The following is a 72,089-nucleotide window of genomic DNA, read 5'->3' on the forward strand; positions in this document are numbered from 1 at the left end:
GGGAGAATTCTTGCTGCCCTTCCCATTGCTTTGCAGTGAATTTTTGGGTTGTTTTATGCTGTACAACCCCAAAGAGGGACCCTTCTGTTTTCATTCGTGCCCATAACGCCAAATTACTGTAATAATGTAACATTTATGCAGCTCTGTAAATATACATGGGGAAAATTTTCATAAGAGTACAGTACCCAGCTATTTCCACTGTGAACAATGTCAGATACTGTACACAATAGGAGAGGAGTTTATGAGGATTTATCCAATAGGCTTTTGTGAAAGAGAAGCATTTATATCAGAGAAACACAGAGCATCACCAAAGACTCAACAATAACTAAACAGAAACCATTACATAAAAATACCAGGAGAAAGGACTATTTCTCTCTGTAACCCACATGCAACAGCATATTGCTATTAGTGGCTTGGACTACAAACCCCAAATACCTCTTGATTTGTTGGTCGTGGCAAGAAAGTGCTTTGAGTAGTTTTGTGAGAGGTTAGTGGTTTTAAAGATATGAAGTGTTACCTAGATGTTGCCTAAACTAAACTATTAATTAATTATTAATTAACATAATCTATTGATACTAGAAACAGGTATAAATATAAACTGACTTGCTGTTGACTTAAGGCTTTGCTGCTGCAGCAGCTGCTGCTGAGCTGAGCCACAGATGGGGAGCGACAGACAGGCTAAGAGACCATAGAAGGAGTCTGGGAGGAGGCATGGAGAGTGGTGTAGATGACCAGAAGGGCCGTATACTGGGGGACACAGAGAGGTGGCAAGGAGCTGTGTGCACTCCCTGGCCTCAGAACATGGGGACTTTTTGGAAAGCTGAAGCAGGGGACAGAGCAGGGAACTCAAGTCCGTAGAAGAGTGAGGATACAGAGGGGGTGGATTGCAGATGCAGAGGATAGATGGCATGATCAAGGGAGAATTAAGGGTTGTCCACACTAGGGAGGGGGTTGGGGCCATTTGGCTTTACAGCCTCTTTGCACCTGCTGCCACAAAAGGCCGCAGGGTAACCGAATCAGGCCCCTCTGAGCAATGCAGGACAGGGAAATATCAGACATTCCACGAGGTGTCACTCATGCTAACAGACATCTCCAGGCTCCTGGGGGGATGAAGCACCAGTGTCCTTGGCACCTACATGGGTGGAGATTTTTTAAAGACTCTGGAGCAGCCTGAGAGGAACAAGGAACAAGCTGGCATCTCTCCACTAAATGAAGGGGGAGGATTCAGAGTCTGGAATTTACCTGATCAAGATTCTTGAACACATGGGAATTGGGGCTCAGCTTCAGAGGCTGAAGAGATCTGCGTGTACAAAGGGAGAGGGGTTTGTTAGGGACTGAAAGTATCTGGTGCCTCGCAGTCCATGAACCCCATCTTGCATTCTCATATGTGCACTCCTTGTTCAGTTGATTAAGGCTTGTAAGATGAGGCATGAAAGACTCTTTGATCACCGAGGAAATAACCTGTTTTCCTGTCCTTGAAGTTCGCACAACGAGTCAGTCTTCTGGGATACCAGAGCAGAGTTGCCCTTATGTATGGCCCAGTCTAACATGGTGCTGAGTACTTTGTGCAAGTTGCTGTGTATCCTCAGCTCCCACCGAAAGTCATTGCAGTTGAAGGTGCTGAGTAGAGTTGGTCAGAAAAAGGGAAAGAATTAATCTCACAAAAATTTCATTTCCCCCCCAAGGGTTTGATTTTTTCATGAAACTTTCTATTGAAACTTTCCCCATTTTCTCAAATGAAAATTAAAAATGATAGGAAAAGAAAACAGGATTTCAGCCGTTTTTAAAAGGAAAATGACCAAAGAAAGGAAAATAGTTCACCGACAGCAACAAAAAACAGAAAACACTCAAAAACGCCAAAAAAGAAAAGAATGAAAAGTTTTGAAAAAAATCAAAATGTCTTTGTGAACACTTTCTATGAAAAAGAAGGGCATTTTTCTATGAAAATCTTTTCATTGTAAACATTTTGATGAGCTCTAGTGCTAAGCACCTTACAGATTTGGTCTACATGCACTAATATTTTGAACCCTGACATGTCCAATCAATTAAGTTCCAGCCATAACCTTTTTATTCATTTATTTATTTTTACAAACTGATATTTTCTTTTCTGAGTGTCCACCAATGTTTTATCTGAGAAGAAATAGCTGCATATCAATAGTGCAGGAGAAAAGTGTAACAGACTAGATCACAGCAGTCCCTCCTGCTATAATCCATGTCTTATAACATGGATCTGTAAGCGCACTTGAAGCATAAGTGGGCACTTACGTCCTGATCCAGCTCCAACAGCATTCAATGGGAAGACTCCAGTAGGCTTTGGTTTGGGCTCTGAGCCCAGTGAAGATGTTAACTGATACTGATGGGTATTTTTGGAAATTCTGGTTGGTTGTTATATGCTAGTCCATTATCTATATGAGTATTACTATCCTGGAGTACAATACAACTCCTATTGAAATCACGGGAAGTCTTTGCGTTGACTGCAATGAGAGTTGGATCAGATTCAGGGGTGAAAGTAGGTTGGTACGGGCCAGTACGGCGTACTGGTAAGAAGCCAGTACCAGCCCAAAAGCAGCCAACAGCGCTTGAACATCGCAGCCCCTTTTTACTCCCCTCATCCCCTGTCGGCGTGGGAGGGGACCAAAGGGGCAGTGACGTTAAAGCGCTGTGGCAGCACTTTAACACTGTTGCCCCTTCCCCTCCCCCCACCCCCGGGCCACTGACAGAGGTTGAGGGGGAGCAAAAGGGGCAGCTGCCCTGGGGCCAGTGATTTAAAAGGGCCCGGGGCTCCGGCTGCTGTCGCGGTAGCAGTGGCCAGAGCCCCCGGCCCTTTTAAATCACCGCCAGAGCCCTGGGCAACGCGGGCCAGGCAGCGCGGACGGCCTGGCTGAGGGAGGCTGACCTCCAGCCCCGCTCCTTCCACCCGAGGCCTCTTTTCTTAGTATTTGTAAAATAAAGTGTGGTCCTGGTCCTGGGCCTATTATTATTATTATGTAACACTATAAATCTGCACGATGCTTTAGTGACATAAGAAAAACAAGTTCCCTGCACCAAAAAACTTCAAATCTTAGGCCTCAAGGCTGCAAAGGTTTATGCACACATTTAACTTTAAGCATGTGAGTGCTCCCACTGCATTCCATGGGGCTGGCTCACACGTGTAAAAGTAAGCATTGGCAGGATTGGGGCCTTAAACAATAACAGATGAAAGAGAGGGATGGGAAGGGGGAGGCTGCGACATAAAATCATGCAGTGTGAATTAGCTAGCAGACGCTCTGTCCTTGTTAGTAGAGTTCAGAACCATTAAAAAGTCACTGTCCTTTAAAAACATTTGAAAGTAACACTGAAAATATCTGATGCAGCAAGTTAAGGGACAGATCCTGTGAGGTGATGAGCATCCCCACATCCCAAAGAAGCCATTAAGAATTGAGGATGCACCTCAGAGAATCAGATTCGGAGTGTCAAAACAGATAAGCCCTAGAGCTGCAGAGAATGTGTATAAAGCCCTAGCATCTGGAAAGCAGTTCCCCTATAGTATTGTGTGGGACACAGCAGGGCAAGTGTTCCAGCTATACTGTGACCTGGGGTTTAAATACTGTTAATAATTCCAACATTCATTATTATTGTTATTTATTTCTCTTTAGCACTCAGAAGTATACAAGGTGCTTAATAGAAGACATGCCCCCCTCCCAGATCGAAGACAATCTCACTGGTAGATGTTAAATACGTGATTCATAGATTTCCAGGCCAAAAGGGACCATTGTGATTCTGTAGCAGTCTGATCTCCTGTATAACACAGGCCAAAGAACTTCCTAGAATCATCCCTAGAACAGATCCTTTAGAAAAACATCTGCCTTGATTAAAAAATGGTCAGTGATGGAGAATCTACTATACCCCTTGGTGAGAGTGAGGGTAAAAAGAAATAGGGAGAGGATGGGGTGAGGAAGAACAAGGGATATAGCAATACAATGACATGGAGAAGATGAAGATAAACACGATTAAAATAACATAATAAAAATCAGTAAGAGAGAGAGATAGAAGAGATCAGGGGCAGGATCCTCAGCTGGTGTAAGTGGACACAGCTCATCTGACTTTCTTTACGCCAGCTGAGGATCTGGCTCTAGATACAGATTAGATGTATTTGGCAGGGGTGACCAAACTTACTGGCTCTCCGAGCCACATGCGGCAATCTTCAGAAGTTAGATGATCCAGCGCACTCCTGCCAGGGGCTGGGGGTCAGGGCTTCAGTCTTGTGGGAGGCACCTGATGGGGGTAGGGGCTGAAGCCCCGCTCCTGCTGAAGCCCCGAGCCCCGGAAGGAGCACTCCGCAGAGCTGAAGCCCCAAGACCCCCTGCCCCAACAGGCAGAAGCCCCTATTGCACCACCCCGCTGCAAGGCAGAGGTCCCGAGCTCCACCACCCCCAGTCTGGAAGATGAAGAATGGGTGAGGGCTCCACAAGCCACACTTTAACAGTAAAAGAGCCACAGATTGGCCACTCCCTGCTATATGGGTCTCCAACATTTCCACCTTCCCAGAGGAGTACAGTATTTTCCTTAAGGCTGATGAGCCTTTCATTGAGTCTAGTTTTAACCCCTGAAGAGCTACTCACAGTTTGAAGATTTTGCAGCCATGAGCCCAGTGAGGTTTCTCGTTCTGTGAGTCAGAGTCATAGCCAGGTGAAGCTGGCCTCCATCCTATTCTCCATCCTGGTGACTGTGGTCGGAAAATTTTCTAAGGAGATATCTGCAGCCTATGCATCTGCACCAGAAAACAGCTTAATGGTTGGGGTGGAATGAGGCTGCACAGTTGCCTCATCAGCCAATGCCATCATCTGCTACTTCTCCCAGGAAGCCAGACCTCAGCCATAGTTCTCTATATGATCTATAGATCAGAACCAGTTTCCTAGTTTGCACGGTGGATTTGTATCACTCTGGGGTTAGGAAGCTATGAAATCACTCTGACATCACTTTGAGCTCTTCAAACCACAGTTTCCTGTTTAGCACTGGGTTTAGTCTTACAGCAACTGCAAAAGAATGCTGAGATGAACATCTGCCACCAAAGGGGCTTTACAAAAAAAATGTCCTCTCTTGTCTGCCGAGTGAGAGAGGTTTCTTTTTCAGATACAGCCAATTTTAACTGCTCTCCTGCCGACCTTGCCAATGATGGAACTGAGAGATACGGCACTGAAAGATGTTGGCCTAGCTCTTTGTGCAGAGATTAGGACCAAATGGGGGAGGGAGGCAGAAGGTCATTTGTGAAGTGCATTAACAGAGTGGTGTGGTGTAGAGGAGACTAAGGGGATCAGAGCGTTTTGTGGTAGTGGAGCAGCTTGTGTTTGCACGGAGGGGAGGGTGAATACAAAGGGATTCCCAATCAGGCAGGTGTACTCACAGTCAACAAAGATTACTTAAATTGAATAAAAGAAAATAAAGAAGAAAAATGGCATCAAATAATGGCTCAGGTAAGCAGAGTCTGAAAGCCTGTCTTCCAGGCTGCCCTCCAGTCCAGTCACCACAGAGGACTGACTGACCAGGTGTTTTGAACTCTGCATCAGAGAGTGTTGCAGATCTTAAAAGTGCAGTCACCCGATACCATTCAGTCAATTTTTTAAAATCTCTATGCACTACAGGAAATGACTGTGTCTATTTAAGGTACTGGTGGTTAAGGCCTTCTGTGACTTCAGATTTTGATCTGAAGGGGAAAGTATTTTCTTTTAGTAAAGTTCCTTTCCCTAAAATAAAGTTACATAAAATGGCTGGGAAGAATATCCGTCACTGTCTAATCCAATTTACCTTTTTTATTTCACCATCATCATGGTGTGAAGCAGATTTATTGTTTGTAAGGATATATGAGGTGGCAGCAGATGTCAAAAGGTCATTCCAAGCCTAGTAGCTGCTCAGCTGAAAAGAGAACTGCAGGTTGCAGCTAGGGATGGGCTCTGTATCCTGCCCTGTTAGAAGTATATAAAGTACAATAAAACAATGCAATCATTGAGTACAAGCTCTCCTTGCTTTAGTAAGATAGAGAACACTGACTGTCTATGTCACGGAGTGTAGGCGAGTCAGGGCCGTGCACCCCCCCACTTCCTGCGATTCACCGTGACTCTCAGCACAGCCAGTAAAACAGAAGGTTTATTAGACGACAGGAACACAGTCTAAAACAGAGCTTGTAGGTACAGAAAACAGGACCCCTCAGTCAGGTCCATCTTGTGGGGTAGGGAGCCCAGACCCCAGTGCTGGGCCTCCCTCTCTTTCCCCAGCAAGCTCCAAACTGAAAACCCCGCCAGCCCCTCCTCTGACCTTTGTCTCTTTCCCGAGCAAGGAAACCACCTGATCTCTTTGTTCTCCAACACCTTTAGTTGGCACCTTGCGGAGGAGGGGCCCAGGCCATCAGTTGCCAGAAGACAGGGTGTCGGCCATTCTCTGTACAGACCCCTGCACACCCGTGGCCCTCTAGGGCTCTGCAACAATCACACGCCCTTATCCCACCACCTAGATTCTTAAGAAATGCATAGGGGAAAATAAGGCACTCACCTAGTATTCAGAGAAAATATTAAGAACATTCCCACTTTGTCACAGTCTATGGGGAACAAGTAGCCCCCCAAAATGCTTTTACACACTTTCTCATTTTCACTTTTTTCTTTAGTTCTAGTCTCCCCACGCTGTCTCCCCATAAACACAGGATGAGGAAGCACCTCTAAGTACTTCTCCTCCCAGTGTCGGAGACATAGACCCTGATTCACCACTTGCATGCCAATATAATCCCCTTGATTTCAATGGAGTTACGCCAGTGTAATGCGGTGGTGAATTAGGCCTCTGAACTAATCACACCAACAGAGAATGTAAGGGGACAGAACTCATTTTTCCTGCTCCTACTCTAGAAGCCACAAAAGTGCAAGCTGATGGCGTTACTCTCTTGCTACAATCTTTAGAACTGGAAATTTTGGAACAGAGTGAGCAGGATGAACAAAGCGCAGGATAGCGCTGATGTCCAGATCATATATATTAGAGTGGAGAAAGTTCCCATTAACACAACAAAACTCTTGCACCCCACTGTGATCTAAATTCCTATGCTCCCTAAACATTTGATCAGTACATGTTGGATCTCCCGCAATCCACATCTCCTGAACGGCTATACAAAGGTACAAATACTAGAAGGTAAGTCCCTCACCCCAAATTCTTCTTGCCCTAGGATGACCCCTTTCCTCCAAAATAAAATGCCCTTTCAGAAGCTGAGCTTCATCCCCAACTGCAGCTGCAAACAGCAAACAAAGAGTGAAAGCTGCTGGCCAAGAGGTGGCGGAGAGCGGGGGCGTGAGAGAACTTGTATTAAACAGGAAGGCAGTGAGTGCCAGCAAACCAGAACTGTCCCACTCCCCAGCCTGTGCTGCATTAGATTAGAGGAATGCAGTTCCATTTGCCTGGTCCCTGACTGCTGAGCAGAGGTTGGGGCTTATAATGAAGGAGCAATGGAGGAGAGCAGCTGCTGGACAATGTGAAAGTAGAAGGCATGTAACTGGCAGGAATACAGCCTATGTGTAGGTGGGGGAGGGAAATGCAGGGCAGAGCATGTGTGTGAGAGGCTGGGCCTGGAGGGGCAGAACACAGGATATGTGCATGGCAGGGATGCATATAGAGCGGGTTGGATGTGGGGAGATGGCTTGGGCAGGGGGCAAGAGCAGATGGTGTGTGTTGAGGGGGTGGGATGAGCACATTATTTAGTGTTTGAGTCACAGTAGGGTTTAGAAGGCACCAGAGGCGATGGGTATAATAGACCAGAGAAGGCTAAACCTTCCCTGGCACAGTCGCTGCAGTGGGACGCCGTTTGCAGGATTTTACTTATTATTATGCTCTATGCAGGTTTTGGGGCAGCCGAGGGAGCTGTATTTGCTATTCAACTTCCCAGGTTCTCTACGCTCACTACTTATAATCACTTAAAATCTATCTTTCTGTAATTAATCAATCTGTTTATATTTTACCTAAAACAGTGTGTTTTGCTTGAAGTGCTTGGGAAATCTGCTCACGGCTGATGCACATGCATTTTTCTTTGTTCAGGTTGCTCCCTGGCAAAACCTGTCACAATGTGTTTCTGAATTCCCATGGCAACAGATGGGGAAAAACTGTTCAGATATAAAGAATGATAGAACTGTTTCATCCAATAATCTGAAAGTTATGTGAATTTTAATTAAGACAACTTGACATGTTCATACATATATGGAATGTATCAATATCTACTAGCTGTAGGGGTATTCTTTCAGGACAGCTCTACTATTTTACCCTTCATAGGGGTATGTGTGTCCAAAGGGTTAAAATATTCTGCTTGTATTTATTATTAAATCTACAAAATATTAAAATTGTAAAAAAAACAAATTATCATATAGACAGTCTAAGTCACTAAAGGTATTGGAATCATAAACTCCAGGACAGTTATATTGTCTTGTTATTGTAAAGGCCCTACCATACTGCCGACATTATACATAAGATGGACAAACGGCAAATAAACTTTAAGAAAAATACATTGAAGTAAAATATATAAGGCAAAGTGAATAGTAAAAACAGACCATTATGGGGGGGAAATTGCAGTTTAATACTGTAATCAAACAATTTATGAAACCAAGCACAATTTTACAGCCATTGAAAAACAGATACACTTTGGACAAATGAGAATATCATGAGATCCTCTTTTTCCTAAATAGCAGGTGGTCTGTAGTGGCTGCATATGGACTTCTCCCTCCAAAAACTCTCAAGTCCCTGGTGTCACAGATCACAAAGACCAACCCCATGCGTCTGGAGATGGGTGGAGAGAATCCTGAAGGACACATGAAGCCCGAACCTCTGCTGGTGTGATTTAGCACATCTTCACTTGAGTCAATGGAGTTACACTGATTTGCATTAGCTGAAGAGCTGGCTCTGTGATCTTTAGGGGGAAAAATCACTGTGATAAACTTTGTGCCAGTGGGGATCTGTGTTGGTTCTATTGCCACTGCTGGTCAAAGGAAAATTATATTTAAATGAAAGCTGATATTTTTCTTCAGACCTCTCTCACACTAGAGGGCTTCCAGTCCTCTCAGACATACGGTAACTCCTGTCTCTCTAACCCAGGGAAGGTGTGACATTTTGGGTGCAATTATTCAGACCAGTGAGAGGTTGTCAGTTCTTGCCATGTCACCCCGGGTTCCTTTAATGCTCTGATGCTGTGGCTCACAGTCCAGACGCCAACAGCCAGCAGACAACCTTTTATCTGAACCTATACTTTAGTCATCCAGATAAAACAGGACTCCAGTCAAAATCAACCCTGCCATTGGTCTTTGGGTAGCAAAACCCAAACCAGGCTTCCTCAGCCTCTCTCTTTTAATAATTAATCTTAACAATAGAAGCGGAGGGCGTGGAGAGTTACTGGTACTGTATGGAACAGCTGTGATGGGAGGACGCAGCAAAATGTGTGATGGGAAATTTAGACTCTGTTTCCCAGCTTGCTTTAATGAATTCCAATGAGAGGAAATAGCTGGTTGGTTTATTTCTGCATTTCAAACAGGTTCCGAAGCCCACTGGAGAAAGGACCCCCCCGTGCAAGCACATGCTGAAATTTTCTGTTTGCCCGCTCCCCCAGCTCAGACCTCAGCACTACTCTGAAACAGCTGTGAGCTGGACGGGTGTTCTGGTTAATGGGACATGCAGAGAAGCACTCGATGCATACTATGGTGTTTTGGAAACTACCACATTACCCAGGACGTTGTGGCATAAAATTCATTGGTATTACAGATGGGCTCAAGTGGCATAATTTCCATCTGGATTTTGAGCCCTCCTCCTCAAAGTCTGAGGAGTGTTCAGAGCCAAGCTTTTGGTTCAGACATATATAAAGTAGAGTCATTTGAAAAATACAGACACAGGGCGAGGTTGGGATTTCAGCCACCCTCAAATTTCACAGAGGGTTGGTTCAAGCTGGTCTCTAAAGTCATATTTAAATGGGGTAATGCTATTTTCTGACAATAATAGGCAGAACCTGAGATACTGCCCAATAGAAATCAAGTTCTCCATTTTGTAAGAACAAGCATGTGTCAGTAAAATACTGTCCATCTACTCACTTTTCTCCTGTGGTTAGTGACCTCCCCTTTACTTTTACTGGTGTTCATCCTCCTCATCCTGCTCGACCTCACTGTGGCTCTCAGTGCTATTGACCACTCCAGCCTTCCTCCAGACTTCTCTAGCTCTCTGGTCTCCTGGAGAGAATCATGCCTTTTTTGGCTGCCATTTATTCCGTGCAGTTTGACAGAGAATTTGCATGTTCCCCTTCCCTCTCCCTCTCCCTTTATGTGGCTCTGTCATTAGCATATTCCTGCTTCTAGCTTCTCACTCTGGTGTCTTGGACTGATAGCCTCACCTTGGGCTATCTACATCTCCACATCTGCCTCAGCTCACTTTCATCCCTCCATCTGACAGCTGTCTGTCTGTCTGCCTGGACTCCCCCATCTCCTGGCTACACTGTAACTTCCTGCTACTCAGCATGTCACAGAATGAACTCTATACACAGGGCAGCAGCCTATAACCCAGGAGATTTGGGTTATGTTCTTGCCTCTGCCACTGACCTATTGTGTGGCCTCAGGCAAGTCACCTGTCACTCTGTGCCTCAGTTTCCCCATTTGTAAAATAGAGGTAATGATACTCACCCATCTTTTTAAAGGGCTTTGAGATCTATGAATGGAAAGTGATAGATAACTGCTGGGCATTATCACCAGCTTAGCACTCCCCTAAGACTTTAAATTTGCTCAACAGGTCTAGAGTCCTGACCTTAACCATTTCTTTTCCACCCACTTGGGCATCCTCTGTCAAACTCCTATCCCCAAATCCAAAGCACATGCACAAATCAGTCTCCCCTTATTCTTCCCTTTGCTGAAATCTGTATTCACATGGTAATCACTTCCTGACCTGCTTACAATTTTCTCTATTGTATTCTTAAAAGGCCATGCCAGGCAAACCTCAGGGAGTCAGGAATAACGTAGCCGGATGACTGTTTGATGCCAGCAAGTGGGAAATCTTCATCCAGGAGTCCAGCTCGGAACTGTCTTTCTGGCTCTCTAAACTGTCTCTCAAGGTTCATTCTACCTCTCTGAATGTATTGACTGAATATCCACCAACAGCTCCCTTCTATGCCCTCCCTCTTCCCACCCCCATTCCTGCTCCTCCCTTTTCCCCCTCACTATCTCGCTGAGCCCCCCTCACCTTCCCCTCCCTCTCTCCTGCCCTTCTACCCCCTCACTGTCACACTCACTCTGTTCCCCCCCCTGCGTTTGCTCTTGCTATATCACAGTCTATTGGAAAAGAGTAGGAGCGAGCAAATGCAGTACATATTTGTGAACATTAGAGGGAGCTCACATAAGGAAATGGAGAAAGGAGAAAAAGAGAGTGAGTGGCAGTGTGCGGGGGGGCGAGGGGGGGCACTGTAACAAGCATTGTGAATTTGTTGGAGAATCCAAAACCTGATTGGTTCTTACTCCTGTTAAAACCCAACACCCATCTCTGACTCATAGTAGTAAAAATCATGTATATAGCAGAACAAACTTTACACATTTCAGACACACAGAGCAAAACCCCAGTGTTGTTCATAATGTGTGGTTCAAACGCATTTAAAGAAACAATTGATGATTAATCTGTCCTACTTGCTTAAAAAAGTTGCTATAGATCTGAGCTTGGCAAATATCTCAGTGATAGAACCCCATGGTGGAAAGTTTGTCCAGCCACTATTTCTTCCCCCTGCCCCAATTAGAAAGATACAGACTGATGTTGGTGGATTTTTCTTTTGTATAAATACATTAATTTAAATGCAGATACAGGTCCAAATCCATAGCCCCGTGCTGGCTAATTTCTAAAGTACAGAACTAGTATGTCAGTTGACAGCAGATTTAGATCTAGTTTAGATTCCAAATTCCCCATTAAGGCCAGTTCCTTAAAGACTGAGCTCTCATCAGATTATCAGAATCTTTGGAAAGCAACGGTGCTGGTGATCCAGTCTCAAATCATACCCTGTCTGTATGGTTGTGCTGGGGGGAGGGGCAGTTGTACCAATGTAGGTGTAATATTAAAACCCCCTATGGCTGGTCTAGACTAGAGCTTTGGGCCCAGTGGTAGCTCAAGTTAATTATTTGTCAGTCAATTTGAGTTAACTAATACAGCTATACATGCTATTGTGGATGCTCCACAAACCTTTGTTCCTGCTGGTCTGGTTCAATCTTGTTTGAAACCTAGGACCAAACAATCATATGTAGACATGCATACATATACTATTATGTTAATCAAGTTACCTGATTGCTAATTATAGGAGCAAAATACAGGACCAAAAACTCTAGTCTACACAAAGCTCTAATGAAAGCAGTTTACCCTGGGATTTCCACTCTAGGGATGTCACAAGCGAGTGCCCTAGCCACTGGGCTATTATAGTGTATTCTGGGGTGTGACTTGTTCAATCTCCCTTGTTGAAGCTGTTCCACTTTGTATCAAATAATTAAATATTCACAGGGCCAGAGAGAGTGAGAACAACTCTAAAGCCTGATGGTTAGGGCTTTCACGTGGGAGGGGTTGACTTGAATTCCAGTCCATGCTCCAGTTAATATTAAATTATTTCATTCATCCTAAAATATGGGAGACGACGATGGAACTACTTGTGTAACTGCTCATCAGTGTAAGGGGCTCATTATCTGGCCCTAAGTTACCTAATGCTACAGCATTTAGCTATGAGAGTAAACAGTGGCTGTGCCTGCCAGAGTCAAGGTCACAAAATAGTTTCCATTATAACCTACCTGTTCTTAGAACTTTTCTAAACATTCCCCTTTAACAACTGAAATTTTCCATTATTGGTCTCTGCCCAGAGCTGAATTTTTTGGAAGGCTTAATTAATTATGAGAAGGCATAAAAATGTACTTTGTCCTATTGTTAAGAACTATTCAGTTCAATCTGCTTATCATGAGACTTTAAGACATGAAACACAGTGGATGAATAACCTTTTTGACTTGTACATACTTTACTAAGTTTCTAAAAGTACGGTGGTAAAATGCCAATATTTTGAAAACTCTGCCACATGAATAAGCAGAAGTAAATTCTACTATGCCCCATAATTATGTGACAGTAAATATATGTTTTGAAATACACTTTAATACTTAAAGAGTTAGATGTGTTTCTGAATTTTCATGGCAACACATAGGGGAACAACTAAATTAGACATATAAATAATGATAGAATAGTATCATCCAATAATCGGAAAGTTATGAGAATTTTAATTAATTAATTACACAAAACACATGTTCACACATACATGGAATATTTATTTGCCGTGGGGTATTCCTCAGAAAAACTTTCAGCACAGCTGCACTACTTTTCCCTTCAGAGGGGTATGTGTGTCCAAAAGATAAAAAAAAAATCTGCTTGTACTTATTATTAAATCTACAAATTATTAGACTTTTTATATGAAAATTTGTTTTTTATAACTTTAAGTCACTAAAGGTATTGAAATCATAAACTCCAGGACATTTACATTGTCCTGTCATTATAAAGACATACAGCCGACGTTATACATATAACGGACAAAACCAAATAGCATATAAACTATAAAGAAAGAAAATAAAATAAATAAAGAAAAATACATTGAAAAAAATATACAAGGCAAAGAGAATAGTAACAACAGAGCCTTATGGGGGAAAATTAGCAGTGCAAATATTATAAATAATTTGTAAAACAAGGCATAATTTTACACGCATGAGAATATGAAGAGATCCTCTTTTCGCTAACCAGCTGGCACTCACTGATGGCTGCATACAAACTGCCAGTGGGGTTCTGGGTTGGTTTTATTGCCATTGCTCCTCAAAGGAAAATTATTTTTAAAATGAAAGCTGAGGGCTTTCAGGCTTCTTAGACTTATGGTAACTCCTGATCCTTCCCAACTGCAGACAGCTGATTTGGAATGGTTTCTTACCCTAAGCGTCAAACGTCACCAGCAGCTAGAATCAATTGGCTGGGCCATATAAACTCACTCACAGTGGTCATTGTTCCACAGCCACCTTGCTCTCGTTTATCCCTCACTAGTCTTAGAACTATCTCAACAGAGAAATTAGTAGATTCATATACTGAGCCGTGATCTACACTTAACATTTAGATCAATCTAGCTACAGTGGCAGGGGTGTGAAAAATTCACACTTCTGAGCACAATAGGTAAACCGACCTAACCCCTGGTGCTTGAAAAGAATTCTTCCATCAACCCAGCTACCATTGCTTGTGGAGGCAGATTACCTACGTCAATGGAAAAACTGCTTCTGTCAATGTAGGAAGCCTCTACTTTATGGTGATCCAGCAGCATAGCTGGAGCGCTGCCACTGTAGCACCCGTAGCATAGACATGCCCTCACTCAGAAACCTAAGATTCCATTCCTACCTAGCTCAGGGTTGGATGGGAACTTGCCCTGCCTACCTGAAACTTTACTGCTGGACTGGAATAGCCCTTCGGATTGTTTCCCCAGCACATGTTCTTTGGGTGTGAAAGGAAAGTGACCCTAGTAGATGCCCCTGAACCGAATCTTGTGCTACAAACTTATGTGGTCTCAGGAATTATTTGAATCACATCCTCTGGTTGGAAAGTGACTCTCAGTAGTAGTATTAATTATTTGTATTGCGATAATGCCTAGAGATAATGGCCCCATTGTGGCAGGCACTGCACAAACATGACAAAAAGAGGTTTGATAGAGCTAGCCAAGGAGCTTAGACTCTGCAATCAGAGGTGAGACTGCAGCAAGCATAGACATACTTGAGGTAGCTTTGATCTAACTAGTTCGTGTAACAATAGCACTGAAGCTGTGGCAGTACAGTCTAGCAGCTCAACTGCATAACCAAGGTCCCCAGCAGGATTGTACAGCCCGTGCTGCTGTGGCTGCATTGCTATTGTAATTTGAGCTAGCTAGATCAAAGCTAACTCGGGTATGTCTACACGTGCTGCAGTCACACTTCTGATTGCAGTGTAGACATACCCTCACTATAGGATGAGAAACAACAGGTGGATACACCAAAGAGATTGGGGGGAAGGGGAGAGCACAAGGAATCAATGATATGAGACGAGACTGACAAGCAGCATTCACAGCAAACCAGTGGCTGAGTTCTCAGTTCATGGCTAATAGATCTTTCTCCTTCCTTTCTGAACCCAGGTGGGGTGGTTGTGGGTTAGTGTTTTTGGTAAGAGATTTTGGTAATCTAGTTGTTAGTGCTTTGAAATGTATGTAAATGGACTGAGGCTACATTGAATTTATAGATTTCAAGATGTTGTTGATGCAACAGACAAGTTCCTGCAATATCCTGAAGGAACTTTATTGAACTAAGTTAGACCTTATTGAAATAGGTGATTACCTTTGGGGGTCCACTGTATTAAGATGTAATTGTGTCTGTATTACTGTGGAATTGTATGTGTTTCCATGGAAGGATAAATAAGAGAACAGCAGGGGGTAATTAGGCACATTCATTCAGGTTGTAATATCTCCAGAGAGACACCACCACCTGGAGAAATGCGCCTCCACTAGTTCAAACTGGACTCTCCAGGGACCAACAGACAAAAAAGATTTTTGGATAAATAGCCTGATTTTTCAACCAGCTCAGGGCCTTCTTCCTGATCCAGCAAACAGACAGGACCTCTGGTCCACAGAAGGCCCCAATCCTTCTGGCAGGGTTGGAAGCACTGGCCCTAGTGAGCTTGTTCTGAGCTGATGCTGTGATGAACTTGTAACCACAAGGAATTCGTTGGGTGGGGGGATGAAAGAACTGCTCCTGCTAGTATCCATGTTAGGGTGAACTCTGGGAAGCTTAGTAGCATGTGTGTAGTGTCTTTTATTGTTTTAATGCTTTCTCTGTAATGATTTTTACCGTAAGAATAAAGTGGGCTGTCATAGGAAGTGCTGTGTGGTATCTTGTAACTGTAGCAATTACACCTGCTAACTGTCTCGGAGGAGAAAGCAAGCAGGTGTCCTTGGGCAACCTGTCTGTGCTGGGAACAACACAGTAAAGGCAGGGAACCGTGCAGCCTTGGAAATACCCCAGTCAGAAGGGAGAGAGATGCAGCAAGCTTGAGACTAGGTGCCCTTGCTGGGTCACTGAGGGGAAATACAGGTGCAGTTGCCCTGAACTGTGACAATTGAACCTGGGGTCTTACATTAATTGGCTGAGTGAAGCCTGAGTACACAGAGCTAAGAGGTTTTCTTACAGACCCAACCCCTCGCTAATGAGCATCCAGAACTGCAGACCCCAGCTGATTCAATATAGGCACATTCTCCAGAACCCTTTACTGCCAACCTGCAAGAGAGAATGAAAGAAACTGTTACCTTGAAATTTACCATCAAATAATTCCACTGAACAAGGGAACCCTCTGGTGGTAATGTGTTACTTGAGAGACCCCAGTGTTTCACTCTAATTCACTACATGACATTTATTGTAAAGGGGAAGATGGGCATTTACTTAATATAAAAGAGTTTATGTATTTAATTTCCAGACAGAAGGCTTAGTTAACATGGAGTTACTAGTAATTTCAGCAAATATCATTTTACAAGAATTCTGTAACAAACTAAATATCTGGAAATTCACAGTTAGTGTTACACTTCTTAAAAGGCTCTGGGGATGAATCTCCTCCTCACTCATGCTAGTTTTACACTGGCGCAATTCCAGTGACTTCAGTGGAGTTACACCAGTGCAAGTGACAGCAGAATCAGATCCTGAGAACACAAAAACTCTCCAGTTCAGGTCTCCCACACAAGTCTTCCTTAACCTTTACAAAGTCTTCTTTCATTTTTGATCTATGACATGACTAGCCTGGGTTTGCAATCAGCACATTGGGTTATTTATATATGGGTATTCCTCCATTCCTGTCTGACAGCCCCAAGGAAGTGTTTCTGGGTGCTTGCTCATCTGCCCGGATGGGTCATTTAGGGGGAACTCCTTTTCCTTTCAGCACAGGTGCATGGGCTGTGATGTCATCAATATGCAGATGATACACAAAGTCTTTCCTCATGTGGCCCAAATGGTGCACGTTCCTTTGGTTTTTCCAATGTCTGGCTGAGCTTGGGACTAGAGTGAGCAAAATGGCTAACAGTCAGGTAAAATGGAGACAATACTAGAAGGATGCATTGGGATGCTTCAGGGTATTGGGGGGATGGTTTCACACCATTACTGAGGGAATTTGTCACTATTTGTCAAAGAGGATTACAGCCTGGGGGTGATTATAGATCCCCGTTTGCTACTGGGAATCTGAGACACTTCAAGAACCTCAAAGTGCTGTTTCCATCTGCAGCTGGCTAGGCTGTGCCCCATTTTTCTCAGATGTGGCCCTTGTCACAGTTCTCCAGGCACCTGTGATCTCCAGACTGGATAAATGCATTGAGCTGTATGTGGGGCTACCCATGAAGGCTTCATGGAAGCTAGGACAGCCGCAGAAATGGAAATCAGTACACCATAGAACACCAATCCTTTGTTACCTGCACTACTCACCATTTGCTTCTGGGTAATATTTTAGCTGTTGACTCTATGACTAAAGCCCTTTATGGCTTGAGTCCTGGCCAGTGTTCCCTCTCATTTTTCCCACACATGTGCGGAATGAATTTTGTTATGTGCACGAAAATGGAGGTGATGTGTGACATCATCCATATTGGTGCACATAACAAAATTCATGTGGCGGGGCTGGGGCCGAGGGGGTATGGTGTGTGGGAGGGGGGGGGATCAGGGCTGGGGCAGTGAGTTGGGGGTTAGGGCTCTGGCTCGGGGTGCTGGCTCTGTGGTGGGGCTGGGGATGTGGGGTTTGGGGTGCAGTCTGCCCCGAGACTATGGCGGGGAGAAAGGACTCCCCCCAGCTCTCTCTCCCCACAGCAGCACCTGGGCTGGGGGGGAGGGGAGAGAGGCTGGAGGGGGGGATCCGAACAGGGGCTGGGTTGGGGCTGGGGGTGGGGCGCCTGTCCCCCAGCCATGCCAGGTCAGGGGCCGGCACTGGGGAAAGGCTCCAGTGAAGGGGATTCCCTGCCACAGTGAAAGGCTCTAATAGAGGGGGAGCAATGGGGAAGGCTCCTTCTAGTCCCCACTGCCAAAGCCTTTCCCTGCTGCCACCCCCTGACCAGAGCTATTCATGGCTGTGTGACTGCACACCACCATGGTGTGGACACAGCCTGCTTTTCACTGCAGCATGCAGCTACACATACCCTACACTGCCACCAGTGGTGTGCCGAGTAGATCTACTTTAAGATATGCTGTCTGCTCCTGCTGTCTTGGCCTCATCTCCTTCATCCCCTCCAGTCTATCCTCAGCCCTCTCCATTCCAGTGAAAATGCCTGACCAAGGTCACAAAGAACCTTTGATTTGCTAATTTCTGATGTGCCTGCTGCCTTTATACCACTGATCTCTCTCCTCTCAGACTCTGTAACTTTGGGCTTTCTTGGATTAATTCCTGTTTTGCTGACCACTTCTTCAGCATCAACTTCCTCCTCTCCTTCAGTCCTCCCTCTCTCTCTCTCTCTCTTTGCTCCTTAGGATTCTGTCCTTTGTGTTCTCAGCTTTTCTCTCCACCTTAACACCTCCTATGATGCAGGTGCTGTCAGAGAGAAGGCTTTAGATTCTTTGACCATGGGATGGTGTTCCAAGAAGGAGGACTGCGAGGCAGAGAAGGGCTCCACCTAACGAAGAGAGGGAAGAGCATGTTCGCGAGCAGGCTGGCTAACCTAGTGAAGAGGGCTTTAAACTAGGTTCACCGGGGGAAGGAGACCAAAGCCCTGAGGTAAGTGGGGAAGCGGGATACCAGGAGGAAGCACGAGCAGGAGAGCGCAACAGGGGAGGAACTCCTGCCTCATACCGAGAAAGCAGGACAATCAGCGAATTATCTTAAGTGCCTATACACAAGTTCAAGAAGCCTGGGAAACAAGCAGGGAGAACTGGAAGTCCTGGCACAGTTAAGGAATTATGATGTGATTGGAATAACAGTAACTTGGTGGGATAACTCACATGACTGGAGTGCTGTCATGGATGGATATAAACTGTTCAGGAAGGACAGGCAGGGCAGAAAAGGTGGGGGAGTTGCATTGTATGTAAGAGAGCAGTATGACTGCTCAGAGCTCCGGTATGAAACTACAGAAAAACCTGAGAGTCTCTGGATTAAGTTTAGAAGTCTGAGCAACAAGGATGATGTCGTGGTGGGAGTCTGCTATAGACCACCAGAACAGGGGGATGAGGTGGACGAGGCTTTCTTCTGGCAACTAACAGAAGTTACTAGATTGCAGGCCCTGGATCTCATGGGAGACTTCAATCACCTTGATTATCTGCTGGGAAAGCAATACAGTGGTGCACAGACAATCCAGGAAGTTTTTGGAAAGTGTAGGGGACAATTTCCTGGAGCAAGTGCTGGAGGAACCAACTAGAGGCAGAGCTCTTCTTGACCTGCTGCTCACAAAGAGGGAAAAATTAGTAGGGAAGCAAAAGTGGATGGGAACCTGGGAGGCACTGATCATGAGATGGTCTAGTTCAGGATCCTGACACAAGGAAGAAAGGAGAGCAACAGAATACGGACCTTGGACTTCAGAAAAGCAGACTTTGACTCCCTCAGGGAACTGATGGGCAGGATCCCCTGGGAGAATAACATGAGGGGGAAAGGAGTCTAGGAGAGCTGGCTGTATTTTAAAGAATCCTTATTGAGGTTGCAGGAACAAACCATTCCAATGTGTAGAAAGAATAGTAATGTCAGGAGACCAGCTTGACTTAACAGTGAAATCCTAGCTGATCTTAAACACAAAAAAGAAGCTTACTGAAAGTGGAAGATTGGACAAATGACCAGAGAGGAGTATAAAAATATTGCTCAGGCATGCAGAAGTGAAATCAGGAAGGCCAAATCACACTTGGAGTTGCAGCTAGCAAGAGATGTTAAGAGTAACAAGAAGGGTTTCTTCAGGTATGTTAGCAACAAGAAGAAGCTTAAGGAAAGTGTGGGCCCCTTACTGAATGAGGGAGGCAACCTAATGACAGAGGATGTGGAGAAAGCTAATGTACTCAGTGCTTTTTTTGCCTCTGTCTTCACGAACAAGGTCAGCTCCCAGACTGCTGCACTGGGCAGCCCAGTATGGGGAGGAGGTGACCAGCCCTCTGTGGAGGAAGAAGTGGTTCAGGACTATTTAGAAAAGCTGGATGAGCACAAGTCCATGGGGCCGGATGCGCTGCATCTGAGGGTGCTAAAGGAGTTGGCCATTATCTTTGAAAACTCATGGCGATCGGGGGAGGTCCTAGATGACTGGAAAAAGGCTAATGTAGTGCCCATCTTTGAAAAAGGGAAGAAGGAGGATCTGGGGAACTATAGGCCAGTCAGCCTCACCTCACTCCCTGGAAAAATCATGGAGCAGGTCCTCAAGTAGTCAATTCTGAAGCACTTAGAGGAGAGGAAAGTGATCAGGAACAGTCAGCATGGATTCATCAAGGGCAAGTCATGCCTGACTAACCTAATTGCCTTCTATGATGAGATAACGGGCTCTGTGGATGAGGGGAAAGCAGTGGACGTGTTATTCCTTGACTTTAGCAAAGCTTTTGATACAGTCTCCCACAGTATTCTTGCCAGCAAGTTAAAGAAGTATGGGCTGGATGAATGGACTATAAGGTGGATAGAAAGCTGGCTAGATCGTCGGGCTCAACAGGTAGTGATCAATGGCTCCATGTCTAGTTGGCAGCCAGTATCAAAGGTCGGTCCTGGGGCCAGTTTTGTTCAATGTCTTCATTAATGATCTGGAGGATGGTGTGGACTGCACCCTCAGCAAGTTTACAGATGACACTAAACTGGGAGGAGTGGTAGATACGCTGGAGGGTAGGGAAAGGATACAGAGGGACCTAGACAAATTAGAGGATTGGGCCAAAAGAAATCGGATGACGTTCAACAAGGACAAGTGCAGAGTCCTTCACTTAGGACGGAAGAATCCCATGCACTGATACAGACTAGGGACCGAGTGGCTAGGCAGCAGTTCTGTAGAAAAGGACCTAGGGATTACAGTAGACGAGAAGCTGGATATGAGTCGACAGCGTGCCCTTGTTGCCAAGAAGGCTAACGGCATTTTGGGCTGTATAAGTAGGGGCATTTCCAGCAGATCGAGGGACGTGATCATTTCCCTCTATTTGACATTGGTGAGGCCTCATCTGGAGTACTGTGTCCAGTTTTGGGCCCCACACTACAAGAAGGATGTGGAAAAATTGGAAAGAGTCCAGCAGAAGGCAATGAAAATGATTAGGGGGCTGGAGCACATGACTTATGAGGAGAGGCTGAGGGAACTGGGATTGTTTAGTCTGCAGAAGAGAAGAACGAGGGGGGATTTGATAGCTGCTTACCACTACCTGAAAGGGGGTTCCAAAGAGGATGGATTTAGACTGTTCTCAGGGGTATCAGATGACAGAACAAGGAGTAATGGTCTCAAGTTGCAGTGGGGGAGGTTTAGGTTGGATATTAGGAAAAAACTTTTTAACTAGGAGGATGGTGAAACACTGGAATGGGTTACCTAGGGAGGTGGTTTTTAGAGGCAGGCTTGACAAAGCCCTGGCTGGGATGATTTAGTTGGGGACTGGTCCTGCTTTGAGCAGGGGGTTGGACTAGATGACCTCCTGAGGTCCCTTCCAACCCTGATATTCTATGATTCTATGATTTTGCCAATGCTACATGAAAGATTCAAAAATCTAGCTGCCTACCCCAGGCTCTCATCCTCTCTGCAGTCTCATAATCTCAGATGCATCAGAGACAATGCTACTTGTATCGCCAGCATTTTAACTCTAGCTTCAAATCACTTCATAAATTCTGCTTATTCCAGGAACCCTTCATTAACCCTTCTGTTATCGTATATCCATGGCAATACAAGTCAATATCAACTTACAGATTTGTATCTAGTGGAGTCCCGTTTACCCAATGGAATTTTTCTCCTGTCTTGTGAAGTCCAATCCATGGATCTTGCTTTGTTATTTTCATTATAAATTTCTGTATGAAAAAAACCACAAGGAGCAATCTTTGTTCCGGACTAGAAAATGAAAGGATGGTCTTTCCCTTCTCCCAGAGGACTATGGGTTAATGTACCAGCCTTTCACCTCATGAGAGCTGACATCAAAATCATAAGTGTGGATCCCGTGATATCCACATAAACAAAATCACCCCAAAATTCAGCCTGATTGGAAGTCTCTGCTCAAAAGACTGTCATGAACTAATATTAAGCATTTATATTGAGCCATGGAGGCGCTCTGACGCTGTAGCGATGTATAGAGTCTACTATAAGAACCTGAGTGAACATAGACAATTATTAACTATTTACGTAGACTCATGAGCACAGGACTGTACAAAATAGAGAATAAATTATGTCCCTGCGCTGAACAGCTGCAGTGTGACATCAACAAAACAGTGGACAACAGTTTAAGCAAAGCAGGTTGGAGAAATCATTGGTGTAGAGACCAGAAGAAGGATTCCTGGAAGAAGTAGGTTTTATAGAGGGAAGTGAATGAAGAGAGAGGAATTGTTCCAAGTGTTGGAATCAAGAAAACAGATAGTGCCAAACCAAGCATGGAAAAAGATGAAGGGAGCAGTGAGGCAACAAGACTGGAAGGAGCATACAGAGCAAGGTGGAAGTAGGAGAAAATGAGAGCAGAGATACAGTCAGCAGCCAGATTATAGAGGGTCTTGAAAGTGAAGATAAGGAGCTTCAGTACAGTGCAAAGTTTTCTGTAGTGAAGGTGTAGGGTGGGAGTGTGTACTGCCCATCTAGGTGCCACCGCACACCCAGGTGCAGTCTGGACAGAGTGGAGACAAAGGGAAGCAAACTTCTGTGGTGGCTAGGGCCAGTGTGGCCCCTAGCATAACTAAGTGCAGCCGAAAAGCCTCCTCTAATTCAGAACAGACCTTCCTGGGTTGGCTGTGTGCAGCTTTGCAACATGGAGCTGCCCAGAACCCACAGAGCAGCTTGTTCTCTGCAGACTCCCCTTCTGCCCCCAGCATGACCACTATGCTGAGGTTAGGGATGGGGGCTCTGCAGCGCTCCCTTCAGATGAGGCAATTCTCTTCTGGCTGGTTATGGGGCTTTTTTGGGCCCTGTGCACTACTGCAGCTCCATTTAAGGGACAGACCAGGGAAAGGAGAGAATCTCTTCCTATATTTCAGAGCTTGGCTGGAGTGGGACTATTTCTAATATCCCAGCTAAAATTCAAGAAAAATGGCAAATCTCAGTGTCAGAGAAGTGTTACCTCACTCCCAACCTGGGGCTAACACAAGTATCCAGGCTAGTTGTCCTCAGTGGGTCCTGGTAACTCTGAGAATTTATGTCTGGTTACAGATAAGAAAGACGGGACATTGTTTTCACAGTTACTCGCCTCGGACACCAGCATTTGTGAATGTGATCAATCCAAAGGTTAAATGAGGCATTCCATGGACAACTTCTAAAACATTAACTACCAGGGTTGAAGACAGCAGCTCCAGAGGAGCTGCTGGGAATGGGTGACGGGGACAGATCACTTGGTGATTACCTGTTCTGTTCATTCCCTCTGGGACACCTGGCATTGGCCATTGTTGGAAGACAGGATACTGGGCTAGATGGATCTTTGGTCTGACCCAGTATGGCTGTTCTTATGTTCATGTATTTCTGTGCACTGTGCCTTGTCATACTCCTTGTACTGGATTTACAGCCATTCAGATGAGAGAGCAGAATGAGAGAGTGGGGAATCACATAGATCACAGGAGGTGGGAAGGGGGGAACTAGCATATTTCATTCCCTTACCAGTTCCTGCTGGTTTTCAATTGCAGTTAGGGAGCTGTTGTGTGAGGAACAAAAGCTCCGACTGGAGTCCCAGTCCTTTTCTTTCTCAGAGAAGTAGTAACATTTCCTTTGGTGGTACAGCCAGTTGGCAGGGCATGGTTCCAGAGGAGGAGAGCCAGAAGAACCTTTCCCTGATGAGCTATTTACTGCTAAAAAACAACAACAAACCAATCACATTTCTGCCAGTCAGATCTCCCAGAGCAGGCTTCCTGGAGCTACCTAGCCCAGCCCTGAATTTATGCCCTCTGCAGACAAGACCTCAGAACAATTGACAATATTACAGTAAATCAAATATAACATTGGGCTGAGATTTAAATTTAATGAACTTGTATCATTTTCATGTTTCCTAGAGGGTGCTAGATGCTGAACAGCCTCATAAAATAGACCTGGTCCCTGGCCTAAAGAAATTAAAGTCTAATTACAACCACAAGACAGCTTGTGAAAGCAACAGACCCAATTACCAAATTTAAAAAAAATCTCCCCAACTTCTGATAACTTCAGTGTTCGACTGAGCCGGCCTTGGCTGTTATGCCAGAGCAGCATTTTTTGGCAGTCTCATCAGTTTCTGCATTAATTTTGCTTTCATTTTTTTAAAGAGTCAGGGCCAGGGAAATCTTCTGCCTGTGAACTGAAGGACTGTTTTCTTGAATCTGGAAATAGACAAGGTCGCGCATTCACAAGCCACGTGTAAACAGGACTAGATATTGCCCTTACCATTTCTACTGCTATGGGTTTCACCTCTCCTCTCCAGTCTTGAAACTGAGTCTTAAAATGAAGTGTCTCTCTCAAGGGACACCTATTCAACTCTCAGATCATGAAAGTTATGAACAAGCTAAATTTGGTTTTGGTTTCTATATGAAAATCTGGAGTTCTCTTGACTGTAGAGGTAAATAATACTTTATTTTATAATTACTTAAATACTTACCAAGGTGAATACACAAGATCAAAATCACAACAACAGCAAGAATCCCTGTAGTGCACCTCCAGAACCAGATATTTGAGCAGAGCCCTGAAAACAATCACGTAATTATAAGTTTGAGAACATTAAAAGAAATCCATGTACTAGAATGGGGTTTAGGATGCAATGACTGGTTGTGGTCTTTAAACTAGTCCGAAGGCACATGAAAAGAAGGATAGGAGCAGAACTGGAGATCTGGTAAAGTTGACAGTTAACCTAGCAAAGCCCAGATGTAGAAATTTCTGCATTCAACAACCACAATGAAAAAACAACAAAAGGCTACTGAAGCTAGGAGAAGAAAAGACTAGACATCCACTACAAACAACTGTGTGCAATGCCAGTACTCAGCATTGATAATAATAATGACAGAGACAGAGGGGACTGAGCTGGACGAGAAGAGAGAGGAATAGAAATATGAAGGAACAGAGCTAATGGGTAAGGTAGTGAAGGGTTCATAGTGTGCATAAGAGAACTAAGGATTGTCATTGTCTACTGCCCTCTAAGTCCAGAACTTCTGCTGCTGGAACCTCCAGTCTCCTCCCACAAAGACTCCCTCTCTTTCCCCCACTCCCTGCTACCAACTTCAAGAGAGTGAGTGCTACTTGCTACCAGGAGGGACCAAACTATCTGTCTGTTGTAGTTTCCTGTTTCAAATCTCAAGGGGCTAGGAGACAGGGGACCAAGTACTTCCAGGAAACTGCTCCCCCCGGGAGAGTGCAAAACAAACAAAGCTGAGAGTGAGTGTTAGATGGGGGTATTTCTTGTTCTTTTTTCTGCTGCTTCATGCAGTTTCTGCGCTATTTTACACTTTGCTGCTCTGGCTGGAAAGTTCCCTGCTGTTCCTCTGTGTCCAGAGCACAAAGAGACATAATTATTTAGCATTTATACAACAAATACTCCTCAGGGAATTCTGCGCCACTGCACAATGCAGAATTTAGCAGAAATTAATGTTGTGCACACAGAAATTCCCTTTTTTCCCCCACAGAAATGGGCAGCAGAGATGTTGGCCACCACTAGGGGCCACTGAATCTGGCAGAGCTCAGCTCGCAAATAGAAGACAAGGCTGGGGGAGGGAACTGGAGGGTTCCCAGCACGCCCGAAGGCAGGCAGCGTGGGCATGCAGGAAACTCCATGCAAGCCCAGGATCCAGCATCAGGCTGTTTCTCTCTCTGGATCCCTGGTCTCAGAGGGAAGGTAGGGTGTGAGTGTATGGGCTGGGGGAGCCACAGCTGGGCTCTGGAGGTTAGGAGGTGTGAATGTCTGGGCTGGGGACAGGGGGCCTTGCAGCTGGCCTCTGGGGCATAGAGGGTGTGAGTGTCTGAGCTGGGAGGGGCCACGGCTGGGCTCTAGTGGGGTAGGGGGTGTGAGTTGCTGGACTGGGGGGCGTGGCTGGGATCTTCGTGGGGGTGTGAGTGTCTGGCCACCCAGCTAGGCTCTGGGGGCAGAGAAACAGGAACTGGGTTGTCACGGCGGTTTCTTTAACTCTCTACTCCTGGGGGAAATTGTGTGTGTGTTTATATTGTTACAAACATCCTTGCTGACAGGTATTTTTTAAATAAATTACCAAAATAGTTGAAAGTGACATGATTATATAGTGTTATTTTGACAAATAACTTTTACAGAATTTTAAAATATTATGCACAGAATTTTTAATTTTTTGGCACAGAATTCCCCCAGGAGTAAACAAGGGAAGTATACTTAATGCCTTAAGCTTACAGTTGGAAAAGATACAGGGCCAGATCCGCTAATGTAAATCAGTGTAGCTCCATTCTAGTCACTGGAGCTACCCAAACTTAAAGCAGCTGGGCATCTTTCCAAAGCTGAGCTAAACAGAGCTGAGCTGAGATTCTGTGGGAACCAGATATAGACTGTGAGGTGTATATTATTGCCCATTGCAGGAGGGAGGCAGAGCAACTCCAGCAGGGGGTCAGGTGAGGAACTGCACGGGGCTCTCTCCACTAGGCTCTCCTGGTTACCTTAGGTAAGGCACCTCTCAGTGCATTAGATCCGAGCACAGTGGGAAAGGGGCCATTTCATGTGCAACTGGATCCTGCTGTCATTCCTAAATTCTGAGCCCGGCAGCACTTCCCAGCCATCCCTCATGCTGCCCCTGAAATGGCCCATTGGGCTTTCTGATTGGAAGCCTCATACAGTGGGGAGACGTGGAGCATCCCACCAGACCCAGCCCAGCACATGCAGCATCTTTGGGCAACAGTTACACAGAACCTTTTTACACAGACCGATGCAATTGGCCACACGGTCTGGTCTACACTACAGACTTAAGTCAACGACCTAACCCTGTAAGCATCTACACTAATATGTAGCTCCCACCAATATAAGTTGTCCACTACATCACCTTAATAACTCCACCTCCACGAGAGGCATAGTGCTTAGGTTGATGTAGTTAGGGCAATGAAGTGTCTGTGCAGACACTGTGTTACTTAAATCCTCTGCTGGCTGTCAGCCCCGTGCTGGGCTCACAGCTGGAGCCCTCTGTCCCCAGGGGCTGACAGCCTGAGCCAGAGAGGAAATGTGAAATAACAGCAGTGGTGAAACTGACAACAGTGTCAATTTCACAGCTGGTAGGCTCCCTGCCATGGAGCTGGGAGCAGCATTAAGAAAACAGCCTGCAGATGGGGCTCCCAGGGCTGTTGCTGCGATGTGGAGAACCTGTCAGCCCCCAGAATCCTGTCTCCAGCTGGGCACTCGCAGGCTGGCTGCTGTGTTGCAGGGAACCTGCACACTCCAGCTGTGTGAGCCCCATGCCAGGCTGACAGCTCAGGCTGTCATCCCCAGGGCGGGGGCTCCAGCTGTGAGTGCCTCACAATGCCCCACTTCAGTGAGTGGACGTGCTCCTGGTGAGGACAGGCACCACAGACAGAAGGAGCACAGTGTGGATGTGACACACCACTTCTATTACTGCGGTGGCTGTAAATCCACTTAACTTAAGTCACTTTAATTCTGTAGTGCAGGCGAGGCCGGTTTTAGCTGCTGCTCCCTTGCATCGCACAACTTCCCTTGCATCGCAGTCACGGGATTTCCCAGAACAGGGCGGTCCGGGCAGGCTCTGGCCCACTGCCCTCAAGGGGAGCGGGTGGCTCCTTCAGAGAAATGCACGGAGAAGGGTCTGTCCGATGCCCTGATGTACATGAGTCCAGACCCAGGGCACCAGCCATTGCACTGGGATCCCCCTGTCTCAGGGGCTGCGCGCTCGCCGCCCTCTCGCCGCCCTGCCCCCTACGCTCTGGCCGCCGGGGGGAGAGCCGAGCCCCAGCCGGGGCTCGCCGCCCTCTCGCCGCCCTGTCCCCGGCACTCTGGCCGCCGGGGGGAGAGCGGAGCCCCGGCCGGGGCTCGCCGCCCTGCCCCGGGGGGGGGCGGGGCGGCCGGAGGCTTTTTTTGCCTGGGGCGGCAAAAAAGCCAGAGCCCGCCCTGGAAAGGAGCCGCCTCCCCAGTGACACAGGTCCGCTCGCCCCGGCTTGATCCCGCTGGTGCTGGACTCGCTGGAGCTGCTCCCAGCCCAGCTCCCAGCAGGGGGATGAGCCCAGCCTCTGCCCTGTCCCTCCCCGCGCCAACTGACATTGCTCTGTCTCCAGCAGGGTCCCCTCCTCCAGCGCCGCCCCACTGCGGCCGGAGAAGCAGACGGAGCCCCAAGCGGCTGCTGCGGACCCCGGCGGTTGGCTCCCGCAGGCATATTTACCTGGGAGGCATCCAGGGGAAGCGGGGGGCGACCCCCGTCCTATTACAGCGTCTCCCCTGCTCCGGCTCATTTAGCCCAGTTCCGCCTTCCTGTCTCCCGCTGCATGGCGTCCTCAGGGCAGAGGCCAGGGGGCGGATACTAGTGGATAAGGGAAGAGCTTTGGGGAAAGGGGCTTCCCAGCTATTCTCACAACTCTGCACACAAAGGAGGGATCGTAGCTGGGGTCCAGTAAATTCTGACACGGGCCCTTCATCTCCGGCACCGGTAGTTTCTCATCCGGTGCATGGGGGAATGGCGATCTGCCTCCCGAATAGTTGGAAAGCTTGGTCAGTGAGTGTATATGAAGCACTCTGAATCAACATTATGTAAATGTTCAGTGTTGTTGTCTCACCTGAAAACGGAACTGCACTTGGATATAAACACCGTCATGGGTTGATGGTCCATCTCCCTATGGCAATGGAACGGACGCATGGCGAGGAGGTGCCCCAATGAGATGCTCGGTTCTTAGGTGCGAAAGAGAGAGGGAAAGCATGTTAATTAAAATCGTGATGATACTATATTGTGCAGAGTCGTAAATGTAATTGGGGGGGGCGGGGACAAAGAGCTCCAGACAAGTTAGCATTACAGGTCCCCTGTCCTGCACTCCTCCAGTGCAGGGCTATCTGCTCCTGCTGTGTAAATTGACCTTAGTCTGAGACAGAACAATGACACTGCCCCCCAAACTACTTAAATCAACCCCATCATCTCTAGTGATTTCAAACATCCTCTTCCCCCTCCCCATTTTTTTCTGTTTGTCTGATTTGGATTGCAAGCTCTGTGGGGCAGGGACCAACACCGCTTTCATTTTTCTAAAGCACTAAGCACACTGTAGTAATAAGAATTAGAAATCTGCTACATGCAGGGTCGGCTCTGGCTTTTTTGCCGCCCCAGGCAAAAAAGCCTCCGGCCGCCCCGCCCCGCCCCCCCCCGCGGGGGGGGGGGAGGGCGGCGAGCCCCGGCGGGGGCTCCACTCTCCCCCCGGCGGCCAGAGCGCCGGGGGCAGGGCGACGAGAGGGCGGCGAGCCCCGGCTGGGGCTCGGCTCTCCCCCCGGGGGCCAGAGCGTAGGGGGCAGGGCGGCGAGAGGGCGGCGAGCCCCAGCAGGGGCTCGCCGCTCTCCCCCTGGCGGCCGGGGGGAGGGCGCAGGGGGGGAGGGCGGCCAGAGCGCCGGGGGGAGGGCGGCGAGCCCGGCTGTGGCCCCGCTCTCCCCGGCGGCCGGAGCGCCGCGCCGCGCCGCCCCCCTCCAGGTGCCGCCCCAAGCACAAGCTTGGTGGGCTGGTGCCTGGAGCCGGCCCTGGGTCTCTGCCCACTGCGGCTTCTCAGCCCCTCCCTGGCTTCTCGACTGTGCCAGCCTCCCCGCTGCTCACTGGGCTCCCTTCTAGACACAAGCCCCCTGTGTGTGATGGATGGGCCAATGAAGGAGTGCAGCAGAGCTGCGGGGGGGGGGGGGGGTATAGGAGGTAGCAGCAGGAGCTCTGGGAGCTGTGTGAGGCAGCAGTTCTGCTAGAAGCTTTTTGTCCCTCAGCAACCCCCCCATCTCAAGCTTTACATTATTTTCCCCAGGTCTGTGACACCCCATAATTCCACCCTTTAAGCACCGTCTACCATAAAACTTCTTATCTCCCCCCACACACCATCCTTCCTTCCTTTTTTATTCCCTCCACCTCCCCTTTGCTCTTTGCTGCTGGTTGTAAAGTGTCTGATAGGGTGGTTTGAGACAAGACTCTACCCAGTCAGTGTGGTCTCTTCTACAGGTTTCACTGTAGCTATTTTTACAGGTCTATTTAAAAAACTTTGTTAAACCAAACCCAAGCAGTTGGCCAAATTCGGGGTGTTGTGAGTTGTTCAGTTAGGAGAAATTGATGATGTCAGGTATTTTCTTTGATGCAATTTTGTTTATTTACAAGGAATGTACAAAGTCCTGTTTTCCCCAAAATGAGAGGAACCAAACCATAGGAGATAGTTGCTTTGGTTATAGCCCAAAGCCTCTTTAACTAGCTTGTCCATACCCTGAAATCCCATCTTTTGGCTTCTCTCAAGGTCAGGGTCACACACTGTATACTTTGAGAAGCACTGGTCTAGACTGTGTGTGTGTCTCTCTCTCTGCCGGTGTGCTGTCTCCTGCTTTTCTTACTTTTACACACACACATACACCACACACACACACTCTCTCTCCCTCGCTCTCTTCTCCTCCCCGCAAAACAATGCCCCCCCCCCCAAACAATGCTCTCCCTAAACCTCTTTGCTCAAGTTTCCTGAGTGGCCCTGGGTGCATAGGTGCCAACTTTCCCCGGTGCCGGTGTGTGCTCATGCCCCCCACCCCTGGCCCCGCCCAGCTCCACCCTTTTCCCACCCCTGCCCTGCCCCATTCCAACCCCTTCCCCAAAGTCCTCACCCCAACTCTGCCCCCTCTCTACTCCTATTGGACTCCTTCCCCAAATCCCGGCCCCGCCTCTTCTCCGAGTGCACCATGTTCCCTCTCCTCCCACCTCCCTTCCAGCGCTTGCTGCGTGAAACAGCTGTTTCGCGGCACAAGCGCTGGGAGCTAGGGGGAAAAAGTGGGAGGCGGAGGCAGAGGTGAGCTGGGGTGGGGGTGCGGAGTGGGGAGCTGCTGGTGGGTGCAGAGCACCCACCAATTTTTCCCCATGGGTGCTCCAGCCCCGGAGCACCCACGGAGTCAGCGCCTATGCTTGGGTGTTGTCTTGGGGACCACTATTGTTTTTTACATTGAACCTGAATGAAGGATGGCTGTTACATTTAGGTGAAGAGGGTTTGGATATATGGATTTATCTTCTCAACTCACCTGTGAGGTGGCAAAGTTACTATTTCCATTTTACAGACAGGTAAATGATGCACAGGGAGATTAAAGCCAAACTTTGGTTCCCAAACTTGAGACTACAGCCAATAGGATCTGCTGGGGTGGTGCCTGCAGCTGGAGGCAGCACGCAGAGCCGCCTCACCACATTTCCACCAGGAGCAGCAGGGACAGGTCGCTGCTGGCGGGGAGCCGCCTGAGGTGAGCACCCCCCGGATCTGGCACCCCAAAACCCCTCCTGTGCCCCAACCCCCGACCCAGAGCTCCCTCCCGCACCCAACCTCCCTCCCTCTTAGTTAACCAGAATTTTTCACTTACCAGCACCCCGCATTCCCCCAACATGCCAGATAAAAAAGCTTTTACTGTATTATTAATCCTCTTTTACAAATGGGAAAACTTAAACAGAAAGGCAAAGTGATTTGCTCATGATCACACAGCAAATCAATGGCAGAGCCAAAATTAGAGCTCATGGCCCCCTGATGTGAAGCCCTGCAGTCATGCCACCTGCCTCACAACCAGCATTCTGAAACAGCCACAGTTTCCACTGACTTCCATGGCATTTGGGAGCACCCACCCTCACACAGGAAACCTGTGGCACAGGCAAGGGTAGAACTAAGCTCTACTCATGGCTCTTCATTCCTAACACTATGTATGTTCCCCTAGGTGAATGGATATTTTGATGTGAGGATGCAAAGGGAGGACTCATTCTGTCTGTGTCCTCTCTAGGGCTTGAATTTGAAAAAAAAAATAGAGGTGCTTTACTAACTTCTGCCCATTTGAGTTGTCAAAATGAGATGCCACCCACAGCACACTATGCAGCTGGTCAATGTATTAGCACACATGCGCTGCTAGACGTCTGAGGTTTAGCTGCACCAAGAGCTGAACCAGATTAAAGAATAGGCACATGTTTAGGGCCCCAGCTGCCACAGGCATGTGATGAGCTCAGAAACTCTACTCACCCTGGTTGTGAACAAAAACTTTAAAGTGTTACCTGAGTGTAACTTGTGCAGCAATGACTGCCTGAGTCTGCAGACAGCCCCTAGCAGAGGGAGCACCAGCAGCCACTAAAGTCAAGGAGCAAACCATGTGGCCCTACACCCAGCACTAAAACAAGCCAGGCACCCACTGCTTTGGATTGGGTCCCCTCAACAGGGCTTGGCTGCGTTGCTGAGCTCTGAGGAAATGGCTCCCCTTTTTGGAGTCCAGATGTCCCATGGCCTTTTGGCTTCATTGGTCAGATTATGAAAAAATGTGCTGGGAACTGTCCCAAGCTACCAAATGAGACACCACTCATTTGTAGATGTTCATAATGATTGTTCTTCTCCTTTCTCACAAGATTTGATCAGTAGTGAACTAGTTAGCAACGTTGACATTTAGGTTGTCATTACTGGGCACCTAAATTAAAATCTCAGTGAGATGCCTGAGGCAGTTCCCCATCTCACAGATCTTATTTCAGGCTCTGTGCAAACTCAGGCAGATGTCTCCTCTGTTTCACATTTTTAAGCTTTTTCACATTGTCATAACACCTACAGACTTAGTTTTTCTGACATGAAAACTGAGGTTCCAGAGAATAGGATGACACCCTCAAAACAAGAATGCCAGGATGACTTCCTGGCCAGACCAGACCCAGTGCAAAGCCTTCTCCCATCTCGGGGCTTTGCTGTGTATGTAAACAGCTGGAGTGAGGATCAATGTAGAACATACATAGTGTTTATGGAGTGCTGAGGAGTTTTGGCATGTTGCCAAAACATGCTGTGCTATGCGCATCCAGGGAGGAAATAACAATTTTCAATAGATTATAAACTGGCCAAATCTAAAGACACTTACATCTCTTCCCTCAGGACTCTCTCCTTGCTGATCAGAATTCCTGGGGAATGGAAATTCTGTTTTTTTAAATCAGCTCTGCTGCCAGCTGCAGATCAAACCACCTATGCAGACAAGCCCATAGTTTGTCTGATACTAGTAGTCTATGCCAGAAGACTGACCGTGCAGGTTCAAGCCTTGCTGCTGATGTATTTGTATGTAACATACATGTATACAATATGTAACAACAGGTAGTTGTTACAGTTGCATGCAACAATAGTTGTTTTTACCCCTTTCCTTTATAAACTGCAAAGAAATTACATTTTAAAATCCTATATTAAAAGAATGCTAATTAGGGTGCAAAGTCAAGCACTTGAAAATTAGGAAATGCAAGAACTAAGGTTGCCTGTACAACCTTAATTCTGCTCCCGATGCATTGTGGTACAATCTTTAATTACATGATCCCATGCTATATTTCCCCCCGGAGCCTATACGCTGAATGATGCAGTCTTAGATACACTACAGGGTTCATGGGCAGATTTAATTTTTAAGTACTTGACTTTGCAATCAAATTAATGTTATTTTAATCTAGTTTTTTGTAGGTACTTATGTAAAATAATATCTCACCTTATACAATAGCTGCAGATAACTGTTCCCTTTGCTTTTAATTTGGCTAGGCAATCAATTAGTGTTATGAAACATCATGATTATTATGTAATAGGATTTTGTTTCTGAATAATGTGATTATGATGAATGTCAATTTGTAGTCATTACCCAATGAATAAATAATTATTTAATAATTATTAAATGCCCAATCACTATGTATTTATTAACCACCCAAGAAATGAGGTATTAGGCAGTAATTAATACTGGGGATTTTATTTTGTGCTAGTGCAAAATTGTAAATGAATTGAAACTTGGCAAAATATTTGGAATTAAACATTGATATAGTTGCCAAAATTCTTAAATCTAATCTGTTTAAGCCTATTTATGATGCAATAGCGCAGAAAACTTGTTCCAGGTATTCAATACAATGTATTTATTTATTGACTCTTCTTCTTTTCAGGTTTGATCACAGGACTCTTCATATTAATATCATGGTCTCTTGCAATGACTATTGCAGTAATAATCCTAGGTAAAGTGAAGCTTTTGTAAAAGTGCGTCTACCCTTTTAATAATGGCTTAATCATATGAGTGAAATGCAGAGGTAAAATATATTAGGTATGGTACCCAGAGCTTCAGGGATGTGACATGGAGAGAACGTACCACATTCTGTCATCTTCTTACTCCTCAGCTATAAATTTGGATTGATTTTATTTAAGTGTAACACTGGGGTAAGCCATATGGGATTCAGAGTTATGCATCAGTTACCAATTATACACAAGTCAAAACTTTTTTTCTAAATATATATTAACAATACGCAGGACTTGAAAAAAAAATGTACCTGATACCTACTAGACCAAGGACCAAGCAATACATCAGGGCTCCAAGCCACAATCCTCTCCTGACCCATGCTCCCCTGTAACTGGTGTCCCATTGATTGGGTAATCTCCCACTTCTTGGGCCCAAAACACAGTCTCCCACTGGTTGACTTCTGACCCCACAATTAATACTGTTCTCTCATCACATGCACACAGCAAATAAGTCAGTCAATGCTATGACATGCCCCACCCTTCCATACATCAATCAGCGTTTGTCCCAGACTTGCTGCAATACATCCCTCAATGCTCATCCACCCCCATGAGTCACTGAATTGTGCTGTCTTCCCCACAATAATAATAATATTGGGCTGTCCTCCCCCTTCAGTAATCCTCTGTTGAGGTGGTAGAGGGGTCCCATGTAGACAGAACCCTTGCTGTGAGGTAATGATTTCAGCTCTAGTTATCACAGACCGGAAATAAGGACTCTAAACTGAGTCTGATGAGCTTAGAACCATTTGAACAGAGTGCCATCACTAGGTAGGAACACCTTTCGCCTCCCCCCGACTTTCACTTTCATCACTATCCCCTGCTTAATGAGAGATTCCAGTCAGGGTGACCTCTTTAATTAGGGAAGATTAAGTATAGTTCTACTGCCCCTTAGTCATACACTCAGGATAACAACATTTCATTATCTCTGCATCCAAGACTTAAGTAAATTTTAACCCAAAATTGCCCAAAATTGATTACTTTGGCACAGCATGTCTGTCTGCTGATCACCTAAGCAAAGTAAGTGTGTCTCTGCAAATACAGTCTGCTCCTGAGGTCTTCCCCCCAAGTTCATCAATACATGGCGGGGAGAGCCCATTCAGACCCTGGCTTACTAATATAATTTATTTAAATTAAATACTGACAGAGAACACTTTCTCCTTTCTCCTACGCAGGGCCCAGAGAATTTTTCTCTTTAAACCTTCCCAGCATGGAGCTTACAGCACCATCAAAAGGCGCAAGCTCTCTATTCTCTTTCAATATGTCATGTGCAATCACCTTATGTATGCGGGGTTGCCCCTTTGTGCAGCCAACTCATTTGCACATTGTGTGTTTCCCTTTGTGCATCTGATCAAATATAACTAGAATGGAGGGACACTTCTCTTGGTGCTAGCAGATGTATAAAGTATAAAGGTGGGAGTTCTGATGCTGTTGTGTATCAAGTTCTCTCTGTGTAATTTCAGTGTTGGCACATGGATTCTCCTGGTGCAGCTGCTGCACTGGCACATGGTATAGTGGGACCTCCTCCACCCCGAAATGTAGGTGCAATTGAGACATATAGGGTGTGGCGTGGCAGAAAGCTTGGCTAGATCCCTCATCCCATTGAAGCTGCTGTGCCGGCATATGGTGTGCATTTAGGTGGAGGGAGTTCCTTGGTGATTCCCACACATCAGCTGAGTATGTGCTTGGGGCTCCTTCAGTGCAGCTGCCACATTGATGGGAAAAGGAGAGCAGTGTGTAGGAGAGGGGGGAGTACAGAGGATGTGAAACTGCCCTATCAACACATAGGATTGGGAAAGAGTTTCTTCAGTGCTCCTACTACATTAGCAGAGTGAGAGTTTGGGATGTTTCCTAAGTGGAGCTGCCACATTACCACTGTAAGGGGGGGGAGGAGGGAGGGACTGTTGGTTCCTACTCTGTACAGTCACCACTTCAGTACAGTAGGATGCCTGAGTTCTTCTCAGTGCAGCTAGTAATTGGGAAAGTAGGACAATAGTAATGTAGGACTGGAGTTCATTCAGTGCAGATACTATATCAGGATTATGTTGACACTGAGGGACAGGGAACACCCACACTACAACTGCCATGTCTCCAGACTGTCTGTGTGTGTGTGTGTGTGTGTGTGTGTGTGTGTGTGTCTGTGTGACATGAATTTTCAGAAACCAGGGTATAAAATAGTAGGGGTCCTTTCCTGCAGCAGATGTAGTGTAGGGCTCTCCTTTCAGTAGCGTTACCATATCAGCACAATAGCATGGGTGGCCTTTCCTTTGTGCAGCCACCACATCATCCTGTGTGTTTGAAAGCAACTTCAGTGAAGATATTGCAGATATATGTGCTGTCAAAGCACTTAGTGCCAGGAAAGTATTAGTATATGCCAGTGGTCAAGCCAGAGGAAAACTAGAATTTCTATCCTGTGGTAAATTCTGCTATTTCAACATTTTGTTTTCAGCCTGAATCAGGATGAAAAGTCAAAATACTGAAATTCATTGCAGAAGGAAAAGTTAAGAAAAAACTTGATTCAAAATGTTTATTCCAACCTTTTCAGTCAAAATGAAATATTCTGACATTCCCAAATCAAAATGTTTTACTTCTCAGTTTAACTTGGAAGTGCATCTGCCCTAGTACCTCATGAGTGTTGTAGTGCAGGTGCCTCGTGTGCCCATCTTTCTTTCTGCTGGACTACACATCACATGTTTCACCGTAGTCTTTGCTCTGGTTGAACCACTATGGTATATCATCGGAATCTCCTACAAACATTTCAATGGAATATTCTTGACCAGTTCTGGCAAAGGGTTGCATGTTTTATGTAATTTTTGACACTGAAATAGATGGGACAAATGCAAAACAGGGGTGGGAAGGGTGACAGTTGGGGGGTGGAGTTAAAGTATAGGAAAGAACTATAGAATTTAACAATATAAGAGACAAATTAGCATAACTTTTTGGATACCCAGGCTGATTATGCCCACCCTTGATTTGGAACAGAAGGTCAGATTAATAGCTATATTGGACCTTCCTTTGGGAGTTGTGTCAAATTCTGTTTTCATTAAAAATCTCCACCGAATAGGGAAGATTTTTCAGTTTATCTTAATTTGAGATTTTTTTAGTGCTGACACAAGTTCTGATGTGTAGCGCCACCTCTGCTTTCACTGCGCAGCCTTTCCTCAGAAGGGAATGAACTGTGGGCTGGGCCAACCTACCCCGGAAATATGCACTGAGAGAATTTTATAAGAGAACAGAAATAAAGTTTGCTCTCCAATTATTTAGCTTCTAGGAATCCTAAGTGTAAAGATCCATGTCCTGATAACTGGCTGCTCTACAAAGGAAAATGTTACTACATTTCTGATGAAGTGAAGTATTGGGAGACTAGTGAGGAATTCTGTTCTCAACAAGATGCTTTACTTGCTGTAATTGAAAACAAAGAGGAATTGGTAAGTAGATCCATAGATTCCAAGGCCAGAAGGGACCATTATGATCATCTAGTCTAACCTCCTGTAAAAAGCAGGCCACAGAACTTCTCCAAAAATAATTCCTAGAGCAGATTCTTTAGAAAAATATCCACTCTTGATTTAAAAATTGTCAGTGATGGAGAAGCCACCACCACCCTATGTAAATTGTTACAAGGGTTAATTACTCTCACTGTAAAAAATGTACACCTTATTTCCAGTCTGAATTTGTCTAGCTTTAGTTTCTGACCATTGGATCGTGTTACACCTTTTTCTGCTAGACTGAAGAGCCATTATCAAATATTTGTTCCCTGTACAATAAAGACTGATCAAAGTAAAGTGTAAGGATGTTCTCCGAAACATAATTTTTCAGTCAATATTTATTAAACGTCAAAACTCCTTTGAAAACAAAATCCATTGTAGTGATGGGAAAGTGTTTGGGGCTATTTGTTTTCAGGGGATTATCTAGCTTGGGTTATCAAGATATTATTTTATTCCAGAGCAAATTGACACTTTAGCACAGGGAATATGAAATTTATTCTGTAGAGAGGTCCAAATTCCATTTTTAAATATGGTAAGTGCACTGTGCCATAAATTTAGGACCCCCTACTCTCCTCAGTCCACAGCATATCTCCAACTGATGTCAGTGGAAGGTTTGCACAAAGATCAAGGGTGGAATATGGACTTTACATAATTGACATTTTTCTTATTATCTAATACTCAGTACTTTATCATCACATTCAGTATCACTCAGTGGGAAAATAAAATTGCTTTTAGGGTCCCCATTATTTCTCCTCTTAATTGCTTTTCCTTCCTATAGTGCAGGGGTGGGCAAACTTTTTGGCCCAAGGGCCACATCTGGGTATAGAAATTGTATGGCGGGCCATGTATGCTCATGAAATTGGGGTTGGGGTGTGGGAGGAGGTGAGGACTCTGACTGGGGGTGCGGGCTCTGGGGTGGGGCCAGAAATGGGTTCAAGGTGAAGGAGGGGGCTCCAGGCTGGGGCGGGGGGGGGGGGGGTGAGGGCTCCGGCTGAGGGTGCAGGCTCTGGGGTGGGGCTGGGGATGAGGAGTTTGGGGTGTAGGAGGGTGTGCCGGGCTGAGACCGAGGGATTCAGAGGGCGGGAGGGGGGGGATCAGGATTGGGGCAGGGGGTTGGGGCGTGGGTGGGGTGGCTCAGGGCTGCAGGCTCCGCACGGCCCTTACCTCAAGCGGCTCCCAGAAGCAGCGACATGTCCCCACTCTGGCTCCTATGTGGAGGCACAGCCAGGCAGCTCTGCTGCGCGTTGACCTATCAGCAGGTGCCGCCCCTGTAGCTCCCATTGGCCGCGGTTCCCAGCCAATGGAATCTGCGGGGGCGGTGCTTGGGGAAGGGGCAGCATGCAGAGCGGAGCCCCCTGGCTGCCCCTACGTGTAGGAGCCTGAAGGGGGACATGCCGCTGCTTTCAGGAGCCGTGCAGAGCAGCCCCCGACCCTGCTCCTCGGCTGGAACACCGGAGCGGGGCAAGCCCCAGACACTACTTCCCAGTGGGAGCTCAAGGGCCAGATTAAACGGCTGGCAGGTCGAAGCCGGCCTGGCGGCTGTAGTTTGCCCACCCCTGCTATAGTGTATTGGAAGCGAGTAGTATTCCTTTAAATGGTTTTCAAACCCTCGAGAGGTGCTCACTGTGTATATGTAGCTAGGCCCTGCATGTTGCGTATGTTTGAGTAAACAGTTATTTGGACCCCAGCATGCTGGTATGGTTTTCTCATAGTATGTTTGTAGTGTAAATAGCAAATGACATAACTGTTGATGAGGATGGGATCCTAGTGCAGGAGTTCAGTGAAGCAGAGAGTAACTACAGTGGGAAAGTGAAACTAAAAAGGAAATTGCAGCTTGTTGCTGCTGGGATTGAGAGTACTCTCTCATTTAGGGGAAAAAAAGAAGGGTGTGCTAAAAATTGGACACTGGCGTTTAGGGGAGAGTTATCTTGTTTGATAGCTCAGGACAAGACTGGCCCAACAATATCAAGATACCAGAACAGTATAGAATTGCTAATAGTATAACTGAGTAAGGCTACATTTTAGTCACGGGTATTTTTAGTAAAAGTCATGGATAGGTCACGGGCAGTAAACAAAAATTTACAGCCCGTAACCGGTCCATGACATGTACTATATACCCCTAACTAAAACTTGGACCAGGGGTCCACAGGTGCTCGGGGGGGTGGGTGGCCTGGGGGCGCCGCAGGTGCTCTGGGGGGGGGGGGCCGGGCGGCAGGTGCGCGGCCCGAGATACCAGTGGTGCTGTGAGGGGAGGGTTGGCGGGGCTGGCAAGCTCCCTACCCGGCTCTGCACAGCTCTCCAGAAGCGGCGACATCCCTGCAGCTCCTAGGGTGAGGGAAGGCCAGGGGGCTCTATGCGCTATACCCACCATGAGCGCCAGCTCCGCAGCTCTCATTGGCCAGGAACCGCACCCAATGTCAGCTGTGGGGCTGGTGCCTGCAGGCAGGGTCAGCACGCAGAGCCCCCTGGCCCCTCCGCCTAGGAGCTACAGGGACATGCCGGACCACCCCCAGAGTTAAGCGCCACCCCGCACCCCAGCCCCGTGCCCTAGTCCTGAGCCTCCTCCCACATCCAACCTCGAGCAGCCTCAGAGCCAGCCGCACAGGCCACTGCAGAAATCACGGAGGTCACGGAAAATCATGGAATCTGTTACTTCCGTTACCTCCATGACAGACATGCAGCCTTACCGATGAGTTGTTACTGGTTTTACTGAGTACAGTGGGGGCTAAAACTTTTAGTCTGTTACATAGGCTGCCAGCTCATATTAAATCAGCAGACAAAATATTTGCCAAGAATGTAGAAAATCTACAAAAGCCCTTGGTGTTTGCAGAGCATTGCTACCTTAATTAATGGAATTAAAATAATATGAAACAATTTCTGAGTATGTGGCAAAGTTAAGGAAATTAACAGATCATTGCAAGTTTGGAGAGAGTTTAAATGATGGACGAAGCAACCCAAAAATGGTTATGGACTGAGGTTGATTTGACCCTAAACCATGCACTAGCAATTGCTGTCTCCACAGATACGGCTATTAAAGATGCCAGGGAGTTGCATAATTTGTGCAACAAGTAAAATGGGTGTCAAGCAGAAAGCACAACATGGAGAACATTCAAAGTCTGTGTGTTTTTTGTTTTGGGAAACATTCTCACAATGCTAACAGTTCTTGGTTCAAGGACAAACCCCATTAAGTAGTTAATTGCCCTTAGAAAATGTCTATAAGATTGTTGGATAGAATATGAGATTGATGCACGAGATAAAGATGATGCCACTGGAAGTCCCATCATAACCAGAAAGTGGCATCACAGGAAATGACAGACAATGTTAACAGAATTGATGATGCACCAGAAATGGTGTTATGACCTAAATGTTTGCCTTCCTGGGGAGTGGCTTAGCCCCTTTTGCCCCTTGACCTCAACAGGAAGGCTTGCCTTACCTAGGAATGGGGAAAATATGATTTGTTATATCGATGGAATCCCTAAACCAGTGACTGATAAGTAGTTCCACCCTTAGAAATGAAAAAAGCAGCACAGCTAAAAGCATGCAAAAATCTTAAATACACACACACACACATATATATATATATATATGAACAGTAATAAGTCACCAGGACCAGATGGTATTCACCCAAGAATTCTGAAGGAACTCAGATGTAAAATTGCAGAACTATTAACTGTGGTATGTAACCTATTGTTTAAATCAGCTTCTGTACCAAATAACTAGAGGCGATCCCGGCAATTACAGGCCAGTAAGCCTAACTTCAGTACCAGGCAAACTGGTTGAAACTATAGTAAAGAACAGAATTATCAGACAGATAAACATGATTTTTGGGGGGAAGAGTTAACATGGTTTTGTAAAGGAAATCATGCCTCACCAATCTACTAGAATTCTTTGAGGAATCATAGAATATTAGGGTTGGAAGAGACCTCACGAGGTTATCTAGTCCAATCCCCTGCTCAAAGCAGGACCAACAACTAAATCATCCCAGCCAAGGCTTTATCAAGCCAGGCCTTAAAAACCTCTAAGGATGGAGATTCCACCACCTCCCTAGGTAACCCATTCCAGTGCTTTACCACCCTCCTAGAGAAATAGTGTTTCCTAATATCCAACCTAGACCTCCCCCACTGCAACTTGAGACCATTGCTCCTTGTTCTGTCATCTGCCACCACTGAGAACAGCCAAGCTCCATCCTCTTTGGAACCCCCCTTCAGGTAGTTGAAGGCTGCTATCAAATTCCCTCTCATTCTTCTCTTCTGCAGACAAAAACAAGCCCAGTTGCCTCAGCCTCTCCTCATAAGTCATGTGCCCCAGCCCCCTGATCATTTTCGTTGCCCTTCGCTGGACTCTCTCCAATTTGTCCACATCCTTTCTGTAGTGGGGGGACCAAAACTGTACACAATACTCCAGGTGTGGCCTCACCAATGCCGAATAGAGGGGAATAATCACTTTCCTCGATCTGCTGGTAATGCTCCTACTAATACAGCCCAATATGCCATTGGCCTTCTTGGCAATAAGGGCACACTGCTGACTCACATCCAGCTTCTCGTCCACTAATCCCCAGGTCCTTTTCAGCAGAACTGCTGCTTAGCCAGTCGGTCCCCAGCCTGTAGCGGTGCATGGGATTCTTTCTTCCTAAGTGCAGAACTCTGCACTAGTCCTTGTTGAACCTCATCAGATTTCTTTTGGCCCAACAAGGAGGTCAACAAGCATGTGGACTAGGGTGATCCAGTGGATATAGTGTACTTAGATTTTAAGAAAGCCTTTGACAAGGTCCCTCACCAAAGGCTCTTCAGCAAAGTAAGCTGTCATGGGATAAGAGGGAAGGTCCTCTCATGGATCAGTAACTGGTTAAAAGATAGGAAACAAGGACAGGAATAAATGGTCAGTTTTCAGAATGGAGAGAGGTAAATAGTGGTGTCCCGCTGGGATCTGTACTGGGACCAGTAATGTTCAACATATTTATAAATGATCTGGAAAAAGGGTAAACAGTGAGGGTACGTCCAGACTACCCACCGTATCAGCGGGTAGCAATTGATTTATCGGGGAATCGATATATCGCGTCTCGTTAAGATGCGATATATCGATCCCCGAACACACTCCCCGTTGACTCCGGAACGAGCGAGCGGCGGTAGCGGAGTCGACGGGGGAGCCGCGGCCGTCGATCCCGTGCCATGTGGACCCCAGGTAAATCGATCTAAGATACTTCGACTTCAGCTACGCTATTCATGTAGCAGAAGTTGCGTATCTTAGATTGATCCCCCTCCCCCCCAGTGTAGACCAGCCCTGAGGTGGCAAAATTTGCAGATGATACAAAACTACTCAAGATAATTATGTAAATCCAAAACAGACTGCAAAGAGTTACAACTGGGCAACAAAATGGCAGATGAAATTCAATGCTGATAAATGCAAAGTAATGCACATTAGAAAACATAATCCCAACTATACATATAAAATTATGGGGTCTAAATTAGCTGTTACCACTCAAGAAAGAGATCTTGGAGTTATTGTGCATAGTTCTCTGAAAACATCCACTCAGTGTGAGCGGCAGTCAAAAAAGCTAACAATGTTGGGAATCATTAAAAAAGGGATAGATAATAAGACAGAAGATATCATATTGCCTCTATATAAATCCATGGTATGACCACATCTTGAATACTGCATGCAGATCTGGTCACCCTGTTTCAAAAAAAAAAAAAAAAAAAAGATATATTGAATTGGAAAAGGTACAGAAAGGGACAATAAAAATGATTAGGGGTATGGAACAGCTTCTATATGAGGAGAGATTAATAAGACTGGGACCTTTCAGCTTGGAAAAGAGACTACTAAGGAGGAATATGATAGAGGTCTATAAAATCATAACTGGTGTGGAGAAAGTAAATAAGGAAGTGTTATTTATTCCTTCTCATAAACACAAGAACTAAGGGTACCAAATGGCAGCTGTCTTAAAACAAACAAAAGAAAATATTTCTTCACACAACACACAGTCAACCTGTGGAACTCCTTGCCAGAGGATGTTGTGAAGGCCAGGGTTCAAAAAAGAACTAGATACATTCATGGAGGATATTAATACATTCAGTGGCTATTATCCAGGATGGACAGGGATGGTGTCCCTAGCCTCTGTTTGCCAGAAGCTGGGCATGGGTGACAGGAGATGGATCATGTGATGATTACCTGTTCTGTTCATTCCCTCTGAAGCACCTGGCATTGGATACTCTCAGAAGACAGGATCCTGGGCTAGATGGACCTTTGGTCTGACCAGTGTGCCCCTTCTTTTATATATATATATATATATATATATATATATATATATATATATATATATATATATATATATATATATATATAAAAAAGAGAGAGAGAGAGAGAGAGAGGGGTGTTTAAAAATATGTGCAGAGAGATTTGTTAAAGAAAAAAGGCATTTGTAAATCTAAATGATCCACCACTGAATAAAAGGAGATGGGCCTGACCCAAGCCTCACCCTAACTAGGAGGGAAACCAATAGGATTGGCCCTAACCAGTGGCATATCAAAGATTAAATAACAATAATTCTCCAACATTGAAAGATTTATGCATTAGTATACAATAATTAAACTTGAAGCATGGGGGCATTGGAATATAAAATCATTCCAAAATATTAAGTCTTTGTTTTGAACTGATACATATGATTGTCATGTTGCAAAAAAGCATGTTTGTTTCTCTTGTACAGAATTTTATAGAAAAGCTTGCTTGCAGGAAGGATGCATGGATTGGACTCCACAAGACAAAGGGAAAACTCTTTTAGGTAAATGGTACAGCATTAAATACAAGTCTGTAAGTTGCCTTTGATTTTTCTTTCTGCTAAACTAAGGCTATATCTACACTAGAAATGTATGTTAGGTCGCAGTAATTACTGTGCTGGTCGATGTCCACACTACCCTCCTTCTGTTGTCCAGGAGCACTTTCTCCAACTTAAGAGTGGCAGTATGGGGGGCTGAGAGCCCAGGCTCTCAGCTCCGCATGCAGTCCCTGCTGGGACCCCTGCCCCCCAGCTCTCCACCGCCAGGAGTCTAGCTGGCCCCCTGGGCTCCCCACGGGGAGCTGGGAGCCTCGGTACAGCTGGGCTTCCCGTGCGAAGCAGGGAGCCAGGAGCCTCCAGGCAGCTGGGCTCCCTGTGGGGAGCTGAGAGCCCAGGCAGCAGCCCAGCTGGAATTGGAGAGTGTGAACCGGATGTTCACAGCCAGACTTGGAGTGGGGAGCCCAGGCAGCAGTTGGGCTGGAAGTGGGGAGCTAGGACCCAGGGGGCAGCCAGGTTCCAAGTAGGGAGTGGGGTGGGTGCAGCCCAGCTGGAAGCGGGGAGCCTTGGGGGCAGCCAGGCTCTAGCTGAAGCGCCCCACCCATCCCCGTGACAGCCCTGCTTTCTTGTCCTCTCTCTCTCTTTTTCCAGGGTCCCTTTGTACTTACTAGCAGCTTCTTGGCCTTCTTCCTTTTTGTCTCTGCCTCTCTGCTCTCTGAGTCTGTTCTTGTCCATTTTCAGTTTCTGTTTGTTCTGCCTTCAGACCCACCCTATGTTCCCCTCCACCCCCTCATTCAGCAAACCCCATCCACCCATTCACTCCAAAATCGTGGGCAGGTTCACAACACCCTTTTGTCTTAAGTGCAGGCCTTCTGATTAATTAATATACTTTCAGGATGAGTTAAAGTGTGCATTTACACCCAGTCTCAGGTTTGTGGTCCAAGCAGTCACCAGTACTTCTCAGTATAACAGTAGTCTTTATCCCTCCTTGTCCTTGATCTGTTGTATGCTACCAAACCCATTACAATACAAAGCAGCTGTCAGCACTTAAGTGAACAGTGAATGTATTTTAATGGTGGATGAAGTTATTACTCCATGAATAGAGGCTGTAATTTTAACAAGCACTTTGATTTTTGTGTAGTATGCTATGAAATTAAAAAATGAATCTATGTTGCAGGATAAAAGGAACTGTTTTTTATTATCTATTTTTTTCTTCCCTGACTTAAAAAAAAAAAAAAAAAGAGTACTGAAGGACACATTAGGACATTTGCTATTTTTCTGCAGGATGAAATTGCAAGCAATACATTTATTTATAGAGTAGTATCCATCCTCCTCCCAGACAAGGCACTTGAGGTATTGTTCAGTAACACAGTAAAAACATTAATTAAAATCCTTGAAACTTTAAAAAGAAAAGAAAAAAAGGAGGTGGGTAAACAGACATGGGGAAAAAGTGGCAAATATAGGGCAAACAATGGTAATACTAATACATGCCAAGGTTGGGGAGGAAAAGTTCATATGGAGAAAGCTGTAAGACATAAGGCAAGGTTGGTCCAGTGGCAAAAGTGTTTGTCTGGGACTTGTAAGACACAGCCTCACTTCCCTGCTTTTCCACAGACCCCCAGAGTGACCTGGGCTAAGTTTATTTAATCTCTTTGTGCCTCCGTTCCACATGTGTAAAATGTTACTCTTCACAGGCGTGTTGTGAGGTTAAACACAGGACAGAATCTGAGGAACACCAACAAAGACACGCAAAGGGAAAGATGAATGAAGAGACATAACAAATATACCACTTAGACTGTCTATACTACAAGTTCCTTGTGTATAACTTACTTCACTCAGGGATGTGAATAATCCACACCCCTGAGCGATGAAAGTTATACTGCCCTAAGTGCCGGTGTAGACAGCACTATGTCGGCAGGAGAGCTTCTGCCGACAACATAGCTACCACCTCTCCCGTCGGCTTAGAAAGTCTCCACCACAAGCACTACAGCGGCGCAGCTGCATCGGTGGATCTGCGCAGCAATAAGCACTGTAGTGTAGATGTACTGTGTTAATGGATGCTTTTATAAAGTCTAATAAATTATATATACACACACACACCACATAAAAACTGTTAAAAGAACATTGTTAAGGTTGCAAAGTCAAGCACTTAGAAGTTAGGAAATGCCACCTATAAAGTTGCCTGTGTAATTCTAATTTGCCCCTCCTGTGTGTATGCATTATGAAACATTCTTTAATTACATGATCAAATACTATTGTTTCCAACGGACTCCAGCTCGGTGCCCTAGCGAATACATGAGGCCTAGTCGGATTCTCAAAGTAGGTGCTCCCCCACCTATTTTACCCCAATCCGGTAGGCGTGCATGCCTAGTAGGTCGGGCTTTGTACAAAAGACAGCCATGGGTAACCTGACTGGGAATGGTGTGGCCCAGAGTACAAGTGAGTACCCTAACCCTGAGGTTATTGGGCACTCCAGGTTCGGATTTCCTCAACCTTTCCTGTTGAAGCTGTTCCACTTTATATAAATAATCAAATATTCACTGGGCCAGAGAGAGAAAGATTGACTCTATAACCGAGTACTCTGGGCACTCACCTTAGAGGTGGGACACCTAAGTTCAAGTCACTGCTCCAGATGGGATATGAATCTACCTATAACAGGTTTTGTCATCATCCCAGAAGAGTCGGAATGTTATGACTCAATTTGTGCATTTAGGTGCATGCTTCTTTAACTACAGTATCTCCTCCCTTTCCTTTAATCTGCATGTACTTCAAAATAAATATAAACTAAAAATGAGAGGAAAATAGAAAATAAAAATAAGATGAACAACTTGACCCCTCAAGAAGAGCAGTTATCAGCACAGGGACCCATCCTTGAGTGCAATTATCTGATCATAAATTTTAAATGGATAATTTTTTTTATCCTCACTTACAGGTTGGAAGTAAAGGGTTCTGGTGAATGTGCTTATGTTGAAACAAATATTATCTCTACCTCTGGATGTAGATTACCTAGGAACTGGATGTGTAAAAAGAAACCTGAGTGACTGGGAGCCCAGTGCAGGAGTACAAGACAGAGTGTGACTCCAGGAATTTTCCCCTTCCCAGGGAATGAAAAAAGGCTAAGAGGAGTGAAAGTTTGTCTTGATTTTTATTTTACTGGGTTTTTCGTTATAGGTTTGTGACACTAAGAACCCCTCAATGCCAATTTGCAAAGGGTTCATTGTTCTATAACAGTAACTTCTGACAGGCCTGACAAACTCACTGCACCTAAAATATTGCATTCATAGTATTTATCCAAAAAGGGTCAAGTGAGTTCTCTAATAAAAGCTTGTGCCACACTGATCCTCATAATTGTTGTGGGATATATGTATGGATGATATTTAAAGATTTGTGTATATATACACTGGAGAATATCTGCTAATGTCTGAATCAAAGCAGGGTTGATAAGCAGATTTGGCCAGACAAAGTGTATATTCACCTTTCTGCCTTGGTTCTTGTGTAAAATAAGCATTGTAAGCCAACACAATGGAAGCCTGTTTGCATACGGAGTCAACATGAGGATGTGAAGGCAGCATGGAGCCAGCACATGCAGGGAATAAACCATGGGGAGTAATCCTGACTTGGGGACAAAACAAGGAATTTGGGGGGGGGGGAAGAATATAAGGAGAAGGCAAAAGGACACCTCTTTTTCCCTTCAGTGATGAAGCAAAAAGGACAGTGATTTTTGCATTCATAAAAGAGGAATCTCAGTCATGTTGGTTGGAGATGCTGGGAGATTACTTTAGATGAGATAAACTACTTTAGACAAGAGTTTAGCCCAGCGGTTCCCAGACTGTGGGTTGAGACCCTAAGTGGGGTCACTCCATCAGCAGATAGAGTCATGGCAATCCTGAGTGTGCAGAGGACACCATTTTACAAAATGCTCCACACAGCATGACCTCAGACATACCATACTTGTGAGGTCACGCCACATGGAGGATGCTAAAATAGCACCCTCCATGCAATTTGACCTTGCACACACCATAATATATCTATATTGTAATAGTGTAGAAAGTGCTAGTATTAGTAATATAAAACATGCACATTTTACTAAAGAAAATGTGGAAGTTCTATTGCTACCTAACACAAGAAGCTCACAGAAGTGTGTGTGTGTGTGTGTGTGTGTGTGTGTGTGTGTGTGTGTGTGTGTGTGTGTGTGTAAGAAAGAGAATTGGTGGAGTGTGTATGTTGGAGGACAGTGAGTGTGTCAGCACATTGTCTCTAACTATAGCACTCACTAGCCTGAACACTTGTTCAGATAGCAGCCAGAAGCAACCAATCCAGGCACCCTCCCTTTCCCCACACCTCAGCTCAGCAAAGAGCGGTACACATGTGGGGGGAGGAGGACACCCTCCTATGAACCCCCATCTTCCTTCCCAGATCTGCACAGCACATCTGTCTCTTCCCCTCCCCATCCCCCCAGCAGCAGCTCATCCTGCCTGCCTGCCGCTGCAGTCCCAGTGCTGGAGAGAGCAGGATTCTGTGTTAATGTTTTGATTCCATAATTCCCTCTGAGTTCTCCTACAGCCTCCTCTCCCCACAGACCAAGGAGATCCACCCTCTCTCCTGTAGTCCAGGCAGGAGTGTGTTTGCTGCTGGGAGCTGGCATGCTTAGACGGGCAGTAGCTATGTGAGCTCTCAATGTTGAGCAATATGAAAGCTTCCTGGGGCTTTGAAAGGGGAGGGGCACATATCTCTGTAGCTGGATGCAGGGCATGAGAGTTCAAAATGGTGAGCGGAGCAGTCAGGCTGGTCATTTTGGGATACCTTGTAGGGGCCAGTTACGGTGACGTAACGAATGCAGTGTCTACACTGATACTGTGTCACTCTAACTATGTCACAAAAAGCTCTATGCCTCTCATTGAGGTGGTTTTATTTTGTCAGCATAGCAGGAAAATTAAATCGGCAGGAGGGGCATTGCAGTGTGTACACCACTACTGTTTTGTCGACAAAAGTTGCCTTTTGTCGACAAAACTGTGTAGTGTAGACAAGGCCTAATTCTGCTACCAATTTGCATCCTCCCCCTTCAGCGCTGCCATCTTTCTAGTCCAAAGCATTTCTTCTCCACTCTCTCACTCCAGTGCTCACAGTTCTTTCCATTTATTTGCCCCTCTTCAGTCCCTCCTACAATCTTCCCTGACTCCTTCTCTGTCTTTCCTCCCTGCATAGGATCTTGTCAATTTCTTTAAAAAAGAAAAAAGAAAATTGACAAAATCCACTGTGACTTCCCCTCCCCTTTGGTATCTTTCCCCTCCCTTCTCCCCTCACTCTCTCACACTGTCCTCTTTCTTCCCAGCACAGACACTGAAATTGCTTCCATACTTCTTCTTCTAACCCTTTCACTTGCCTCATTATTCCATCCCCTCCTGTTTCTTGACCTCCCACACCCCCACCCTTATTTCTGCCATCACTCTTCTCAAACTTTCACCTTTGTTAGGTTCCTTCCCCTCACAATGAAAACAAGCATTGCATCATATAAAAATGCACCACTGAACCCCTCAAATTATCACTCCATCTCCCTTCTCCTCTGCATCTCCAGACTCACTGAGCATGCCCTCTACAACCACTGAAATTACATTCATCTCCTCGAATTCCATTCTAGACCCGCTCCAACATGACTTATACCCCATATTCCCCTGAAACCTCTTTCATTAAGGCCTTTAATGACTAGAGCTGGGAGAGTAATGGATTTTTTGATTCACTGGCAATTAAAAAATAATTGGGAAAAAACATCCTTTTGGGTCGAACTGAAATAAAATTTTTCAAAAAATTTTGGCCAATAAAAAAAAGTTGGGGTCAAAACAAAATATTTCATTTTGACCTGGCTCAAAATTTTGTGTTTCAATTTTGGGCAATTTTATAAAAGCAAAGGAGGCCTAGATACAAACCAAGTGGGGAGGAGGTGGCTTACCTTACAAGCTTTAGCTCAGCGAGTAGGGAGCTCAACTGGACTGTGGGATACCTGAGCAGTACGCCTGGGTAATGGCATAATGGAGCTGGAACGAACCAAAATGGTGCCCTGCTCCCCCATACCATGTCGGAAGGGTTAGAGCAGAGTGGAAGTGACTGGACAGGGTTAGATCAGCATGGAGGGGAGGGTTAGAGGGCCAGGCTGGTGGGGAGATGCTGCAGTTTAGGACTACACCACTGGACCTGGGTTCAATGTCCCCCTCTACCTAATGTGGAGAAGGGTTTCAACTTGTGTCTTCCTTAGTGCAGGAAAGTGACCTAGCCACTAGGCTATGGGATATTCAGGTATGGAGCTTTCTCAGTCTCTCCTGTTGAAGCTGTTCATGGTCAACATGAATGACAATGACTATTGGCTGCTTTCAACATTGTCAACCATACTCTTCTTGAAATCCTGTCAATGGGCTTTCGTGACTCCATTCTGTCCTGGTTCACTTCTTATGTCTAGTCCTTTCTTTGACAGCCGTCCACAATTTAGCCCCTCCCTACTTATCTGACTTCTTATCTTATCAACATCTGCCTCCACTTGGCCAGTTATGCTGCTTCTCCAAAAAGAACTTTTACCCTTTCACCCATGCCGCCCCTTACAAGTGTAAAAGATTCCAGTCAAAATCCTTAAATCCACCGCCTTGTCTTCCTTTAATTCCTTCTTCAGAACTCACCCAGGCATACAGTAAACTGCAACATAATAATGGACAGGCAAATGGAGATTTGTGAAAAGTATTACTAATTGACTAGAAATTATACATATCCTATCATATTTATTTATTACCCCAGCTCTCTAGCCCACTGTGGCCCATCTTTGCCTCATTGCCTATTGTCTTTAAGACTGTAAGTACTTTGGGGGAAAGACTGTCATTTATGATGTTTGTACAGCACCTAGCACAATCAAACCTCAATCTGGTTGCAGCCTTTAAGTGCTACTGCAATATAAATGTTAAATAATAATAAAAATTATTATTAATAATTTTAATTAGATTAAGCAGCTTTAAGAATAAATTCTTCAGAAGGCTGTCAAATTAAAAGCCTGTTTGTACTTGTGTTTTCAAAATAAGGTAAATTACTGTAAAGTCTACTTTATTACTCCCCAAACACATAAAAGACACTGGTGAATGGTGATGGAGTGGTCACTTTCACTGGGAGGCAAGGCTTTTCCTTCTGGTCTTGCTGATCAGAGTGGGCTCAGCGGTTTCGTCTCAGAAGGCAGCCTTGCTTCAGGTCTGGCCAGAAGTTGTATCTAAGAAATCAGCAAGCTATCCTCTCTAATACTTTTGGAATAATTTATGTTTCTTATAATTAGAGATGATTCATTTGAGACTTTTAAGCCTTTTACTAGCTATTTCACTAGATAACTAAGTTAACTGTTTGCTGGACTACAGCTCTGTATACGTACACCTCTACCCCGATATAACGCGGCCCAATATAACATGAATTCGGATATAACGCAGTAAAGCATCGCTCCGGGGGGGGGGGGGGGCGGGGCTGCACACTACGATGGATCAAAGCAAGTTCGATATAATGCGGTTTCACCTATAACGCAGTAAGATTTTTTGGCTCCCGAGGACAGCGTTATATCAGGGTAGAGGTGTATATGTACCATGACCAGGGACTTCATATAGCACAGCTTCCTCACTGAAAGGGGATACTGTGATGCATTATGGTAGATGTAGTCCATTTGAGGATCCCAGCCCAGAGAAAGGAATGGGGAAACGAAGAGCAAACTGCAACACCCAGGAGGCACTACATCTCTCTTTTCAGCTGAAATCTTGATTGAGGTTTTTTCCCCTGGAAACTCAAAATTTCCCATGGAAAATGAAAATGAAAATTTTTTGTTTGTTTCACTGAATATTTCTCAAAAGAAAAAAGCCACCCAAATCAGATCAGTGCTAGATTAAGCATCATTGTTAGGGTTACCATATTTCCACGATCAAAAAAGGACACTGGGGGGGAGCCCTGCTCTAGCCCCGCCACCGCCCACTCCCTCCCACTTCCCACCCCCTGACTGCCCCCCTCAGAACCCCCAACCCACCCCTGCTTCTTGTCCCCTGACTGCCCCCTCCTGAGAACCCCCACCCTAACTGCCCCCCTAGGACCCTACCTGTCCCCTGACTGCCCTGACCCTTATGGGTGGCAGGTTTGTAGAAATTTTGGTGGTGCCCAGAACCCGCCCCCCCCCAACTCCGCCCCCCCCACCTGCCTAAGGCTCTGGGAGGGGGGTTGGGTGGGGGGAGGAGGTCTGGGGTGCAGGTCCTGGGCTGGGGATTAGGGTGCAGGGTGCAGGCTCTGGGATGGAGTTTGGGTGCTGTGTGCAAGCTCCGGGCTGGGGCAGGGGGTGGGTGTGCAGGAGGGGGTGAGGGGTGCAGGCTCTGGGGTGGAGTTTGGGGGTGGGAGGCAGTGCATAGGGAGGGGGTGCAGGCTTTGGGAGGGAGTTTGAGGGCAGGAGGGGGTGTGTGGGAAGGGGGAGGGGGTTGGGGAGGGAGTTTGGGGATAGGAGGGGGATGCATGGGTGAGGACTGTGGGTCTGAGGATGAGGGTTCATGATGCAGGAGGGGGCTCAGGGCTGGGGCAGAGGATTAGGGTGCAGGGGGGATGACAGCTCTGGCTGAGGATGAGGGGTTCATGATGCAGGAGGAGGCTCAGGGCTGGGGCAGAGGATTAGGGTGTGGGGGGGATGAGGGGTTTGGGGCATTGGAGAGGCTCAGGGCTAGGGAGGAAGGGCAGGGTAAGGGCAGCCTGCCTTGCCCTTAGTGGATGGGGGGCACTAGGACCCTGGGGCAGCAGACAGCAGTTGCTGCCGTGAGCAGGGCTCCACGTAGGAATGTGCTACTCCGGCAGCACAAGCAAGCATGGGAGAGGCGCATGCTGCTTTCTTTAGGGAAACGGACGGGGGGGGACCCGTGGGGCGGGGATGCGCGGGGGGGGTGGCAGGTGGAGGCCAGGGCCCGCTCCAGGCAGGGCCGGGGGAGAGACCCAGCTCCAAATATTGCTGGAGCAGGACCCCCGGCCTTGGATATTGCTGGAGCTCAGGTACCACAAAAGAATATAACCCGCTGCCCCCCACCCCATATTCACACCCCCACCCCCAGAACTCCTGACCCATCCAACCCTCCCCCTGCTCCCTGACTGCCTCCCGGGATTCCCCTTACCATGCCCATGCCTGTCAGATGCTGGCTCCTCCCCATGGAGGCAAAACACACCTCCCCCGCAGAGTGCTGAGGCAGCATGGGGGGAGCAGGGGAGGGGCTCTGGCTGCTGGAGGCCAATGGGAGCGGCTCAATCAGGCCCAGCCACCCAATCAGCCACGCCACACTCTGCATGGAAGGGAGGGGAGGGGGGAAAATCCCGGACCTTTTAACCTTGTTACCAATTCCTCCCGGACGGCTATTTAAAGACAAAAAAGCCCGACATGTCCGGGGAAATACGGACAGATGGTAACCCTAATCATTGTCATTTCACCACAGAGCAACTATTCTGGGTCTGTCTGTCCTGGGCTCTCTTGGAATTTTACTCTTTAAAAACACTATTCTCTGTCCCTCCCTCAGCTCCTGGCTTCAACAAGTGAGCCTGGACAGCATCCCTTCTTTTGTGTAGGTGCTTTGCAACACAAAGGAACCTCAGAAAAGAATTAACTTCATAAACAAAAGAGAGAGTGCATCAACCCACACAAACACACTTAAAGACTTTGTGTGCCTAAACATCTGTGACTCATAACATGCATGACATTAGCCCATTTCACCATAACATTATAGCTCCAACAAGCATCATATTGTCAGAGTTCATCAACACAAAGAGTCCCACAGGTCATAATGGTGGAGCCTATAACGTTGAGGCCAGAAATACTGGACTTACTGTAACTGCAAGATCTGCATGTGATACCAGAAAACTTTAAATTGCACAAGGCTGATTCAGCTTTAAACAATAACTTCCATGGATGTATTCCATGAGTCCTGTTCCATGTTCCCCTCTGGATCTCTGGCTGTAAAAGTATAACTATAGCCCTGAAAAATTGTATATACACTAAGGGGTGTGTGGTTAATCTCTTTCCATGTCCTGAATGTGCTTCTGGGTTGAATTTATAAGAAATAATAAAATGCAAAGGTGAAAACTTCAAGAGGTTTTGGAACTGAATAATTTAGTGCCTTATAAGACTCACATCTTGGAAGGCACCAGATGTGCTGAGATAAGAGCCTGGGTCAATTCCAGAACAGTAAGAAATGTTCTAATAGAGTACTCAGATGGTAAAAGACTACCGATATCACCTTGTAAAATCACAAATAAGATATGTCACACTAAAGATGTGAAGTCAATGGAAAGAAAATCATCAACTTCAATGGGCTTTGGACCAGGCCTTAAACTGTTCTTCTTTATAGATCATAGAATATAAGGCCAAAAGGAACTGTTGTGATCATCTAGTCTGACCTCACACCTAACACCAGCCATGGAATTACTCTCTATTAATTCCTGTTTCAAGTCCAATAACTATGCTTGTACTAAATATATTTTAGAAAAACATCCAATCTTGATTTAAAAGTTACCAATGGAGAATCCACCCCAAATCTTGGTAAATTGTTCCAACGTTAATTACCCTGACTGTAAAACTTATGCTTTATTTCCAATCTGAATTTGTCATCCTAAAGTTATTGTGAAGGGTGGGAGAAGGAGAGGAACAGATATAACAAATATGTTTTGAGGATTCTCCTCCCATCCCCAGCTGTTAACTCTCAAACCTCCTGAAAAAGGTACGTAATTGAATTATAGTGTACAGAACCATATTTATTTTCTGGTCAGTGAGAAATCAAGTCAGTTTATTTTTCACTTCCTTCCTGTTGCATTTTATAAGTTTCTTAGATATTAGCCATGGAATGAAAGAGGTAATGCTGAACACTGAGTTTTCTTTTTCATGGTCTAAGGCTTCTCAGTAATCACACAAAACATAAACCTTCTACTTCGTGATGGGTTGAATCACAGAAACTGCCTTGGGAACTGCCAAGTGATGTGCCAAGACTACTTCTGCCCCTGCTTTCCCTGCCAGCTTGGGACCCCAGCACCCTGTCTTGCTGAGCCAGACACGCCCATCTGCTCCAACACAGACCCAGGGTCTGAATTACTTGCCCCACAGCTGCAGACTTAATTGAAAGCAGCTTACAGAAGTGTTCTTGTCTTTAACACTCAGATGCCCAACTCCCAATGGCGTCTAAACCCAATAATTCCATTTTTTGGAAATTGTTCGCCCTCTATAATACTGATAGAGAGACATGCACAGCTCTTTGCCCCTCTCCCCCCCCCCCCCCAGGTATTAATACATACTCTGGGTTCATTAATAAGTAAAAAGTGATTTTATTAAATACAGAAAGTAGGATATAAGTGGTTCCAAGTAGTAACAAACAGAACAAAGTGAACTACCAAGTAAAATAAAATAGAACACGCAAGTCTATGTCTAATACAGTAAGAAACTGAATACTGACAAGATCCTCACCGGTTCCAGAATGCTTCCTTTTACAGACTAATCTCCTTTTAGTCTGAGTCCAGCAATCACTCACACCCCTTGCAGTCACTGTCCTTTGATCCAGTTTCTTTCAGGTATCTTTGGGAGTGAGATGCCCTCTCTTTAGCCAAAGACAAAATGGAGGGGTCTCCCATGGGCTTAAATAGACTCTCTTGTGGGTGGAGACCCCCTCCTCTCTCCTTTGCAAAGTCCAGCTACAAAATGGAGTTTTTGAGTCACCTGGGCAAGTCACATGTCCCCAGCCAAGCCACATTCCTTGGAGAGCTCAGATGTGGATTGGCATCTCCAAGTTCATTGTTGGCGTAAATGTTTCTTGATTGGGCACTTACTGAGAATAGTCTTTTCTCAGGAAGCTAACCAACTGCTTCACTACAGCCTACTTAGAATCAAACAAGTATGCAGCCAATATTCATAACGTCAAATACAAAAATGATGCATGCATACAAATAGGATTAATAGGTTCAGTAGATCATAACCTTAACAGAGATATCTTACATGGCATATGTAGCATAAAACACATTCTAGTTTTACACACACACACACACACACACATTTCCATAAAGCCTTATGGAGGGCACCGACTGTCACATACTTTATTAAGCTAAACATGCAAAAACTGCAGTTAGAAATAAAGTTTTATTTTCTTACACCTTTCTTAAAGGATGGAAATCTTAACAAGTTTCAACCAAAATGTTATCTGCCTATTTACAAAGTTATTGATTTTTTAAAATCAATTTCCACAACCAAACACACACAAAAGAGTAGACAGAAGAAGAGAGGGAAGGAAAAGAAGCTCTACTGTGGTCTGATGGAGTGGATGCCAATTGTTACTTCAAGCAAAATCAGGTACTTTTCTCAGGAAAGCAAAGATCCTGGCCGAATAGGGGTCAGGTCATAAGCCTGGACTGGAGATGATTTTCAGACAGTGGATGGAGTTTCCCTCCTTTCCAGGTGTTAGAAACCAGAAGAGTCAGTTTCAGATAAGGAGACAAAGACCAAGTCTGAAGGTATGTCTACACAGCAATCATGGGGTAGTTTTAATCACAGTAGCTCCAGTATTGGAGCAGTGACACTATGGCAGTGTGGGCTTCAGAGTGAGCTAGCTGCCCAAGTAATTACCCAGGGTCCCAGGCAGGCTCCTACAGCCCACACTGAAGCCCATGCTGCTGCAGATTCACTACTCTGGTATCCGAGCTAGCCAGATTAAAGCTAGTTTGGGTATCTCTACACAAGCTGCAAGCTGCGACTGCAGTGTGGACATACCTGGAGAGAGAATACACTGATAAAACCTTAGAAATACTACAGCCTGATGTTCAATCAGTTTGACAACCATTAGGTCCATAACTCAGAACCAAAAAAAATAAGAAAAGCAAATGAAAAATATAGATGCTAAGGCCCTAATGAATCACAGTCATCAAATGCTGCACCCTTCCCCCTGCCCGTTGAGATTCCATAAATCATGGAAAGCTACCAGGCTAAGCATAATATTTCTTTCAGAATTACCAGTAGCTTTTTAATCCAAACAAGGAATCTTTCAACAGTTTCGAATCACATCAACAAGACCCCAGTTTTCAAAACAAAGTTCAAACAAGATTTCCAATATGGATTGGGTTCTCCTTACCTAGACACTGATTATGTTATTTTAGGCCTTTCCCTAAGACTCCATAGCCCAAAGGCCATAAGAGAGGGGCTTTCAAAAGCATGCAGGACAGGACTAAGCAACGTTAGATGACATGGGGGTGGCGGGGGAGAAGAGAAGACATTGTTGGTCCTTTTGGCCTGAGCGGTTAGCCAATATTCAGGGCCTTGCTGGGTTGTTTGTTAGAATGAGAAATAGATGACACAAGTCAGGTATTTCTTAGGTGCAATACTGTTTGTTTACAAAGAATGTGCACAAAGTTCAGTTCTCCTGACCACAGCAGGAACAAACAACATCAGGCCATTTCCTTGTTCACAGTTTTCAAGCCTGCCTCTCCAGTCAGCTCTATGCCCCAGGAGCTCTGTCTCTCTGCTCCTTCTCAGGATCTCACAATTGCTTTTCTCATTGTCTGCTGGCTTTCTGTCTCTTACACAGAGACACACCCAGCTGACCAAACAATTCTCTAGCCCTTATGTTTATAGTCAGGGAACCCCTCAGCCCACACAGCTTAGCTCTACTCAGGCTTTGCCATGCAGCTCAGTGCCTCGTGTGGTACCCTGCTATTATTTCCAGCTATCACTACTATGACAAAGTTTCTCTATCTTGGTGGGTCCTGCGCTTATTGGTGGATTTCTTGCCTCAGAGATTCACCATGTGGGTTGGGGAACAGCCCAGAGACCTTCCCCTCTGGAAGAACCCACAGTCCAGGTCAATTGGGAGGTTTGGGGGGAACCCAGGCCCACCCTCTACTCCGGGTTCCAGCCCAGGGCCCTGTGGACTACAGCTGTCTATAGTGCCTCCTGTAACAGCTGCATGACAGCTACAACTCCCTGTGCTACTTCCCTATGACCTCCTCCAAACACCTTCCTTATTCTCACCACAGGACCTTCCTCCTGGTGTCTGATAACACTTGTGCTCCTCAGTCCTCCAGCAGCACACGCACACCCTCTCACTCTCAGCTCCTTGCACCTCTTGCTCCCAGCTCCTCACACTCGCACCACAAACTGAAGTGAGCTCCTTTTTAAAACCCAGGTGCCCTGATTAGCCTGCCTTAATTGATTCTAGAAGCTTCTTCTTAATTGGCTCCAGGTGTCCTAATTAGCCTGCCTGCCTTAACTGGTTCTAGCAGGTTCCTGATTACTCTAGTACAGCCCCTGCTCTGGTCACTCAGGGAACAGAAAACTACTCATCCAGTGACCAGTATATTTGCCCTCTACCAGACTCCTGTACCCCACTGGTCTGGGTCTGTCACACGACCTAAAAGGACATTTAATTGCACCTTCCATTGAGCCTGAAAGAAGGGGGTTTCGCAAACCCAGCAGCTTTAACCAGCTCTATAACTGTCTACGATCAAAGACCCTCTTGATGGCAGCCATTAACATTTCCATCTTAACAATATGAATAAAACCTAAAGTGTCTTTAAAATTAGTTTAATCTGGGACCACAAACACTAAAATGTCTTTATCATAGTTATATGGTTATTATATAACATCACTAAAGGGCAAACTTAAGTTGTTTGGGTGCCTTGACCATCCGTGTCTATACCCTAACATGTTTGGATTTCTTTTAGTGTAGACTTAACTCTGAATTTTCAGGGTTTGTATTGCTTGGTTCAGGATAATTACAATATCCCTTGAACTATTGATACATACTCTCAGTTGTAACTCCATTTTAATGTAAGTATTTTTCATCATGGAATACATAGTTACATTTTATGTATTTCCATAAATGACCGTTTCCCCTTTTTCTTTATAACCAGGAAACCACTTTCACTGCTTCATCAGTTTCTCTTCATTGTTTTACAATCCCATCCTTGTCACCAGAATTCTTGTTATATTTTCATAAATAAAAAGCAGAACATGAATTTGGAGTCCAATTACTTTTATCATACATGAAGGAAGACTACAAATACTTTTGAAAATCTGGCCTTTAGTCTCTCTGTGCCTCAGTGCCCCTTCTGTACAATGGGGATAACAGCACTGCTCCATCTCACCAAGGGGCTGTGAGGAGAAATAGGTTAGACATTGTGAGGTGCTCAGATACTATGGTGATAGGGCCACATAAGTACCACAAGTAGACAGGTCCATCTTTAGGATTTATGGGGCCCTACACAGTATTATTAAACTGGTGCCCCTATGCTCCACTGAAGGTGGTTCCCAGCTGGCGCCGCTGACCCCAGTGCGTCGAGGGGGCCATCACTCCCCGCCACCCCCCCCCCCCCCCCCATTGCTGCCACACACTGAGCTTCATACACAGCAGACGCTGCAGCAATGGCTCAAGTCAGGCTTCACGCTGTCACATGGGGGCTGCATCTTGCCAGAGCCCACGGCCCTCCTGGCTCACCACAAGCATTTTGACAGGAAGTACCAAGCAGTAATAACAACAAAAATAGTGTGTGTGTGTGCGCACGCGCATGCATGTATGTAACAGTGTGTGTGTATGTGTGAGTGAGAGAGAGAGCCAGTGCATGTGCGAGAGACAGAGAGAACACCAGTGTGTGTGTGTGTGACTGTGTGTTGGGGGACTGTGTGACAGAGTGTGTGTTGGGGGGTGTGAGATTGCATGTGTGTGAAAATCTGTATTGGGGACTGGGACTCGTGAGAGGCAGAGTGTATGTGGATGTGAGAGCCAGTCTGTGAGTGAGAAAGACTCTGTGTGTGTGTGTTAGGGAAGTGTGAGAGACAGTAAGCACACTGTCACTTTAGGTTCCCACCTCTCTCCCTCCCCTGCTTGGTCCGGCTGCCCCACCCTCGCTGACTCATGTGGAAGTTTCGCTCCTCCAGTCCTAGCCTCGGCCTGGCCCTCACCAGAGACCGAGAGGTGCAGGCAGCAGGATCCAGGGAGGGACTCCGCTCCGAGCGGCGGTGGGCCGTGCCGCTGTGCCACTTGCAGGCACCAGCTAAGGAAGCAGGTGCTTGGGGCGGCCAATACAAAGGGGCAGAACGTCCGTGTCTTCGGCAGCAATTCGGCAGCGGGTCCCTCAGTCCCTCTCTTCCTCTTTGAGTTGCCGCCGAAGTGCCTCCTGGCCACTTGTGACTGGCTGCGCCACTCTGGGCTCCCTGGGGCAGGGGTGGCAGAGCTGGAGGCTGGAGCCCTCAGCTAGCCAGCCGAGGAGCGAGTGAGGGAGGGGGCGGGGTTGAGGTCAGGGAGAAGCCTGCCAGCCCAGCGCGAGGGGGGCTGGAGAAGAGAGGATTCCAGCCGCGGGTAGCAAGGGGAATGGTGCCCCAAATTTTTGGATGCCCTACACAGCCATGTATGCTGCGTATGCCTACAGATGGCCCTGCAGGTAGAGAGGGAACTTCTCTATACCACTGCTACCCCTTCTACTGGTTTTGGCCTCTTCTTTTCACCTATGCTCCTCAAATCTCACTCTTTTCTGAAAGTAAATTTGGCTCAGAGAGCTTGACTGTATTTCTTCTGAGTCCCCTGCATTTTCTCTTCAACACCTCCCCTGCTCATCAAACAACTTCCAGATTCTTAATTTAATCACCAGCCCTTTCTTCTCTTAATCACCCTGCCTCTGTTTGTAAACAAAATACTGATTCCCTGCCCCAGGGGCACCTATCCTCTGCAGTACTTACATTCCACACCAATTCTGTGCTGTAGTTAAGAGCTCCGTCTGGGAGCTCCCACACCTCCTGTATGAAACTCAGGATAGGGAGGCAGGAGTCCCCCTTGTCCTCCTAAATGATGCCTCTGTGGACCTGCACAAAGCGGAAACAGCGGAGCCAAGGATCTGGATCTATGCAGCCAGTTTTAATGTATTTATGTCATTGTGACATACCGGGGTACAGTCCAGATCAGTGAGGGGCTGTGTTACCCTGCTTTTTGACCTGCGGTGCCTTGCAATGCCTTGCTGCTGTAGCCTCCAACCTGGACTGCTCACAAACAGCCACCAGCATGCAGGTCACTCCCAGATGTGTTTGTATAACTGAAGCCTGCCAGTCACACCTTGGCTCTCACCTACCTTGGTGATACAGCAGAATGGACCCTAACACACCCCAGTCCCAGCCTTTCCCGCAGAAATGTATGTTTTGTACTCCAGCCCTCTCCTGGACAATACAAATATATTGTCTCTTATTTCTTTAAGGAAATAATATACACCAGCCTGCTATCCCAAATAGAGTTATCCAGACACTTTAACTTAAACACACTGGATTAGATAAAACAATAAAACAAGTACATTAACTACAAAGAGATAGCTTTAAAGTGAATACAAGTAATGAGCCATACGAGTCAGAAATGGTTACAAGAAAAATACAGATTAAAAACACGTACTAGTGCCTAACAAACTATATTAGATGCAAGCAAAATTTCTCACTGCATGATTCTATCAAGATTATTGACCTAACTCTTCAGGTCAGGGTCCCCACTCACCCCCAAATCCAATGGTTGTTTCCTTTGTCTTCTCATGTGCAGAGAATGTGGTGGGCAAGGAGTCTTAGGATATTTGCCCCTCCTTTTTATAGTTTCAGTCCCCCCCTTGAAAAACATTTTCAGCTGAGAACCAGGAGACAAAGAGTCTCTGTGGAAGATATTCCCTGCTGTTTTTTTCCACCTGATTGAGTTTCCTTTGTTTTCCCTTCCTGCTTGATGACTTTGTTAATTGCTTAAATGCAAATTAAGGAAAGCACACATTCTTTTCTTTAGGGTAGACCTGTTTGCTGACTTCTGCCTGGGCAGGGCTGTGGTGTTTGGAACATGTTAATAACACCATAAGCAGGAATTTTATAACTTCACATACAATGTTGTCACACATATTTTATCAGGACAATATTGACCAGAAAATTATGAGTTTTCAAATGATACCTTACAAAGAATACTTTATACAAAGATTATTACAATAGTGCATAGGATGTGAATACAGGATATATTCCATCACAGTCATGTACCTTTTTAATTCTATTATTTGATGAGAAACATTGTCCAACCTTCATTTGGTAAGGCAACAAATAATTCCTGACTGACGAAGCAGAGCCGACGCATGGCGGGGCATGGCAGGTCAAGTGCCCTCCCCCCCAGATTGGCCTGCCAAGGGCAGGAAGAGAGAGGGGCTTTGTCCTTCTCTCCCTGCACCTCCCCCCCCCCCCGGCACATTCGCCATTGTCCCTGGCAACAGGATCAGGAGCAGAATGGAGCCGCTTCTGCCTGAGAGAGCCTGGCTGGCAGGCAACAGCGGCCCACTCCCTACCCAGGCTCAGCTGCCAGGGAAGGGACTGAGCATGCCCGGGGGAGGGGAATTCCGGCTCGCTCAGCCCGTCTCTGGCAGGAGGGCCCAGGCGGGGGGGCAGGTCTGCGGCCGACGGAGCCTTATTGGAAATCACTTGTGCTGAGGAGATTGGAAACCCTGATGCTCAATGGACTTCAGTGCCTGGAAGTGCAGTAGGAAGTGACCTCGGGAGGCTGTGTGAGTGGTGCCTCCCACCTGAGTGAAGTCAGTGTGTTTTGGTGGGATTCCCTGCTGACCTAGTGGTGGGCCATTGTCAGGGCTCTGGGTTGAGGCCTGATGGAGCTGGGTGGGCCTGAGCCTCTCTACCTGGTGGCGGCCCCTTTCTCCTCCCTGGGTACTGGCCGCTAGGCTGCACTGCCCTGTGTCTGGAGGCTGTGATATTGACTCTGGCCACTAGGTGCACTGCTGTGAATGCAAGGGCTGCTGTAATTGACTCTGTCTGCTAGGCCATGCTGAACTGAACATAACAGCTGCTGTAAGTGCCTCTGGCCTTTGGGCCACACAACCTTGAGAGGAGAGTGGCCATATTGACTTTTCTTATTAGTCCTCACCACCCCAAGACAAAGGCTGGTCGAAAGGATGTGACCATGGGGAGGTAATTACCTCACCCCACCCCAAGAGGGGATGGGACGCACTTGCCCCGCGACAGTGACGAAGGGTACATAAATGTTGAAAAGCACCACTATTTGATGTTGCCATTAGTTACTGATGGGTAAATGAGAACAACAGATTAGTCCAGATTAGTAGTCTCAGAAGTCCAGATCCTCAAAGGTTTTATAGGTGCTTTGAAATCAATGGGAGTCAGTGAGATTGGTCAGTGGAATTACAATGGGGTAAAACCAGTGCCAGTGAGATTGTAATAAAGTTGCAAGAAAAAAACCAATCAACAGATTGTGAAGATTACATTAAGTCCTTATAAGCAGGATGGCTGACTGCTTTATGGTTTCAGCTAGAAGTTTGAGTGACCAGCCTCTTCCCCCTTCCTGTTTATCAGACTCTTAGTGTGAAATTTTTCTCATTAAGTTTGAAGGTGAGGGTCATATTTTGTCTTCAATAGTAAGAACTGATAAAAAGACCTTTGAATGGAAGATGAGGAGGGTTACACAGCACTTCACTTCAAAAAAAGGAAGAAAAGATCAAATACAGGTAAGATTAATATATCTGAATTCTTCTATATATAATGAAATTGTTACTCAGGTTAGCATTGTAAGTGCTGGCTGTTGGAGTTGTCATCAAAAGTGCACTTACTGCTCAAATCCTGTTAGGAATGTTTCATAAAGAAACTGAACCTACAAAATGGCAATAACTTCAGCAGCATTACCAAAGCATTTTGCAGGTTCAGTTTCTTTATGAAACATTCCTAACAGGATTTGAGCACTAAGCATGTATGGAGGGAAAATGAGATAGACAGCTGATCAAACGGACTCCAAACATAGGAGGCTTAAAATGAATAGAATTTGCTAACAGAAATCTCATTGGACAATAAGATGTATTGGCTAAATGTTCCTTCGTTTTACAAATGAACAATTATGTTTTATTATTACAAGAGAGAGCAAATTCTATTAAGTATGCCCGTGTAAATCAGGAGCCATTTTATTGACTTCAGTTGAGCTTCTCCAAATTTATAACAGTTTAATTGAGAGCATAATTAGGGCCAAAATACAAAAAGTATACAACCCACAGAGTTGAAAACCAATTGGGAGATGATTACAATACTTTACATCTATAATGCCTTTTATATGAGGATCTCCAAGTGTCTCCCAAATGTTATTTGAACTCCACAATACTCCTGTAATGTAGAAGAGTAAATATTTTTATTCCTATTTTAGAGATGTGGAAATGGAGGCAAAGAGCCGTTAAGTGAGCTGCCCAAGGTCACCCAGTAAATAAGTCAGGTTTAGAACTCCACATTCCCGCTCTAACCACCTTTCCAAAAAGGAATGTTGCAAATGTGGATACAGGCAAAAAAACATGACTTGGCAGCAGTGGGATTTGAATTCAGGCACTAAAGAGAATAATGATTTAAACTAGACTGTTAGGCTATATATCATAAATCACGTACCCAAGGCTACACAGTAAGTCACTGGCAGAGCCATTAGAAATTGGCAGTTATGGCTTCCCTTGCTGTGTTCTAATCACTAGACAATGTCTGAGAAAAAATATAAACATACCCTCAACCATTTTGGTCACAGCAGATTAACAATGAATGATATACAGTCCATTAACATATCTTTAACCATCTGAAAAAGGAAGAAACTTAAGTACATTGTGGATATATACTTTGGTAGATCTATCCATTTGACTCATTACTATTTGGGGTAGACAGACACAGTATAGAAATTTCATAATAATTCTTATGAAAAATCCAAATTAGAAAAAGAACAGTTCAGCCACATGTGCAGAGATGTGCTATCTAGAAATCAGCCATGTTACAAAGGTGTTAGTCAAAGTTAGCCTATTATGTAAGCTCGAGTAAGTTCAAATCATTTCTTTTCAGCCATGCTAAAATGTCCTCCCTGATTAAAATCTGTTCAGAGATACAGGCCTTTGGAAATGGACACTGATTTTTCAAGGAGAAATCACATCAACATCCTCCTGAATCAGTCATTATCCAGATTCTGAGGATTTTATCTAAACAGATGCAAAGCTGATTCCCAAAATAAATACTCTTTTTCATTATAGCTTGTCCTAGCTTGACAGGGTATAAAATAGCGGCTTCTGTTTCCTCATCCAAGGATGCACATTTCAGTGGGAGAAGAATCATTTTGTTGGGGTTTTGTTTTTGTTACTGAGCCCCAAATCAGGGAACAACTAACATGCAAAAACTTTATTAATTTGAAGTTAAGGTTGCATGTGCTAAACTCTGTCCTGTGTCTGTCTTTCCAGAACATAAAGTTGAATTCACAAAACAATGAGAGAGCCAGAAAACGCAGAGTTTAGGTGACACTTCCCACACAAGCTTAACTCTGCCCCCTGTAATACTGTACCTTCCCCCTGTACCTCAGCCTTTTTGTCCAATGTGATCTATCCAGCAGCAAGTACTCACCAAATCTACAGTGCTGCAAAGAGCACATTGAGGCATAGGCGCTGACTTCCCTGCTTCCCCTGAGTGCTCGACCCCCACTCTGCCCCTGGCCCTGCCCCCACTCCACCCCTTCCATGCAGCCCTGCCTCTTCCCACCCCTGCCCTTCCCCATTCCAACTCCTTCCCCAAATCCCCACCCTGGCCCCGCCTCTTCCCCGCCAGCTCCCCTGAGCGCACCACGTTCCCAGTCCTTCCCCCTCCCAGCATGCCACCAAACAGCTGTTTGGTGGTGGCCAGGTGGGAAGCCCTGGGAGGTAAGCGGAGGAGTGGGGACGCGGTGCACTCAGGGGAGGAGGAGGAGGTGGGGTGGAGGGAAGCTTGGTTGCCGGTGGGTGCAGACACCCACTAATTTTCCCCGTGGGTGTTCCAGCCACAGAGCACCCACAGAATCGGCGCCTATGCATTGAGGGTTTGTTGGAGTGTACAAATATAATCCTGATCAAGAGTTGGTGGGCAAAAGAAAATGGCAGTTTTCATTAGGCATTAGTAAGGTACTGGGATGTTCCCAGTTCCTCTTGGCAACCCTGTGGGAGCAGAGTTAAGATTGTGTTGTAGGGGAAATTTCTGAGATTTCTAGTGTTGGTATTCTGATATTTTTTTCAATTATGCTAATATTTTGTAAGGGATAAGTGAGGGACCTTAAACTTGCATTTCCAATGATTGAGTTTTGGAAATTATAAACTCATGTTTTCGAATGCCACAAGGAGAACAGGGTAATATTGAGCACTTCCAGCCTTAATTCCATGGTAATTAAGGGCTGGTCTACGCTACACAGGTCGACATAAGGTAAGGCAGCTTATGTCGACCTAATTATGTCAATGCCTACAATACAGCCTTCCTCTCACTGATGCAAGTGCCCTACTACACTGACATAATAACTCGATCGACCCCCACGAGAGGTGTAGTTAGAGAGACAGTATCTGTGTAGACACTACTTACCTTTCATTGTCTGTCTCAGGGCCGGCTCCAGGCACCAGCTTAGCAAGCAGGTGCTTGGGGTGGCCACTCCGGAGAGGGGCCGCACGTCCAGTTATTCAGCGGCAATTCGGCGGAGGGTCCCTCACTCCTGCTCGGAGTGAAGGACCTCCTGCCGAAGAGCCGCAGATCACGATCGCGGCTTTTTGGGGGGGGGAGGGGGCTGCTTAGGGGCGAAAACCCTGGAGCTGGCCCTGGTCTGTCTTGTCAATTTCATGGCAGGAGCTGTGAAATTGACAAATCCCCCCACCCCCCTGGGCAGCTGGACCTGATCCCAGCTGGGAGCTGCGGCAGCTTCAGATCCTGATCCCCGCTGGGAGCTGGGGAGAAGCCAGAGGGCCCCCCACCGGCTCCCTGCCAGGAGCCAGGCAGCCTTGTCAATTTCATGGCTCAGTGAAATTGACAAAGCTGTCCAGCTCCCTGCAGGTAGTGGGCAGGGGGGCCCAAGAAGCCTCAGGCAGCTTCTCCCTGCTCCTGGCGGGGAGCAGGGGGGCAAGAAGCCCCAGGCAGCATCCCCCTGTTCCCAGTGGGGAATGGGTAGTGGGAAGGAGGCAACTCTCAGCTCCGCACACTGCCCCTCTTAGGTTGGTGAGGACGTGCCAAGAAGGGTAGTGTAGACATGCACCACCGTGGTAATTATAATATAGGTTGACTTGGGTTTGTAGTGTAGACATACCTTAAGTGTTGGGGTTAATTTCCCAAGGGAGAGAAGCTGTACCTCAGGAACCTCTTATCAAATGATCTCCAATTTGCACCACAATCTCTACCACTCTAGTCCCTGAATTAGTGTACCAATGTTCAAGTGATCTGACTAGCTGTGTGGTTTATAGAGAGGATGTAAGTAATCTTTCAACAGAAACCATATTGCAACCTTAATTACAGCATAACTACTCATTGCCCCATAACTTTATTTTTGCATCTTTTATGTTACAAATACAGTAAAACCTGCCTTAGACCACCTGTGACAAGATACCATGTATCACGAGCAACTACTTGCAGAGGCCATGGAACACCACTGCTCTCTAGTGTGCAAACCTTTGAAGAGAGACAACTTCTTACAAGTGACAACTTTTGCTAACTCCCATGAGTGGTCGCTCTTGGCAGGTTTTGCTGTACATGTCCCAATGTTTTCTTTGCATTTGTTAAAAGTAATGCTTACCTGTACCTCTGTCTCAAAGCATTTGTGAGGTTTTATTTATTAATGTTTAAGTGCTCACTGTGGTTTCTGACAGTCTTCATGGTATCTGGCAGACGGCATAGCCGATATCCTGAGGAAACAGGAAATGTGAAAAACTTTTAAAGGCCCTTCATAAACCCAACAAAATAACAAATTCATTCCACTCACAGGTGATAAAAAGGATACCAACATGAGAAAATTCAAGTCTACAGTTTGGAAAGCCACATTTAATAAATGAAAGCTAATTAGGAACAGAACCCACTCCAGGGGTATGATACAATCAGAAGGGGGGGGGGGGGGGAAAGTGATCAAACCTTATAGAGAAGTAACAGAAGACTCCTGATCTAACATTTTCTCTCTGAAAGATAAATCAGGCATTTCCCTAGCAGTTAAATGTGACTCTAACATCTCACTCATTTGAAAATCCATCTTTTTCTTGCAGATTCATCTCCTAAATGTCCTGGCTTGTGGTATCTTGTCCTAATCTTCGGGCTTCTTAGTCTCCTGCTTCTGGGAGCTGTGATCACCTTATCTTTGCAATGTGAGTAACTGGATGACATGTTTTGTTTTAGTTTCTGTACAATTTACAGCTTTGAATCTTGTAACTAAACATTCTTTTTAAGCCTCTGATTTTTGATCAGATATTATCACCTGACTTCTAACACAGTTCATGCACACGGAACATTGTCTAAATTTGCACCATTTGTGGGGTTTCCTGTATCGTTAACAAAATGGAAAACAAATTTTAGCCTCAGCTCTTTCTTGACTGTGGCTATTCCTAGGGTTTTTTCCTTTCAGAGTCTCCTCTTTCCCTACCCATACTTTCCTTTCCTTCAGTTTCCTGTAAGTTTTATATTCTTGTTTTAGAATTAATTGCATCTACCTGGTTTGGCTGTCAGAGTAACTCAGCAGACTAACTGCAGCTCTATGTAGGATCCTTGCCCCTGACATCCTGTGACAGAAAACTTGGCCTCTGGCCTACCATATGGTTTTGACTGCCAGTACTGGTTTCTTGCTACTAGAGTAGTGGGAGCTTCACATTGCTTAACACATTGTCCTCTTTCTGACTGCAAAAGGAGTCCCACCCAGTCTTCCCTAGCCCAAAGAACAGTATGTATGGTGCTAGGTTTCAAGGATGGGTGGAAATGGAGTGGGGAGATGTGATATTTACAGGGATTTAGAAAATACCACCAAAGAGGAAAAGTGAGTTACACACTTTAGTCTATAACAACATCCATCACATAGTCTGTGGATGCTGAACAATATTAAAAAGGAATATGTATAACTTGACTAATATCAACACGGATGACTCCCATCACTATTAAATGACACATTACACTCATTGAATCATAGAATATCAGGGTTGGAAGGGAATCCTACTCATTCCCTTAGTCTAAAGCCTGAGAAAAAAAGATGGTCCTTACACTCTGCCCTGAAGTCTACCACAGCCTCATTCCGTTAGAGTGGGCAAAAGTCTTTAGACAACACAGAGCCCCCCCCCCCCTTCAAACACACACTGGAAACACTTGCTACTAGTCCCATTTGTTTAACTCTAGGGACTTTTAAGGCCAAGCATCTAAGCTGACTACAGCTGCCTGTGGTGACAGATGGGAAGGGATGGTCTTTCAGGTAGCAAGGGTCTAACATTTGGGGCTTTATAGATCAGAGACAATACTCTGTATTTTATCTGGAAGCAAACAGGGAGGCTTCTTAGAATAGCAGATAGGCAGCCACATTCTGCACTAGTTATAACAGGGGTCGACAACCTTTCAGAAGTGGTGTGCCGAGTCTTCATTTATTCACTCTAATTTAAGGTTTCGCGTGCCAGTAATACATTTTAATGTTTTTAGAAGGTCTCTTTCTATAAGTCGATAATATATAACTAAACTATTGTTGTATGTAAAGTAAATAAGGTTTTAAAAACGTTTAAGAAGCTTCATTTAAAATTAAATTAAAATGCAGAGCCCCCCAGACCGGTGGCCAGGACCTAGGCAGTGTGAGTGCCACTGAAAATCAGCTCGCGTGCCGCCTTTGGCACATGTGCTGCAGGTTGCCTACCCCTGAGTCATAACCTCTGAATGTTCTTCAAAGCTAGCTCCTTGTAAGTACGTTACAGCAATTCACAAAGGCATGATAAATGTGTCACGATCAAAATCAAAGAAATGGTTAGTTGCTTTAGGTTAAGATTTTCAAAAACTTTTAATTGAGGTCAGTGCAAGCTATTGGGTGCTCAACACTTTTGAAAAACAGGCAGGCGTCTACAGATTTAGGAGCCTAATTGTAGGGTCCTGCTTTTGAAAAGGCTACTAAACACAAATGGCCAAAGGTGCTTTTGGGCACCAATATTGCCTGACAATCCAGGAGGAAATGAACATTCAAAAGCTCTTCTACAATGTAAACTTCTTGAACAAAGGGTGGGTGAACTCCTTAATAATGGAGGCAGACACTATCCCTTCCATGTGAGGTAGACACTTCACTCCAGCACCATTCCTATCCTTTCTGAAATTAGTGTCAATCAATTCACCTTGATCCAAATCACATTTTAGCCAGGCACTTGGAAAACAGACACTGCAACGTTTGGGTTAATTGAAAAAGAGGTGTTGAGTTGCATGTCCTCTACATATGGATGATGGCATTGCAGTCCAAATTGTATCCATAAACGCTTTAGCAGCCAAACAGCCTCATTTAGGGTGGTTAGGTCGAATTTAGCCACGTTAGGTCGATTTTTATAAGCAATGCGGCTACACAATCAACCCCGTTCCGCCAACCTAAAGGGCTCTTAAAATCGACTGCTGTACTTCTCCCTGGTGAGGGGAGTAACGCTAAAATCGACCTTCTTGGGTCGAATTTGGGGTAGTGCAGATGCAGTGTTGTACAATTCAATGGTATTGGCCTCCAGGAGCTATCCCAGAGTGCTCCAATGTGACTGCTCTGGACAGCACTTTCAACTCCGATGCACTAGCCAGGTACACAGGAAAAGCCCCGGGAACTTTTGAATTTCATTTCTTGTTTGGTCAGCATGGTGAACTCAGCAGAACAGGTGACCATGCAGTCCCAGAATCACAAACGAGCTCCAGCATGGAGCGAACAGGAGACACTGGATCTGATTGCTGTATGGGGAGAAGAATCTGTGCAGGCAGAACTCCGATCCAGCGGAAGAAATGATGATATATATGCCAAAATCGCACAGGGCATGGTGGAGAGAGGCTACAACAGGGACACACAGCAGTGCTGCGTGAAAGTTAAGGAGCTCAGGCAAGCCTACTACAAGACAAATGGTCGCTCCGGGTCAGAGCTCCATACATGCCGCTTCTATGATCAGCTGCATGCCATTCTAGGGGGGGACCCTACCAGTACCCCACCACTGTCCGTGGGCACTTGCAAGGGGGGAGGCTCACGCAACACGGAGGAGGATTTTGTGGATGAGAAAGAGGAGGAGGAGGAGAATGCGCAGCAGGCAAGCGGAGAATCCATTCTCCCCGGCAGCCAGGACCTTTTCATCACTCTGGAGCCAATAACCTCCCAGGTGAATCGTTGCCAGACCCTGAAGGCAGAGAAGGCACCTCTGGTGAGTGCACATTTGTAACTACACTACAGGGGTTAAAAGCAATTGTGTTTAATGTTTGATTTGCCCTGAAGAATTGGGATGCATTCGTGGCCAGTACAGCTACTGGAAAAGTCTATTAATGTGTCTGGGGATGGAGCAGGAACCCTCCAGGGACATCTCCATGAAGCTCTCCTGGAGATACTCTGAAAGCCTTTGCAGAAGGTTTCTGGGGAGGGCTGCCTTATTTTGTCCTCCATGGTAGGATACTTTACCATGCCAAGCCAGTAGTCTGGAATCATTGCAGCACAAAGCATGGCAGCGAATGGTCCTGGGTTTTGGTCGCATTCATGCAACATTTGGTCTTTATTTTTCT

The 72,089-nt window shown here is 45.9% G+C and overlaps 1 protein-coding gene and 1 long non-coding RNA gene across 2 annotated transcripts; one reads left to right on the forward strand and one right to left on the reverse strand.

Annotated features, from left to right (window-relative positions):
* Positions 1-15,871: 15,871 nt before the first annotated feature.
* LOC135885579 (C-type lectin domain family 2 member L-like) lies at positions 15,872-28,597 on the reverse strand. The gene is made up of 5 exons (XM_065413391.1): positions 28,459-28,597; positions 24,729-24,812; positions 23,765-23,952; positions 21,884-21,984; positions 15,872-16,307 (listed from the first exon to the last, which is right to left on the reverse strand). Exons 1-5 carry the CDS (start codon positions 28,526-28,528, stop codon positions 16,202-16,204), a joined length of 549 nt encoding a protein of 182 aa, XP_065269463.1. The 5' UTR covers positions 28,529-28,597; the 3' UTR covers positions 15,872-16,201.
* A 5,579-nt stretch (positions 28,598-34,176) lies between these two features.
* On the forward strand, positions 34,177-44,568 carry LOC135874271 (uncharacterized). The gene is made up of 3 exons (XR_010561148.1): positions 34,177-34,248; positions 37,565-37,728; positions 44,489-44,568. It is a non-coding gene; the product is annotated as an uncharacterized LOC135874271 (long non-coding RNA).
* The last annotated feature ends 27,521 nt before the right edge of the window (positions 44,569-72,089 follow it).

This window comes from Emys orbicularis, chromosome 1 (assembly GCF_028017835.1).
Source record: "Emys orbicularis isolate rEmyOrb1 chromosome 1, rEmyOrb1.hap1, whole genome shotgun sequence".
In the NCBI taxonomy this organism is placed as follows: Eukaryota; Metazoa; Chordata; order Testudines; family Emydidae; genus Emys; species Emys orbicularis.

Coding starts and splice junctions, on each gene's coding strand:
- LOC135885579 (XM_065413391.1), bottom strand. CDS start 28,528: ATGAGCCGGAGCAGGGGAGACGCTGTAATAGGACGGGGGTCGCCCCCC. Junction 24,813..28,458: donor TTCCCCTGGATGCCTCCCAG/GTAAATATGCCT, acceptor GATTGTTTTCAG/GGCTCTGCTCAAATATCTGG. Junction 21,985..23,764: donor TTGAAAACCAGCAGGAACTG/GTAAGGGAATGA, acceptor TTTTTCATACAG/AAATTTATAATGAAAATAAC.